The sequence below is a fragment of the Schistocerca nitens genome, chromosome 7 (genome assembly GCF_023898315.1).
Source record: "Schistocerca nitens isolate TAMUIC-IGC-003100 chromosome 7, iqSchNite1.1, whole genome shotgun sequence".
Lineage (NCBI taxonomy): Eukaryota > Metazoa > Arthropoda > Insecta > Orthoptera > Acrididae > Schistocerca > Schistocerca nitens.
This window is the reverse complement of record NC_064620.1, coordinates 123,395,773-123,467,861: the sequence shown is the minus strand read 5'-3', so window position 1 is coordinate 123,467,861 and position 72,089 is coordinate 123,395,773.

Sequence of the window (72,089 nt, the reverse complement as noted above, 5' to 3'; positions counted from 1 at the left end):
GAGGTAAGTGATTTGTGAAAGGTATAGTTTAATGTTAGTCAGGGCCATTCTTTTGTAGGGAATTTTGAAAGTCAGATTGCGTTGCGCTAACAAAATATTGTGTGTCAGTTTAAGCACAGTCCTGTAAAATTATTCAAAGGGGATGTTTCATATGCCGACCCTTAGCCTAGGATACTTCACTGGAATCTTCTGATTTTTTCTTGTAGTTTGTGTAATTAGTGTAGATTTTGTTTATTGCTAGCGCGTAATTATAGAGAGAATTTCCATTGTAGTTGTAGTTTTTCATTGTTGTACAGTAAAACAGTTGTGGCACGCATGTAGATTTGCACCAAGTATTTCGCAGCTGCAATTAACTAGATATTATTTTCAGTGTTATGTTAATGTGTTTTCTTATTTTTGCTCTTCAAATTGTGCTTTTCTGTGTTGTCGTGTGAAATACTGTGACAATAATGGCGTGTGAAAAACGTAATACTAGGCTCCAAACTAAATTGAGAAATGACAGTGAAGACGAAAGCAGTGTGTAGCGCTGCAGAGTAATGAATTAACTAATGTTCAAAGTAGTAATTTGGTAATTGCGTATAGGGAAATGGAGCGGGCGGCAAACAATGGTGTAGACAGTGAAACAATTAGAGAACAGGGAAGCATTATCGATCGATCGGTCGGCAACAGATCGCCTCAGGAATCTGAAATGACAGGAAACAATCTCGCAAATATTGTAGACTCAGGTTTTGGGTCCTCACCGTTTTCTCAAATGAGTCAAGACACATTTCCTGCTTGTCAAAATGTGAATGTTGCCGGTGCAACTTCACTGCCGAATAGCACTGAGGAACATGTTTCAGACACCAGTGCACTGTTATTACAATTAATGCAACAAATGGGACAAAAGCTTCAAAAGTTAGACATAATGGAACAAAATCTTCAAAAGTTAGACACAGTGGAACAAAATCTTAAAAAGTTAGACACAACACTTGAACAAAATCAGAAACAAATAGGACAAAATCTTCAAAAGTTAGACGCAATGGAACAAAATCTTCAAAAGTTAGACTCATTGGAGCAAACTCTTGAACAAACACGCGAGGATTTAACTACTGAGTTACATCACATTGAATCTAAATGTCAAAAAGTCTGTAGTGACGTAAAAACACAAATTTGTGAGCATTTCCAACCTATTTTTTCGCGTCATGAAAATGCACTACAGAATCACGAAGCAGCCATAAAAGAACTGCAAACTACTGTTCATGAAAATCATGAGACCTTGCAAGCTAAATTTGACTCAGTTGCATCTACCGATTCGGTTACGCAACTTGCAAAAACTCGGGAAAACTTGAAGGACACAGTAGATTCGATTTCAACACAAATGGACACTCTGAAACTTGGTTCAGAAAAACACACTGAGGAAATGTGTTCACTATCGGAGAAAGTAGCCGAACTTTCGGATCAGGTCACTAACTTATCTACAAAGGTAGATGATGATCTGAATGACACAAGACCTGTAGCCTTCACTGACACTGAAGAGTATGAAGAAATTAGAAAATTCAAACAAAATCAAAATCAAATCAATACACAGTACAAAAGAGAAATCCGCGAAGTACAAGATCAGCTGACACAGGTAATACAAGAATTACGTATTTCAGAGGACACTCGCGCCCCAACACGGGAAGAGGGACTTAGAAATACGGAAAAGACGCAAAATAATAACACAGGGCATTTCGGAAGTTACGAAAGAAACTGGCAATGTGCACCGAATTTTGAGATTGAACCGCCGACACGACGTAACAATGACCGATATGCGACTCGCCGACATGATGACTTTGACTATAAGCTGTTCATTACTACACGTAAATTCAAAACATTTAAGAATTCTGGCAACGACATTCATCCACAAGCATGGCTCCATCAATTCTCTCATTGTTTTCCTCCCAACTGGTCATTAGAACACAGATTAGAATTTATGTGTGGCTACTTAGAGAATGAACCAGCTGTAAGAATGCGATCGGTCATTCACGATTGTCACAGTGAAGGAGAATTTTACCATGCCTTCCTCTCAGCATATTGGTCTCAAGCTACACAAGACCGAGTAAAACATAGCATCATGATGATGAAACACTTTGAACAATCTGAATTTTCCAGTCTTGTCAAATATTTTGAAGACATGTTGCATAAGAATCAGTATCTTTCAAACCCATACAGCCCCTCAGAACTCATCCGCATTTGCTTACTCAAATTGCCTGAACATTTACGACATATTATTTTAGCAGGACGTTGCAAAGACGACATTGAAGCTTTCCAGGGACTCCTACAAGAATTAGAAATTGACACAGACAGTCGCCGGATGCGAAAACAGGAAAACAATCACTACAGGTCACATACCTTACAATTCCGTGACGACAGAAACAATAACTGGACACGACAAGGCTATTCTTACAACGCAAATCGTGACCAAAACAGACACCACCCGTATGACAACCGTTGGCAGAGTAAAAATAATTACAGAGAAAGATTGCATTTCCATAGTAATGAGTATCACAGAGACAGCCAGAGACACAGACGATATGGGAACCAAAATAATTATTATCAAGGGAGGCAGAATAACTTCAGACTCAACAGTTCGGCGCACAGTTACGATTCAGGGAGAAATTCTCCACCACGTGACGGACAAGGAAGAAACTACGGAATCTACCGACATGACGATAGACGATATATTCGTAACGACAGACCTGAATTGCATCAGAACTGGCGGGATTCTAACAGAGCTGGGCCCTCTCGGCAAGGCGAATTTGTAGAAGTTAGGTCTCCTAATCTCAATAACGACGCACGCCAACAAAGAGACAGACAATGACTCGCACCGCAGGCAGCCGCTTGCGCCGGCTGGCTCAGAGAAAAATAACATAGACGCTAACCTTGAGAAAAATTCCAGTATTCTTTACCGACGTATACCGCATGATAATTGCATTCAAGTTCAAACTCTAAGTACTATGAAGAGTAAAGGATTGCACCACACTTCACATGTAAAACCGCTTATTGAAAGATAATCTGCTTTTTAACTTTGTCTTTGCCATATAACTTTTCACTTTACATTGCTAGTAAGCTTTATCAGACTTAGAATCTGTTAACATACAACAATGTTTGAAGTTAAATATCCAATCAAGAACCAAGAGAACTTGGGTTTAAAAAGAAATTACGAATGCATTGTTATTGTGAACAGACGACACAGTGTTATTGTGTGTGTGCATTCTTGCTTGTTTGTTGCACAATTACGTAACGACTATAAGGATCACATACTTAGAACATATACCGGCAACGCTAATGAGATTTTCATGCAACATTTTGGTTTACTTAAAAAAAAAATTCTGGATTTAAAGTACTTTCTGTGAAATACCAGAGGACACAGTGGTTAGTTTATGTGACAGCTACACGATGTTATCACGACGCTACTAATGAGTGACAATTTACAATGTTGCTTTTGCAGTGTATCTGTTTTACATCTGCACAATTTTTCTGAATTCTTCTGGAAAGTGAAACATGTTGTAGTATTTAACTTTTGTGGTATAGCAACAATGAGACAGCCTTTTTCGTGGCACAACAATACGTTACAGTACAGTACTTTCTTCATCACAACAATAAGCGTAATAACTACGATATCTATACACAAAGCATTTCACTATTGTTTATCATGAGGTAAGTACGTTGACTTCTGCAGAACTTAGCTTTCAGAGGACGATAACTACGAGACTTCCACAGAGATTATGTTGCGACATGACACACAGTTTAGCGCTACAGGACACGTATTTGAGTGATTAATTTTGTACTTAAAACATTTATTTTTAAAGATTTTTAAATTGCAAAGAAAGTTTTCCGTGATACATTTCATTCCATTGCTGTAATCTGTAACACCTGAGGGTATAATTACATTAATCCTCAGGGGGGTACACGCCTACTTTGTGTACCATGTGTGTGGCAACCACAAGGAACCCTAGCTAATATGGTATTTGCTTATACAACTTTACACATCGGTACCATATTTCTCTAACACACAAATTACACAGCTATCTGATCATCTAACTGAGAGATAAACATTTTTTTTACTACATCAGTGACAGATGTTTACGTAATTACACAGTTGGATAACTTCACACTTATGAAATTGTATTTTGTCAGTACTTTGTGAACTGTTCATATTTTTTTGGAACCATTGTGATACTATGAGAGCTTTGAATGATGTATTTGGTATAGGATCATGATTTTAAAGTACGTTTGAGGCAGATGACACTTTTGACATGAGCAGAGAATTTTTTTAGGTTTTGAAATTATTGGAGGAAGCTACGACGTTTTTGAGATTTGACTGAGGTTTTATGATGTTATTATTACGGCGACGATGTGTATTATGCTGCTGAGGTATGTTTATGGTCAAGAAGCTGATGCTACATGAGGAATTTGATTATGCTATGTATCTTATGATGAATTATTAAAGAAGCGTCGACGAATATATATATTTGTAATAAGGTAAGGAGTAATGAGTAGCGGTTAGGGACTCTTGACTTGTGAAAAAGGATGTTGGAAACCAAGAATCGTACTTTAAGAGTTATGAAATGTGTGTAAATGCGTGAATGTATCACAATGACGGCGAAAATTTCTTGGACAATGTTATATTTATAGGATTTTGTTTCTACAGATTTGAAACGCTAATTCTTGACCTGTGAGATATTTTTATATGAGACTGCCACTGTAGCGGAAACTGCTGTCGTAAATATTTCCGTACGGAAGTTAAGTGACCACCTGCACGTAATGCGTCGCGGGCACACAGCTGTGTCCGACGCCTGGAGAAAAAGCCATTAGGGTGTGCCTTTCCGGAAGCACGGGTAAAAAAAAAAAAAGGGAGGCCATTATCCTCGCTATTGACATTCGTTTGTAGAAAGCGTCGTAAATACGACACGCTAATAATAACTTGGAAACATTCTTACATCTGCACACCTGATTAGGACAAGTGTCTATCTACGAGAATTGAGAGAAATGCCATATGGCTTGCTTTATGTATTTATTTACTCATTTTGTTTATTATCTAGTTTCTAGCTGCACTGCAGCACTGGTTAAAATAAAATTTTATAGATGTACTAATATAAATATTTTCTGTCTCCAGATCCAGTAAATAATAGTTTTGTGATATATTTCCAAAAAAAATGAGGGAGCATAAAAAGACATTTCCCTTCACAGGAATTGCATAAACAATTTCTTTACGATTTGGTAACTTATCTGCTAGTGTAAGTTCTCGTGATGCATCACTCTAGTGTTAAGATGTGACATTGGTATTAGACTTGGCCATTTTTAGTGTAATACTTTTTCTGCTTGAACTTTGTCATGTTTAGGTATAAGTTATGCTGTTTGCCAGGCATAGTGCTACAGAATTTTAATTTGTGTTACTCTGCTAAGCCAGATTTATTTTTCTTGTTTGCTGCGCATTGCCTCATATTAGTTGTAATGTTGAATTGCTTGGTAATTTAGATTTACTGTAGCTTGCTTTGCCAGCTTGAAATTTTTGTCATTGATGTTTGTGTTACTTGATTTGTTCTGCTGCATTGCCTCGTCCCTTAGTTTAGCATCTGAGCTCAGTAGATTTAAGTTAGCTTAAGAGGGGGTAGACTATATAAGAACCTAACTATGGAGAATATGGAAAGAATGCATTCAAAGTTATATGAAAAAGATTTGGGCCAAATGAGTATTGTACAATGAGCCATATTTATTTTGAAAGAAATACGGTTAGAATACAGAAAAGAGGTACAGATAGAACTTTTTGGGAATAATGATGAATGAAGGGAGATCTCCAAGAACAAAAAAGGTTTTGTTCGCAAAATACTGCAGTACCAAATGTTATATTGAAAACAAACCCTGTCCTTTCCCCCTGTGTTATTATGCTATGTGTTTGTGTACCCTTGTGTATTTCTTTTCTTCCTGTCTCTGTGTACTGTTTCATAGAAATTTTTTTCTGTTCTAGTACTAAGCTACATTCACTATGATGAGGAATACTGTTATCCTCAAATATAATTTGCATTAATAATATGTTATTTTCTTTGTAAAAATGTTTATAGACATTATTTATTCTGGTTTGTTGCTCACATGTGAAGGTGATGTTTCAAAAGTTCTTCTGATCTTTATGTGTTTACTTATGTCATAATTCCTGTAACACTGATGTATATGTTATTTCGATTCTTTTGTAAAGCCTGTATTACAAATGTTCTCTGTATTGTTATGTTCTTTAATGATGTATTTTGTACCTTTGTAATTGTATTCTCATGTTATAATATTGTAATTGACACCAGTTCATCATATTATTAACTTGTAAGTTACATTTCACTGCACACGTTTCTGTTGGTCATAGTATATGGACAATATGTGAGAAGTAGGGACTGTTAGTGTTTGCCCGTGTGTTAATAATTCAGCAAGGGACTGGTTAACAGCATTGCTGGTTCTAAGGACAATTCCAAAAACTTTGTGAGTGCACAAGTGGTGGTTATGGACTTGCTATATTATCCGCAAGACTCTTCAATGGTGATTGTGCACCTGCACAGTCACCACAGATGGCTGCTGGCCATCTCTACAAGGACTGCAGTGGGTCTGCGCCTCTGGTGGCCCACCAATACCGTAATCTCTACCAGGACTACAGTGGGTCTGCTCTGTGATGACCTACCCACCAATACTCTTCAAAATTTCGACTGACTCCGCTGTGGGTTTAATCTGTTGTGGCCCATTACCTGTCTGCATGTAGAGTCAGCACTGTCTTTTCGTTGGAAGGACAACAATACTTCTTCAATACTGCATGGAAATCCACTACTTCCGTGTGCATTTTCTTTTACTGCTCAGACTTTGAGAAAAAGACTGATATTTTACTGTGATGAACGATTAGGACTGTCTTTATGGACTGTGAGAAAATTTTAGCTTTTGACCAACATTGTATCAATAAGTGTGTGCATTTGATTTCTTTGTTATTGTAATTATGAAAAATTTTTTCAAATCTGTATTGGGCACTGCCCAAACCAATTTGTAAAATTTTTTGTGGGGAGCATGGGGGCTATGTAAGTAGGCTGTTCAGGTTTTTTTATTGGTAACGCCACCTCTGTATAGAAAATCACTGGCTGTGCGGTGTGCAGTCTGTGGCTGCTTTGCATTGTTGTAATACTCGCCATTGTAGTGTTAGGCAGCTGGCTTTGAACAGCGCATAGCGTTGGGCAGTTGGAGGTGAGCCGCCAGCAGTGGTGGATGTGGGGAGAGAGATGGCGGAGTTTTGTAATTTGTCATGAACTGCTATATATATGATGATATCAAGGTAAATACATTCTTTGTTCTCTATTAATATCTTTCATTTGCTAACTATCCCTATCAGTAGTTAGTGCCTTCCATAGTTTGAATCTTTTATTTAGCTGGCAGTAGTGGCGCTCGCTGTATTGCAGTAGCTTGAGCAGCGAAGATTTTTGTGAGGTAAGTGATTTGTGAAAGGTATAGTTTAATGTTAGTCAGGGACATTCTTTTGTAGGGAATTTTGAAAGTCAGATTGCGTTGCGCTAACAAAATATTGTGTGTCAGTTTAAGCACAGTCGTGTATAAATTTTTCAAAGGGGACGTTTCACGGTTCTAAGGAGCTGGGGTGTTTAGAGTATGTCCAGAAAATGTGTACAGATGTGCTATTGCGTACGATGTTTATGTGGTGTAACAAGCATCTGTGAGCAACGTGTATATGGACGTGGCCATTCGTGCAAGGTGCTTTACGTTTCTAATATTTTAGTGACTGCAGACCGTTTATAACGTGCTGATTTCTATCCACTTGACATCTTGTGCGTGAGGTTCAGCGTAAAATGAACACTTTTTACAACAAAAGGTTTTTAAGAGCTGAGGATGACAGCAAAGTCTATTGAAACCGGTTGTCTTCACTAAAGAAATATTTTACGCGAGCTTGACAGTTGAATGGTTTTTAACAATTAAAACGCATTGCCCTTCAGTACGCTCAAAATGATGAAGTTCAATCAAGTGTTGGAGATAAGAGGAAACTCAGAACACTATTCATGCTGTGGCTAATATTAATGAGCCCTCGGAGCCCACACTTTCGGCACAGACGTGGCCACAACACCGCAGCTCAGGTACCACCACACAGCCGGAGGAGCGGAGGGGAACAGAGGAACGGCTGCGGCGGCGGACTGTCTGCTAGTTGCAGGCGCGCGAGAACCACAGAGCAGGGAGCGGCTTTCAGGGGGACGGCAGCAGCGGCAGCACCAGCAGCAGCAGCAACAAGTAATTTGCTGGCCGCTAGGGGAGGACAGGGCGGTGACACACACGGGCCCCAAGCGGGCGGTCGCGCATCAGGGGCTTCCACTCCCCTGGCTGCCGGTACCAGCACATGCAACAAAAAGACACAAAACGGGAATACTGTCCGCAACAACAGGGATAACTGCAAAATATTAGGGGTATATTTCAGAAACCTTCTCACCTGTGAAAAACCAATAAAAAATGGACTTCAAGAACTCAATACTAACCAACCCTAGCTCTTAATCAGCCATAACTGAGGTCATACAGTCATTTCAAATCTCAAAAACGGTAAGGCTTCGGGAGAAAAGTAAATCAAATCTGAACTTTGTAAAATGTCAAGAAAAATTTCATAGATTCTCACAGCATCTTTGAAAAAATTCCGACAAATCAAACAATCCCAGGTGAATGGAAGACAGTCCTGATCCACCAACTCCGAAATAGACTCCAACAACTACAGTGGGATCTCACTCCTAGATGTAACACGCAACAAGTTCTCCAAAGTTGTAACAAACCGAGCAGAACCCGAAGTAGACTGTCAATGTGCAGAATACCAAGCGGATTTCAGGAAACGGAACTCGTGCCCAGAACTAATCGCACACCATTTCATGGCCTACCAGAAATAGAGAGCATAAATCATATGTTATCACTTTCATGAACTATCAAAAACCATACGACACAACAAACCAGTAATTCTTCTTTCTTGAAGTGAAATAATTATGCCTACGCATCAAAACAGTAAACCAGAAACCACAAACCTTATCTGAGAAACCCCTACCAATACTTACTTAAAAGTCAAACTGGTGAACGGCAAGGAGGTGGATTCTCCCCATTTGTATTTGACTGACCTCTAGAAAAAGTCTTCACAGAGTGGATGACGAAGATCCAAAATGGAAACCGACTAGGAGCAGAAAATAAAGGCATCAAAGTGAATCCTCTGGCCTTGGCAGACGATGTGGCCCTACTAGCCGATACCTGGGAATAAGCCAAAAAACAGATACTCGAACTACAAAAACAAGTAAAAAAAGTCTGAAAATCTTCTTCGAGAAGACCAAGATATTGACAAATATAAAAAAAAACATATTAAAGTAAAACAAGCAACAGACGCCGTCAAAAAATTCAGATGCTTGCAGAACGGATCAGGTGGTACACCCTCATGAAAAAGGCGATGGAATCCAAACAAAAGGAAGATCTCCCAGCTCACAAAAACCCAAAAACTTTCCTTTCGTGGAATGTAAGAATAGAACAATATAACATAATAACCAACCCGTAGGCCCTGTATGTAGCCGAAACACTGTCAATCACCAACCATGTCCCAGTTGCAAGGCTGGAGATTAGATGAAGTTATTCAGAAAAATCCTTGGTCCCAGATTTCCCAAGAACCTAACCACCCTAAAATATGAAACTAAATACCAAACTACCGAAAAACTCTCAGGTACAGTGAGCAAAAGAAGAACTGATTTTATGGACACATTCTCACAATGAACCCAAATATATTAACAAAATAATGTGGCAACTTTTGCAAAAAAAACTCCTAATTGGTTAAAGGGAACGGAGAAGGACTCAAGGCAGTTCCAAACCACAGAAAATACGGAGAATGTTCATAGATAAAACTGTCAAAATAAAGAAGGAAATTGAAGACAAGAAAGAAATGTTCCAAGCAAAAATTGAACCAAATAACGATCCACATCTCTTAAAAAGAAAGGAAAGCAAGATCGCAGAGAATCAAATAATACTGGGATAAGAGGAAGGTAAAGAAATTAAAAACTGATTAACTTGAAGTTGGATGAAACGAAAGAAGAAGCAAAATACTAAGTAGGTACTAGAGCAAGATAGTAACTTTTACAGCGTTACTGTTGCGTTGTGCTGTGAATTAATAAATTCATGTGTTGCCTAGTGAATAATGAAGCAATTCCTAGCTCTTTCTTGGAGAAGGAATTTTCGTGAGATACTGATACATATGTGATGCATATGGCTCATACATGCATGGTGCAAAGAGCAAAGAAAGTGTGTACTGTGTTCCCTACGTGAGGAAAAGAATGTTCATACATTCCTTTGTGAAGCTCTAACTTCCACCATGTTGTGTCGCTCGTTAAACCTAGCCCTTAAAATAAATATAATTACTGGTAACTTATGTCATCAGTATTGCAGTCTTAAGAAATAGTGATACAGTGTGGAGGGATAGCCTACTCTATAAAGTGATAAAAGAAACTCAGAGCAGCCAGACCTATAAATTTATGACGAACATTTTAACTGGAAGAAAAATTAGAGTAACTCTTAACAGCAAAACCAGCAGATGCATAGCGCTCAACAACGAACTCTCACAGGGCTCGATACTGGCCCCCTTATTGTTATACTTGTACACTGCGGATATATCAGAAACAACGTCCCGAAAGTTTATATATGTGGAAATATGGCAATAGCTTATCAAAGCAAATCTTTTGACAATATAGAGCAGAAATTTAACGAAGACCTCAACCTGTTGCACCTATACTGCACCAAATGGCATCAACAACCGAATCCAGACAAGACAGTAAGTGTAGACATGCATCTCAATAACAAAGAAGCCAAGAGTAAGCTGAACATCAGCATGAATAAACAGACCATTAAACTTGAAGATTGGAGTAATGCTAGACCGGTCTCTAATGTACAGAGTCCATCTAGAGGATACAAAAGAAACCCTGAATTCTAGAAATTCCATTCTTGCCAAACTCACTGGAAACGCCTGGGGACGTTACGCAAATACCTTGAGAACATTTGCCTTGGTACTGGTATACAGATTGGCCGAGTACTGTTCACCTGTAAGGGCCAGAAGTACGCATATATTAAAACTCGATATTCAGTGAAGAGAACCAATGAGAATAATATCAGGAGCACGTAGACATACAACTATAGACTGGCTACCCGTACTGTCTAACATTGCACCACGTGATATCAGAAGAATTCAGCTACTATCAAGATAGTGTAGCAAAATACTGGCAAACCCAAACCTTCCAGCACAACAGGACCTGACACCAAAAAACCACCTGAGATCAAGGTCACCTCTATGGCAAACAACAGAAGAGGTGAATAGAAAATTTATAAAGTACAAGCACAGTAAAGAACAGAAAACTCGTTGCTCACCCAAGCATACCACTCTTTCCAGAGGAGTGTGGACTACGCTGAACCATGTGCGGACGGGTGTCGAAAGGTGCAGGGAGATGATGACCACATGGGGCCTCACGAATGACCCTCCGTGCGAATGTGGGCTCAACCAATCAATGGCCCACTTGATCGGGTGTACTGTGCATGGTTTTAATGGTGAAATGGAGGATATACACAACCTCACGGACAATGAAATTGAATGGCTTAAAAAATAAGTCATATTGTATTAAGTTTTGTATCAAGTAATGCTGAACGTGTCATTTTAATGGTGTAATCTCGTAGTCTAATTTTTCGCTTTATAAATGCCGATCGAGTAAATAAATTAATAAAGAAATAGGTAAAATAGTTGCTATTTTTTAAAAATAATTTAGTTTTGTGATCGAAACACAATCGGCTCCTTTCGGTTTTACTCTTAAGAAAATTATATTTTACCCCTCAGAAGGTAATAACCTCCAACCTGGGAACCAAGGCAGATTTTAATAGTATGGTCCTGCGATAGTTCGCCCCTTACGAGCATAATCTGTCAATACTACACCATGTCAATCACAAAAAAGATTCATCATCATACTGAATGGCGATGGTTGGGTCCTTGCCTTCTTCGGCGGTGATAAATCCACGTGTTTTCGTTGCTGACCTTGTTCATTTGTCTTATAATGATGCGGCCAGCTCTCGTGCACGATGACAAGGAGGCAAAGGGTCTGGACTGAGGTGACACAGTGGCAACACATCCGCTAATGCCTCAGTTAGGCATGCTGTCACGTTGGCCGAGAGATGGTAGTCTACAAGCACTAAAGCCTCCACCCGGGTTCCGGTTCTTAATGGGAGTGAGGGGCAGGTATGCCACTTGTAGAGTGCAGCAGGTGAATGCATTGAGGTTGCACGGACTGGTGAGACTCAGTAGATACACTGATGAGCCAGAAACATTACTTTATCAGCTTCGGATACACATTACATCTTTAGGAATGTCAGACAGAAACGCTGCACTCCAGTGACACAGGCTGGTGAAGACAGTAGACGGTGGCTTCCGCACTGGCGTGAAGGAACAGCGTCAGTGATTGCCCCATTGTGCTGACGTCAGGCGCAGCAACAACCGGTGACCTTGCAGTAGGCCGCAATCTTGGCGTCATCGGACCTCCGTGCTGTGCTGTGATGTGATGGCCTTCCGGGGTGGCGGACGCCAAAGCTCAGATTGCTAAGGCCCGGAGGAGGACGAGGAAGGAGAAGGAAGAGGGCCTGAACGGGACACGACCTGCAGTCCGCTGATAGGAGTCGGGTCGTAAGCAGTGTAGTGGCACCGAGTCCTGCGAGGAGACTCAGTGCTGGGAACGGCTGGACCGACATTGTCTCGAACTCGCGGCTGCAGCTGGTGATGCCCAGATGGGGCGCCGTGGAGTTGGTGCAGGACTCCAAGTGTCTCCGCCTCAAAATCCGCTACTACTTATATGGCTCCAGTGCGCACTTGTTACACTAAAAGCCCGCACCCAGTCACGTAGCTCATAACAAGAAGAGTTTTGCAGAAGTTCGAAATATAGCGCATACTTCAATGCGAGATGCTTATGATAACTTCCACAACGAAACTTTGTCTCGGAATCTGTCAGGAAACCCAAGAAAGAGATTTTGGTCACACATAAAGCACACCAGGGGCAAGACGCAATCAGTACCTTCACTGCCCGATAACAACGGCGAAGTCACTGATGACAGTGCCACTGAAGCAGAGTTATTAAACATGGTTTTCCGAAACTCCTTCATCAAAGAAGACGAAGTAAATATTCCTGAATCCCTATCAAGAACAACTGTCAAGATAGGAAACTTAGAAGTAGATACCATCGGTGTCGCAAAGCAGCTTAAATCACTTAATAAAGGCAAGGCTCGGTCCAGAAAGTATACCAGTCAGGTTCCTTTCGGAGTATGCTGATACGGTAGCTCCATATTTAGCAATTAGTACCTAAAGACCGGAAAATTGCTCAAGTCACACCAATACCCAAAAGGGAAGTAGGAGTAATCCGCTGAATTACAGGCCCATATCACTAACAACGATTTGCAGTAGGGTTTTGGAACACATACTGAGTTCAAACATTATGAAGTACCTCGAAGAAAACGATTTATTGACACATAGCCAGGACGGTTTCAGAGGATATCGATGTCGTGAAACACAACTAGTTCTTTAAACTCATGAAGTAATTAGTGTTATCGACAGGGGATGGCAAATTGATTCCATATTTTTAGCTTTACAGGAGGCTTTCGACACCGTTCCTCACAAGCGTCTTCTAACCAAACTGCGTGCCTATGGGATATCGCCTCAGTCGTGCGACTGGATTCGTGATTTCCTGTCAGTAAGGTCACAGTTGGTAGCAACAGACGGTAAGTAATCGAGTTCAAAAACGGTTCAAATGGCTCTGAGCACTTTCCATCTGAGGTCATCCGTCCCCTAGAACTTAAAACTACTTAAACCTAACCAACCTAAGGACATCACACACATCCATGCCCGAGGCAGGATTTGAACCTGCGACTGTAGCAGCAGCCTTTTCCGGACTGAAGCGCCTAGAACCGCTCGGCTACAACGGCCGGTAAGTTATCGAGTAAACGAGAAGTAATATCCGGCGTTCCCCAAGTGTTATAGGCCCTCTATTATTCCTGATATATATTAACGACATAGGAGACAATCTGAGTAGCCTTCTTAGATTGTTTGCTGATGATCCTGTCATTTACCACCTTAGAAAGCCATCAGATGGCCAAAACCAATTACAAAATAATTTAGATAAGATATCTGTATGGTGTGAAAAGTGGCAATTGATCGTGAATAAAGAAAAGTGTGAAGTTAATCACACTAGTAGTAAAAGAAATCCGCTAATCGATTACGTGATAAGTCACTCAAATCTTAATGCTGTCAATTCAACTAAACACTTAGGGATTACAATTACAAATAACCTAAATTGGAAAGATCACACAGATAATTTAATGGGTACAGCAAACTAAAGACTGCGATTCATTGGCAGAAAGTGCAACAGGTCTACTAAAGAGACTGCTTACACCAGGCTTTTCCACCCCATTCTCGAGTATTGCTGTGCAGTATGGGATCCGCATCAGGTGGAAGAGACGGATGACATCGAAAAAATTCAAAGAAGGGCAGTTGGTTATTGTATCATCGCGAAATACGGGAGAAAGTGCCACAGACATGATACGTGAATTGGAATGGCAATTATTAAAACAAAGGCGTTTTTCGTTGCGACGGGATCTCCTCATAAAATTTCAATCACCAGTTTTCTCCTCCGATTGCGAAAACATTCTTTTGGCACTCACATACATAGGGAGAAATGATCATCACGATAAAATAAGAGAAATCAAGGCTCGCTTGGAAAAATTTAAGTACTCGTTTTTCCCGCGCGCCGTTCGAGAGTGGAACGGTTGAGAGACAGCTTGAAGGTGATTCATTGAACCCTCTGCCAGGCACTTTATTGTAGATGTAGATGTAAACGTAGAACAAGAGTGTGGGCCTGGTGTAGTAACACCGTATGACCCACTCCAGCTGTTGCAGGCCGTGGTTGCCGAGCGGTTCTAGGAGCTATAGTCTGGAACGGCGCGACCGCTACGGTCGCAGGTTCGAATCCTGCTTCGGGCATGGATGTGTGTGATGTCCTTAAGTTAGTTAGGTTTAAGTAGTTATAGGGGACTGATGACCTCAACAGTTAAGTCCCATAGTGCTCAGAGCCATTTGAACTCCAGCTGTTACGGTATAGTTTTTCAGTGACAAGGACAGGTTCCCAGCGTTGGGCTCGACCTTTTGAAACCATCTACACTGTTATGTAGGTTAAGATCCGAGGTATCACACACTGCAATCATTCACCGGGTGGGTTCTCGTCTGCGAGTAATTGACGAAAAAGGCTTTGGGAATCGTGTGTGATAATCAATAACTTTAAATAACGTGTTATCTAGACTGGCTGCGTGGTATAGCGGTTAGAACAACAGCTTCACACGGGGGAATTTGTGGGGTCTCATCTCTTCAGTTACCGGATTTATTTATTTATTTATTTATTTTAAATTGCGATGTGCCGGGGCTAGCAGTGTATTTAACACTAAATTCTTCTACAATCTTCATATGGAAATGATGCTCTAAGCCCCGCCTTTTCTAACTACGACTTTTGCTGTTGCACATGGATTAAGAAGAAACGCGAACTGACTGTAATCGACCCTTCAAGTGGAGGAGAAAAGAGTTTGGCACCTGCAATAGTTTAATTTGATAAAGGAAAGTTTCATTAACGTAGTCAGAAATGAAAGGGCTGCTTTACCGATCCACAGAATGAAAGTTCTGTCCAAAACAACAATTTGATTTATTATGACTAAACTCAAAATAATAAACAAAACACATGAAACATTTACAATACGTCATAATGGATACTCAAATAAATGCTGTGAAGGTGAAGTTGTCCATAAACTAGCCTGTGACGTTTATGACCAAGTGGTATGTGGAGCCAATTCCTTGCAACTGAAATCTTAAGGGAAACACCCAGCCAACCCAACATTAATTGCTGCTACAGTAGTCAGAACTCAGGCAATGAAAATCCAAGATAGAACCACGTAAGACAAGACGAGAACAGGCGCGCTCTGCTGAGCTCTGATTATCACAGAGCAAATTCCCTAATCTGCTGGTCCTGCGGACATACGTTACCAAGCTGTCTTCTTAACTGCAAGGACACGATCTGGCGTACTGGAAGCGATGGCTGGTTGCTTCGACGTCCCGTCGTGGTGATGATAATGTCGCGAGTATAGCCCGAAACAAATTATACTGGTGTGGTTGTTCCAGACGAAAGACTTCCTGTCAATATAAATGCGCCTGCGAGGGAGACGGAGAAGGCTCGCCACACAATCACTGACGGTACAGTGATTGATTTTAACAAGCGAAATCACACAGTAACTCCGATACAGTCAACTTTAGCCAAAACTGCTCAAGACGGACAACATAGGCCGCTTGTACGCAGAACGCTCAATTGCCAACTGTACTCGGAAAGTTACGTTGAAGTCGAAACTTCATCAAATTCGTCAAACAGTTACAATTAAATGAAAGTATATTAGACAGTCAACGGAAGGCAGGCTGGCCAGAGCAGCGAAAGCTCAGTCTTGTAACCTACTCCGACCGAAAGCCGAGAGGCCACTATCCCAAGAGCACCTGTACAAACCGAACCCAGAACATTCCCGCCCCCACGACAGTGGCCGTGGTTAAACGTTCCAATCAGAAACTCTAAAACCGGCGGAAAATTCCAGTCTATTGCCGAAGCACTACCATTCCACCAATGGAGATTCTTGGCTCCAATTTCTGGGCCGATTTTGCTACGTCACTGAGCTATGCCCTGAGTAAGCCAATCACAGTTACGATTATGCAGAAAACCCGGGAATTTGCCCGCCAAGACTGCCTGGGAACACAACTCATTCCCACGCCTCGCTGGTAGCCCGCCAGAAAGTGTTTTCACTACGTTTCTGCGAAGTAACAGAATCTGTAGCCAGCCGCCCCTTCTGGCCCCTCTGGGCGTGTTGCTCCCGCTCTTATGACAATGTTGGCGTCTGGAAAGCATTCACTCCACTCCCTCACACCTGTCGGCTTAAGCCTTTCAAGCTCAGCAGAAACCGCCTGTCACCGGACCACCCGGGTGACGAGAGACGCTGCGTGGGAAGTCTGCATGTGAAAGAATAGCAACTTTTCACCGCATGCAATTATATAGGAAAATCGAATTACTCAGAGTAAATAGAAATATGAGAGGGGGCTCATTCCACCTCTCAAAATCTTTGTCGAAATTATTTTGGTCATTATTGTTATTCAGCTAATTAGTCTGAATGTAATTTTCTCTATTCCTTTGTCACATAATTTTAATCACCATACGAACATTTTAAATTGTTTAATTTCTTTCTTTATATCGTTGCCTTTCCAATCTGAATTTCTGTGAATATGAGTTTAATTATATTTATCTGCTACAGTATATCAGTTATGATATTTGAAATTTACGATCTATCAGTTAAAAATCAGAAGATGAAATAATATATTTATTTTGAATGTGCAATAGTGTGATGTGTTTCTCGTTCAGATGTGAAACTTTTTTACACGGTAATCGCCATACAATGATTTAAAATATATCATACCTATTGCACTATGGACAAAATAACACAAATAAAGATTTAAATGAATGAAGGGTTAGAAGTAAACGAAATTCAAGCAAAATGAGAAATAGATATAATGAACGCCATAATGTGGACGAAAAAGCAGGGTGATAAACCAAAGAAATTAAATCGTAATTAATACATAAAGCTTATGAACAATGATGTAAAGTGGAAAAATAATGATAGGAAGAAAAATGAGAGCAAATGATGAGGTTGATTTTACGATTAAAATAAAATTGTAAAGGAATGGAAATTAAAAAAAAATATACTTAAATCAGTTTACTGAATAAAAATGACGATCAAAGTAATTTCTATAGACATAAAAATAAAAAGCTTTGTGCAGCTGTCGAGAATCGAACCCACATCTTCCTGGATGTGAAGCTAATATCCTATACATTACATGAAACATCTACACTAATAACGCATATTTTTTAACGCTGCTGAGTGTCACACAAAATTTCGAAATTTTTTCGTCAATTATTCGCAGACGAGGGCCTGCCAGGGTGAGTGACTGAAGTGTGTGATACCTGGGATCTTAACCTACACAATCGTATGGATTGTTTCAAAAAGTCGACTCCACCGCTCCTTTCATGTTATTCCATTTCTGCCAAAACAGGGTAGTGACACTACATATTATTCAGACTTGTTCGGAGGTACTGGTAGCGTCTCTGCTAACTACCACTCTGTCACAGGATGGTAGGTTCATCCACCACCCCTGTATGCATCATAGCAGCGTCGCTCCCATCAATATGCGTACAAAATTTTGTCTCGTGACGATTAACTTTATCAATGGCTTGCGCCATTTCTTTTGGAACCTCTAGAGGCGTGCTACGGTACTAAGATTCGGTGATTTCAGCGAGTATTAGGACGGGATGGCTACAGACGTATACCTACAAAAAAATGAAAACCATTAACTTTATTTTATTGGTGTGATAATTAGGATATTAATAATGACGCTAGTAAAGGAATATGTGAAACATACAAAATACGTTATTGAGAATGTTGAGTATAATAGGTAGAGATGGAAGGATTAGCTCAAGACAGGATAATATGGAGAAAGGCACGGACACAATAGAAAAATTTGTTACTGAACAAATTAACCTCAGGTACGACGTGTTTCTGCTGTAGTATTTGCTGTCGTTACGTGCAGAAAACAAAACACCTGCGGAACCGTCCTGTGCCGTTCACCCGCTACGAAGCCGTCAAGTGTGTCTATTGCTGGAAGACCGCGCTCGGACTCGGCGCCGCTGACACAAACACGGGTGCGACACGCGCGTCCGTCGCCGGGTGATTCATCCGGGCCCCCATCCGCGCAGAGATAGCGCCGCCAAACAAATGTCCGGCGACGCCATCGATTCGTCCTCCGCGAAGGGCGGCCAAGGGCGGGTGGACGGGCGCCGGCCGTTACGCTAGCCCAGTAGTGCGCCGCCGAAATCCGGGAGCCAAATGGCGGAAAATACGAGGCAAACTGCTGCGCAACGCTAACAGCAGACACCTTCACGTAACAGGCTGTACTCAGACGACCCATCAGCTGCACTGTGTTATTTACTGATTATACCTGCAAGATTCACTTAATTTATGAACTTGCATTATACGACGGCGAATTATGTGTGATATTGATGGTACTGGATCGTATGAGGCGTAGTGGTGCTACCACATTCTTCACCTCAACTGACTCCCTAACTTCTGATCAGGTTCTCCACTACATATGCCCAGCAGGAATACAAGTCCAGTGGATCCACGGCACCATCTTCCTGCATACAAGTTGAGAGTGAGCTGAGCCTGTATCTTCTGATACCTCACTGTTGAGATACGGGATCAGGTGTTTACAGGAAGAAGATTGGATAGAGCTGAGGAATAATAAGTTACAGTAGGCGAAGCAGGAGGAATAGTTTCAACGTTCCTCCAGACAGGGCACTGACGAATCGATTTCTCCTCCGGTGAGAAGCCCCTCCGGTGTGCAGCACTTTTTGTGTACCGTTCTCATGTACCGGTATCAGCGTACCTCATTTTAACAGAATGCACTTTATATAAAAATATGATCAGAGATATCTGTGAGCAAGGTGTATGACACAGGCGAAATACTATCAGACTTCATGAAGAATATGGTAATTCCAAACCCAAAGAAAGCAAGCGTTAACAGGTGTGAAAATCAGTTTAGCAATTCACGGCTGCAAAATACTAACACGAATACTTTACAGACGAATGGAAAAACTGGAAGAAACCGACCTCGGGGAAGATCAGTTTGCATTCCGTAGAAATGTAGAAACACATGAGGCAATACTACCCTACGACCTATCTCAGATGACAGCCCTGGAATATTCTCTTTCAAATATCGAAGGTGGTAGGAGTAAAATACAGGGAGCAAAAGGCTATTTACAATTTGTACCGAAACCAGAAGACAGTTATAAGAGTCGAGAGCATTAAAGGGAAGCAGTGGTTGGTAACATCTCCTATGTTATTCAATCTGTATATTGAGCAAGCAGTAAAGGAAACAAAAGAAAAATTCGGAGTACGAATTAAAATCCATGGAGAAGAAATAAAAACTTTGAGGTTTGTCGACGACGTTGTAATTCTGTCAGAGACAGCAGAGGACTTACAAGAGCAGTTGAATGGGACGGACAGCGTCTTGAAAGGAGGATATAAGATCGACATCAACGAAAGCAAAACGAGGATAATGGAAAGAAGTCGAATTAAATCAGATGATGTTGAGGGAATTAGACTAGGAAATGAGACACTTAGAGTAATAAATGAGTTTTTCTATTTGAGAAGCAAAATAACTGGTGATGGTCGAAGTAGAGGGGATATAAAATGTGGACTGGCAATGGAAAGGAAGGCGTTTCTGAAGAAGAGAAATTTTTTAACTTCGAGTATAGATTTACATGTCAGGAAGTCTTTTCCAAAAGTGTTTGTATGGAGTGTAGCCATGTATGGAAGTGAAACATGGACGATAAATAGTTTAGACAAGAAGAGAATAGAAGGTTTCAAAATGTGGTGCTACAGAAGATTACTGAAGATTAGATAGGTAGATCACGTAACTAACGCAGAGGTACCGAATAGAATTCGGGAGAAGAGGTATTTGTGGCACAGCCTGTCTAAAAGAAGAGATCGGTTGGTAGGACACGTTCTGAGGCATCAAGTGATCATCAGTTTTGTATTGGAGGAAGCGCGGAGGGTAAAAATCGTAGAGAGAGACCAAAGAATGAATACACTAAACTGATTCAGAAGGATGTAGGGTGCAGTAGTTACTCGGAGATGAAGAAGCTTGCACAGTATAGAGTAGAATGGAGAGCTGCGTGAAACGAGTCTCTGGATTGAAGACCACAACAACAACAAGAACATAATAATATGAAACCAGCAGGTAGCTTAGCAGTTGATTTACCTTCCATTTTAGGACATGACGAAACGAATGTGATCCGAGTTTATGAGTCTGTGTAGCGTCTGAGCTTCAATAAAGATTATAAGGTAGAAGATTTTTGTGTGTTTTCCTGGTGGTTGTCTCATCTTTTCTTTTGACACTAATCAGCAAGTGACAGTTCACCGTTACAGTATTTTAGTTAATGTGCAGGAACCAATTATGTGAGTCTCTTTGGATCGGAAGAGATTCTGTCTTCTTTCGAGCGGCTTACAGAAGTGATAGAGGCTGCCAGTCTCGCTTTCGAAATGAAAGCAGAGCTCACCATTTGCAGCATAGTCGACAGGAGAGATTGCGGAACTCTGGTACAGGGCCGAGTGGAGGGTTTGAATGAGAGGCTCAGACGGTTCTATGACCGTGTAGGCTGCACATTTCTCAACTTGCGCCATTGGGTGGTTGGGTTTCGGGCTCCGCTGAATAGGTCAGGAGTTCACTACACACACGAGACGGCTGCACGGGTAACAGGGGCTGTGTGGCGTGGACTGGGCGGTTTATAAGGTAAGAAGGAGGTCGGAAAAACACAAAAAGGGCTTCAGTCACAAAGGGAGCAGGCCGAACACATGGAGAACGTAAATACAGGAACCATCGGTATTGTAGTTGTAAGCTGTCGTAGCTATGTTGGTAAAGTACCAGAGCTCCAAGTCCTAATAGAAAACACTGATGCTCAAATCGTTGTAGACACTGAAAGCTGGCTAAAGCCGGAGATAGGTTCAGCCTAAATTTTTGCGAAGAATCTAACGGTGTTCCGAAAATATAGGCTAAACTGTGGTGTCACCGCCAGACACCACACTTGCTAGGTGGTAGCTTTAAATCGGCCGCGGTCCATTAGTACATGTCGGACCCGCGTGTCGCCACTGTCAGGATCGCAGATCGAGCGCCACCACACGGCAGGTCTGGAGAGACTGACTAGCACTCGCCCCAGTTGTACGACGACTTTGCTAGCGACTACACTGACGAAGCCTTTCTCTCATTTGCCGAGAGACAGTTAGAATAGCCTTCAGCTAAGTCCATGGCTACGACCTAGCAAGGCGCCATTAGCCTTACATAGCTTGTATCTAAAGAGTCTCACTTGTATAGTCAAGAGCGATGTACCACAAGGATGGATTAAAGTTAAGTATTCAAGGAGCTACGTACTTTTATTTATAGCATTCACTACGTATCCTGTTTCAGACCTCACGCCATCCTTCGTGCGCTTATAGCGTGCCTTTCGGCCCCCTCAAACACACTGTGTCGGCACCTCTGTCGACACAACATAAACACAGTTGGTGGTTATGACAACATACTTTACCTGTTGGCAACCAATAATCCTGAGCTAATAGCAACCATCAAAACGGATACGGGGATCAGTGAACAAAGGGCTGTCGTAGCTAGATTGAATACTGTAAGCCCAATTCCTCCAAAAATAAACGAGAAACATACCTATTCAAAAAAGCGGATAAAAATTTGCTTGATACCATTCTGAGAGACAATCTGCGCTCCTTCCAAATTAACAATGTAAGTGTAGAGCAGATGGGGGCTTCAATTCAAAGAAATAGTATCGGCAACTATTGAGAGATTCATACCAAATAAATTATAAAACAGCGAAGCTGATCCCCTTCGTACACAGGACGTGTCAGAACACTGTCGCAGAAACAACGGAAGAAACATGTCAAATTCAAACGGATGTAAAATCTACAAGACTGACGCTCTAAATTTAGCACGGACTTCAGAGCGAGATGCTTATAATAGTTTCCACAACGAAACTTTGTCTCGAAACCTGTCAAAAAGTCCATAGGGATTCTGGTCGTAAGCGAAGCATGCTAGCGAGCAGACACAATGAATGCATTCTCTGCGCGATAGCAATGGAAATGTGGTGTCACCGCTAGACACCACACTTGCTAGGTGGTAACTTAAATCGGCCGCGGTCCTGTAGTACATGTCGGACCCGCGTGTCGCCACTGTAATCGCAATCCTAGCGCCACCACATGGCAGGTCACAAGACACGGAATAGACCTCGCCCCAGTTGTACGGAAGACATAGCTTGCGACCAGACGTACGAAGCTTTCCTCTCATTTGCCGAGAGACAGATAGAATAGCCTTCAGCTTAGTCTATAGCTACTACCTAGCAAGGCGCCATTTATCAGTGCTTATAGCTTACTACTATTCAAGAGATGTATTCCAACAAGAGAATAAAAGTTAAGTAACATCTACGTACTTTTCTTCTTATTCATTAATAAGTCTCATGTTCCAGAACTTCAAGCCCGTCTGCGTTAGTTTAGCGTGCACCTAGCTACCTCATTGTGTCTATGCTGTATGAGCAAGACACAACAGGAAACACTATCGACGACAATGCTGCCAAACCAGAGGTACTAAACACAGCCTACTGAAATCCCTTCACAAAAGAAAACGAAATAAATATTGCAGATTTCGAATCAAGAACTGACGCCAACATATCTTTGGAGTAGTGAAGCAACTTAAATCACTTAACAAAAGCAAGTCTTCTAGTCCAGACTGTATACGAATTAGGTTCCTTTCAGAGTAAGCTGATACAATAGCTGTATTAACAATCCCGTATAACCGTTAGCTCGACGAAAGATCCGTACACTAAGAGCGGAAAGTTGCACAGGTCTCACCAATAGTCAAGAAAGATAGTATTAAAGGCCCATATCAATAACGTCGATACACAGCAGGCTTTAGGACATATATAGTGTTCTAACATTGCAAATTACCTCGAAGAAAACGGTCTACTGACACACTGACAACACGAATTTAGAAAACATCGTCCTTGTGAAACTCAAGTACCTCTTTACTGACACGAAGTGTTGAGTGTTGTTGACAGGGAATTCAAATTGATTCCGTATTTCTGGATTTCCAGAAGGCTTTTGTCACGGTACCACATAAGCGGCTTGTAGTGAAATTGCGTGCTTGTAGAATATCGTCTCAGTTGTGTGACTGGATTCGTGATTTCCTGTCGGAGAGGTCACAGTTAGTTGTAATTGACGGAAAGTTATCGAGTACAACAGAAGTGATTTCTGGCATCCCCCAAGGTAGCGCTATATGGCCTTTGCTGCTCCTTATATATACGTATAAACGTTTTAGAAGACTGTATAACAAGGGAACCTCCCCATCGCACCCCCCTCAGATTTAGTTATAAGTTGGCACAGTGGATAGGCCTTGAAAAACTGAACACAGATCAATCGAGAAAACAGGAAGAAGTCGTGTGGAACTATGAAAAAAATAAGCAAAATATACTAACTGAGTAGTCCATGAGCAGGATAGGCAACATCCACGGTAGCCTGAGCTCAGGAGCGCCGTGGTCCCGTGGTTAACGTGAGCAGCTGCGGAACGAGAGGTCCTTGGTTCAAGTTTTCCCTCGACTGAAAAGTTTAATTTTTTATTTTCAGACAATTATAAAATTTCAGGCATTCACACATAAACTTCGCTCTCCAAAATTCCAGGACATGTTCAGATTTGCTTGGACATGAGCAGGATTTGACAGTCTACACGCGGAAAAATTTGAAAACGTTAAAAACATATGTTTTGACAGAACACAGGGAAAACTGTGCGACTGTGAAACTGTTGCATTCATCTGTTGCAGTTTATGTGACAAACTCTTATGTTTTCATCACTTTTTTGGGGGTGATTATCACATCCACAAAAAAAACCTAAATCGGACAAGGTAGAAGAATCTTTTTACCCATTCGCCAAGTGTACAATTTAGGTGGGTCGACAACATATTCCTGTCATGTGACGCACATGCCGTCACCATTGTAGTATAGAATATATCAGACGTGTATTCCTGTGGAGGAATCGGTTGACCTATGACCTTGCGATGAAATGTTTTCGGTTCCCATTGGAGAGGCACGTCCTTTCGTCTACTAATCGCACGGTTTTGCGGTGCGGTCGCAAAACACAGACACTAAACTTATTACAGTGAACAGAGACGTCAATGAACTAACGGACAGATTATAACTTTGCGAAAATAAAGTAAGTAAACTTTTCACTCGAGGGAAGACTTGAACCAAGAACCTTCGGTGCAGGAGCTGCTCACGCTAACCGCGGGACCACGGCGCTCCTGAGCTCACAGCGTCCTAGATGTTGCATATCTTGCGCATGGACTACTCAGTTTGTATATTTTGCTTATTTTTTTCATAGTTCCACACAACTTCGTCCTGTTTTCTCGATTGATCTGTGTTCAGTTTTTCAAAGCCTATCCACTGTGCCAACTTATAACTAAATCTGAGGGGGGTGCGATGGGGAGGTTCCCTTGTAAGAATACGTCTTATGCTGTTTGCAGACGGTGTTGTCGTATATCAACTAGTAAAGCCATCAGAAGATGGACACAAATCGCAAAACGATTTAGGAAAGATATCTGTATGGTCCAAAAACTGGCAATTTACCCTAAATAACGAAAAGCTTAAGGTCATCCACATGAATGCTGAAACGAATTTGTTAAGGGGACCACACCCTGCCTATCTAACACATGTTAATTTTGGCAAGTATATGACTCATTTCTGAAAAAAAAAACTATTTGATGCAGGACCTTAATATTTTTACTGTATGTTACATGATGCTAATAGAACCAACTACACTAAAATCTATCCATTTTATAGTTTTCAAGAAATGCTTTTTTAAATTTATTAACAAAAAATATTAAGTTTCTTCTGCAGAAAATATTTTTTTGTGGACTTCCTAATGGGGGAATATTAATGAATGTACTACCAAAGGTGGCTTTCTATGTTATTCAGAGTCTCTGAAGATTTCATTCATTTATCTATGATAGTTTCTGATATAATGGGTCATATGTACTGAAAATTTTAGTTTGTGGTAAAGTGAATTTAAAGAAAAAACTTTTGAAATTTGTTACTTACGGTTAATTAAAACTGTCGTGCTGCATATGATGGCCCTTCTTTGGCCTCTAGCAGGTCTTCAGCTTTTTCAGTACCCAACACTTACCAATATTACCACAACTGAATGTAATAACAGCATCATGAACTCCTAGTTTCACTGTATGCATGCCTACAAATACAGTTTTAGGAAGGCGCTTCCAAATTATGCTGTTGAAACATTCATTTGGGTTCTGTGTCTGCCCATGCAGACATTTCCTTAGGAGGTCAGGATGAGCCAAGTCTCTGAAAATAGGTTTAATTGCTGTAATAACAGCAGCAGGAAAGGAATGCTGGTGAGAATATGATTCACCAGTTGCCTGAGCCCTATTGTATTTGCACCACGAATTTTCTCGTGATGGACACAATCCATGATATGGCTTATCATCAGCAGAGGACTTAACGAAGAATATGGCCCAAACATCTCTCTTCATTGCCTCTAGATTTTCCTTATTTCTCCTAATTGCCTGCCCATTGTATACCCGCAAGTTTTCTATTTCAGTTTTAGTTAACCGAACCCTGTTCCGTCAACAATTTTCCATATTCTAATATTTTTCCTCTCATATCAACAGTTAGTTTTCTCAGCCTTGTTCGCAAACGTTTTTTAACATGGCCCACACATTCTATTTTGCTAATAATGGCATCTCCATATGGATTTGAGGTGACAGTGGGTGGGTTGACAGTGGGTAACAGAGCCGGCCGCGGTGGTCTCGCGGTTCTAGGCGCGCAGTCCGGAACCGTGCGACTGCTACGGTCGCAGGTTCGAATCCTGCCTCGGGCATGGATGTGTGTGATGTCCTTAGGTTAGTTAGGTTTAAAAAGTTCTAAGTTCTAGGGGACTAATGACCACAGCAGTTGAGTCCCATAGTGCTCAGACCCATTTGAACCAGTGGGTAACAGAAAAGTGGGCGCGGCACATAAACACACGTGGTAGGAAAACGCTGTTTAAATGCTCGAACAATTTTTTTTCAGCAAAATCCTTTTCAGTGTACTTAAATAAAACCTTAATCTATCGAAATATGATGAAAACCGAAAATCGATTTGTTTCGATCTGAACCCCGGTGTGGTCCCTTCGAACTTCGGTTACACGATAAATCTGACAAATCTAAAGGGCGTAAATTCAACGAAATATCTGGGAATTACATATACGAACAACTTAAAGTGGAAGGAGCACACGATAAAAAAATATTGTGGGAAAGGCTAAGCAAAGATTGCGTTTTATTGGCAGGACACTTGGAAAATGTAACAGATCTACTAAGGAGCCTCCTTTACTACGCTTATCCGTCCTCTTTTAGAACAGTCCAGCGCTGTGTGGGATTCTTACGAGATAGGATTGACGGAGTATGTAGAGAAAGTTCAAAGAAGGGCAGCACGTTTTTTATTATCACGAAATAGAGGAGAGACTGTCACTGAAATGATTCAGGCTTTGGGCTGGACATAATTAAAACAAATTTCTCTTCCGAATGAGGTGCAAAATTAAATTTTTTTTTTTAGTGTGATGGGTGTAAAGTGATTAATAAACTGGCGAAATGTTGCAATTGAAGGACAGATGTAGAGAAAGCGGGGACCTTAGACTGCGCTTTCAGTTCAGCTTCAACAGCGTTTCATTAAGGAGCCCCTGACGTTGCGCACATCAAGTCATCCTGGCCCGCAGAGTGCTTATCCAGCACGTCTCGGCGCCGACAGGAGGGTGCATTGAGCAGGTAGCCTGGGCCACGGCTCCGCTGTCCATGGCAGAAATTGGCTTTCTTTATGCGGCACCGCTATCTGGTGTGTACATCGCTGTGTGCCGCCTGCTCAATTGCGCGCATCTCGTGTTTGCATCTCGGATGTCTGCCTGGGCCGCCGGAGAGAGAGGCGGGGATGCAAACACAAGATAGCCGCGCTGCGCAGCGCAGCGCTTCGCCTGACACTTGCCTGAATACACGCCGCCTGTCAGACTCTGCGCGACAAGTATGTGCTACTCCGGTTACGTCATCTGACGTATAGTGTCTGCTACACAGGTCTAACGACCTGTCTTCTCTGTACGGTAGTTTCTTATCAATTCATTCCGCTCTGACAACTTTGTCTCCTGGTCACAAACCCTTAAAGAATGTTTTGTCCACTATAAAAACAAAACGTCAGCATATACTCTCTGGGAATAGTAACCAACAAAACGGTTCAATTTATTATGCGTTTCTAGGCTCACCACTAGTTACGATAAATAATCATATCAGTCAATCAGGAACATGAAATTATACGTGATAGTATCACTAAATTATGGATATCAGTTTCTGTTAGTAAACATATGAAATTGAGGAGGAAGTGGTTTTACAAAGCACTTGGGTTCAATTTTACACCATGAATATAAATCCACATTTGCAGTCGCTTCAGTATGAGGATTAGTTTCGAGACTTTCTTGAAAAGCTTCTTGAAGCACAGGTAAACAGACCACCGTAGCTGCTGCATCTGTAGGAATCGTTTCGCACACTGCTCCACTTGACACTGTATTGCCAGAGACTGGCAGCTACTTCAGTGGCATTTGGAACTGTACAAGTACTAGCTACACCTTCTGCGCCAGCGCCTCTTCCTAAATTCTGAACGTTCTGCGTACTCTTCTGTGACCTCTTCGCAGGACTTCATTACTTGATGAGCCATAACTTCGCCTGTCATGGAACTACACCACCTCCAAGACGTCATGCCTATTGATCTAAAAGAAATATTCAGGAAAGTCGGCGTGTACCCTCTAACTGAATAAATCAACTAATAATATGCATAAACTGTTTCCGTCACTTTGCGTATTCTCAGTAACTGTCCGACATGTGCACTGTCAGCAGAAATAATTTATAGTAGCTCAGCGGTTAACATTTTGGAGATAATTTCTGACACAATATTATGTGCAATGTTCATTTGTCATCAGGAGAAGCATTTCACAGCATATAATGTGTAAAATGTAACGTAACTACACTGCTGGCCACCGTAAATGCAACACCCTGAAGGAAGCATCCGAATCAAGTGAAATTTACACCATGGGTTTGCAGCGATGAGATATGTAACTGATTAGAATTTCAGCGCAGACACACATCACGCGCGCCTGTGGCGCCACCTCATAGCGCCATTTAAGGCTTGGCGATTTCGACGAGTGTACGTTCGGTAACGTGCGTTTACCTTGTGGTTGTTTCACAAGACGATCAGTTATGCCTCGTAGACAACAGCGAACATCTTTTGATCAAGTATCCGAGTTCGACAGAGGAAGGATAGTGGCTTACCGAGACTGTGGATTATCATACAGAGAAATCGCTAGTCGTGTTGGACGAAACCAAACAACTGTAACGCGGATATGTGACCGTTGGATGTAGGAGGGTACGACGGACCGACGTGGTCGATCGCATTCACCTCGGTGCACCACTGCACGTGCTGATAGGCAAATTGTGCGCATGGCAGTGACGGATCGCTCAGTGACATCCCGAACCATAGCACAGCACATTGCGTCTGTAAAGCATCATCCAGTGTCTGCGCGTACCATTCGACGCCGTTTACAGCAGAGTGGTCTGTCCGCAAGACGTCCATTGCTTCATCTACTATTGACGCAGAACCACAGACGTCTCCGTCGCCAATGGTGTGATGACAGACGGATGTGGACGGCAGAATGAAATGACGTTGTCTTTACTGACGAGGCACGCTTCTGTCTGCAGCACCACGATGGTCGGATTCGAGTGTGGAGACACCGTGGAGAGAGGATGCTGGACAGCTGCATTATGCACGGCCACACTGGTCTTGCACCGGGTATTATGGTATGGGGCGGTATTGGATATTACTCTCGCACGCCTCTAGTACGCATTGCCGGTACTTTAAATAGCCGGCGCTACATATCCGAGGTGCTGGAGCCAGTTGTCCTTCCTTACCTTCAGGGCTCGGCCACAGCCATATTTCAACAGGATAATGCGCGACCACACGTGGCACGCATTGTCCAAAGGTTCTTCGTCAATAACCAGATTGAATTGCTTCCCTGGCCGGCTCGCTCTCCGGATCTTTCGCCGATAGAAAACATGTGGTCCATGGTTGCTCAACGAGTGACCCAGATAACATCCCCAGCTGCCACACCAGATGATCTTTGGCAACGTGTGGAAGCTGCTTGGGCTGCTGTACCCCAGGAACACATCCAACGTCTCTTAGACTCAATGCCGAGACGTGTGGCAGCGGTGATCGCCAACAATGGCGGCTACTCTGGCTACTGATTCTGGCAGGAACCACATGTCACAGACGTCTGTAAACGTAATCATTTGATACTTGATCAACATGTTATCTACAAAATAAATTTTGTTGTGCTACCTCTTGATTTTCTTTTGCATTTACGGTGGCCAGCAGTGTAGAAACTGAATTCAACCTACTTGCCGCGACCGCTGCGGTCGCAGGTTCGAATCCTGCCTCGGGCGTGGATGTGTGTGATGTCCTTAGGTTAGTTAGGTTTAAGTAGTTCTAAGTTCTAGAGGACTGATGACCTCAGAAGTTAAGTCCCATAGTGCTCAGAGCCAATCTACTTTCTTACATGTACGAAGCTGAAGAAAACTAGCTATAAATATACTTACAAACGGCTCTCTTCTTGACTATATCTTTATAACGTTAGAAATAATCAGAAACGTACCTGCTGACTGCGAAATCTTCGACATCAGCTGTGTTAAGTACAGATGTACCACCTGTAAGTGATGAGGGCCACACTGAGCCACAGTAAGATCCTTCTAATACACCAACTAGGGAAGAAGCACCGTCACAGAACTTAGCTCATCGTGACATTTTCAGAGGCTGATGAATCAACGAGCATCCAAACAAAATAGGAAGACTACAACAGGTATCCCATTTGGAAAAGTGTTTGAAGATCATTCTAGAAAGCAGAAGGTGAAACGGGAAATGAAAACTAAAAGCGACAAGACAAATCAGTTTTGAGAAGAATATGGTTCGCCTGGAAAAGTGGAAGACAAAACTTGCGAGCCTTTAGATTATTCAGTGAGGATGTTTACGGTTAAAATGAAGGCAAAGAAAAACAAATTAGGCAAGCCTCTCTATATCGGTAAAGCGATGACGAATACGAATGATTTTGGTCACTGCGAAGTGACATTTCCCGGCCGCAACGATGTCGGAGATTTGATGTGTTTCTGGATTCCTGATATTCTCAGTACACCCGTGAAATGGTCGTATGGGAAAATCCCCACTTCATCGCTACCTATAAGATGCTGTTCAAAATGGTTCAAATGGCTCTGAGCACTATGGTACTTAACATCTGAGGTCATCGGCCCCTAGAACTTAGAACTGCTTAAACTCAACTAACTTAAGGACATCACACACATCCATGCCCGAGGCAGGATTGTAAACTGCGACCGTCGCGAGGTTCCGGGCTGAAGCGCCTAGAACCGCTCGGCCACCGCTGCCGGCTAAGATGCTGTGATCCGTCGATCGTTCGCCAACTGTAACTCCACGTTCAATCTCACTTAAATCTTGATAACCTGCCAATGTAGCAGCATGAATTGATCTAACAACTGCGCCAGGCACTTGTTATCTTTTGCAGTGAACACATGGTGCGTCGTGGGGCGATGACTCTGTTTTAAAATAACTGAAAAGCCACGATCGCTTCAATTGTTTATTAGATGACCGGTTTCAGCACTCTGAAGGTGCCATCATCAGATCTGTGAAGGTATAACATAACAGGTTTGAGGGAAGACTTACATGAGTTAACTATATACATTACAATTATTACAGAACCACATACCTGAAACGTGGATTAACATCTATAAAACCATATGGACATCGTGGCATATGAGGCAGACCATCTGATAAAATCATTGTCACAACCAATAAAAAATAATAAAAAGCTGCTCTCATGGTCATTCTTTCCATAAAATGTAAAACTGAAGTCACCGGATAAAACTACCACTGCTCGCCTAACACCGGTCGGCATCATCACTGCCCTATTCCATGCAGGCTTACCTGCTGTGGTTCTAGCGGTTCACAACCGGCCACCAGATAGCGCTGTCCAAGCAGCGCATACACAGTCCCACGGCATAACCACTCATTACTACTAAAACACAACTTTACTATAACTGCTTGTTACATACCCATGCACCCACATTTTGCGCATGCATTTCCTGTACATACTACAATCACTATAAAGTACGTCAATTACAAAGTAAAAGCATCTGAGGCACAGACATTATCCATTATCGCCTTACAAAACTACATATTACAATTTACCTTTATTCATATAAGGACGTCAGGAATATGCACACAGAAAGCTGTTCATAACACGACTCAGGTACAGTGTGACGAGCGATAAAAACCTGTATGCTGGGCGTTACCTGTCTAGGCACTATGGTCTTAGGTATTGTAAGCGCTAAAAAAAGAACATATTTACTTGCTATAAAGTCTTGGTTCAAATGGCTCTGAGCACTATGGGACTTAACATCTATGGTCATCAGTCCCCTAGAACTTAGAACTACTTAAACCTAACTAACCTAAAGACAGCACACAACACCCAGCCATCACGAGGCAGAGAAAATCCCTGACCCCGCCGGGAATCGAACCCGGGAACCCGGGCGTGGGAAGCGAGAACGCTACCGCACGACCACGAGATGCGGGCTGCTATAAAGTCTCTCATCATCGATACATTCGTTATGAGCAAGGTATGAATCAACTACGAAAACCTGCATAGGCACATGCAATTAAGGAATGCCAGGTCAGAAGCAAACCGAAGGGTACAAGAACAGGGGGGAAATGACATGCGGACCAAGATGCACCGCGACTCCACGTACGCTCCCGTCGGCATGGCACTCGTATCGTCCATAGGCCTCACCGAATGGGGAATAATGACTAACTACATTACTATGATACCAAAACCACAAGCGTTCTAGCTTCATACAAAAATATATCTGTAAAATATAAAATAAATAAAATAAGAACGTAACGAAGACCCGCTTGGCGGGCAATTGTAATCATCGAGTAAAGTTTTACTGGCGAAGCTGGCCAACTACACTTCAAGCCTTATAAAAAGTATTTACTTTACCAAGGTAGGCCCTCCTAAAAAACATACAAATAACATTAGTAGTATTCTAAAGGCGGCTTTTCGAGCATAATAGATAAACATTACGCATCACAATGTGTGAATAGGTCGCACAGGGTCTCTAGAGCACCGCATCAAATATGTCAAAGAAATTATGATCCGCCGATTCTAACTGGTCGTTCAACAATTTGCTCGGAAACCTCTTTCTGTTTTTGTAAATTTGGATGTTTTCCAAAACGTTGAGTTGAGTTATCTTATGTAAGAGCGCAGCGCAGCGTCGCATTCTGCCTAGTTGCATATCGCTGTAGTTGAAAACGCATGCCTGTACCAGTTTGTTTGGCGCTTCAGAGTATATTTCCGTATAGGGGCGACATGGCAATTGAGAGCCACAAGCCCAGTGTCCACGGATAAATACGATACTGCAGTACCGCTGTTGTTAAGAAGAACGATGCAGTGCTCTTTCGGACATCCGTATCGAATGTATCTTTCAAAGCTCAAGCAAATAACTTCTTGTCTTGTGCCCCACTGTCGCTAGCCGAGGCTTTCAGTGTGAAGCAGGTAGCCTCTCGACCGGAAGAGCCCCGCGGTACCATTCTGCGGCGCGGCGGTGGGCGTGGCCGCTAATAATTTAGCGAGCCGGCCGGTTCTCGACGCAGCGAGAGCGTCCGGCGTCCTAGGCGGGCAGAGCCGCTCCTCTTCTCTATATCTGGGACACCTGCCGCCGAGGAGGAGCAAGAGGACGATGGTGCCGCCGCGCCCCGCCGGCTCCAGTCTTCTCCACTGAGCCCGGCTAGTAATTATTCATATCAGCAATCTGCAAAGTAAAAGGAACCCCTTCTCTATTATGTCAAAGCCGAGCAGCCTCGGTGGGGGTGGGTGGAGGGGAGGGCTTTGGGCGCCACAGTGGCGGGGAAGGGAGGCGTCGTCCGCTTTCTTTTCTTCGGCCTGCGCCTCTCTTCTTTGCTGCTTAGCTCCAGAAAAGCGCGCCCGCGAGAGACACTGCGAGCTCCTCAGCGCCGCCTACCACCGCACAGTGGCGCTCTCTGAGCAGCGCTCGGCTAATGGTAAGGGGCCGTCGACTCGTCCAGCTGAACGCGTACCTCGTACCTCACTTCAGCGACGTCCCTCTCAAGCGTAGCCTCGTCACTGTATAGGAGCAGGCGCTATACATGTACTGTAGTGTCTCAAGATGTGGATGCCAAACACTATGGCCTGCAGCTTGATACCATCTTCAACATCTACATGTATACTCCACTAGCCACCAAGCGGTGTGTGGCGGAGACCACAATTGGCGCCAAAGTCATGTTTTCCCACCCCTCTGTTCCACTCGCGGAACGCACGAGGGAAAAACGACTGTCTGAACACCTCACTACGAGCTCTAATTTCCCTTATCTTTGAATGGTGATCACTACGCGATTTGAAAGCTGGTGGTAATAATATATGCTCTACATTCTCGGCGAAGATCGGATTTCGGAATTTAGGGAGCAGCCCCTTCCGTTTAGCGCGTCGTCTATCTGCAAGTGTGTCCCACTTCAAACTTTCTATGAGATTTGTGCTCCTCTCGCGATGACTAGACGTACCAGTCCCGATTCTTGCCGCTCTTCTTTGGAGCTTCTCAATCTCTTGAATCAGAGCCAACTGGGAAGGGTCCCATACAGACGAACAATACTCTAAGACTGGACGAACTAACAAATTGTAAGCAATTTCCTTTGTTGAAGGACTGCATCGCTTCAGGATTATACCAACAAACAGCAATCTAAAGTTCGCCTTGCCCGTTACTTGTGTAATCCGATAATTCCATTTGAGATTATTTCGAATAGTCACGCCCAGATACTTGACACATGTTACCGCTTCCAAAGACTAGGCATTTATTTTGTACTCGTATCTTAATGGGGATTCCTTGTTATGCGCAGTAGGTTACACTTACTAATATTGAGAGATAAATGGAAGACATTACACCACGCATTTATTTTCTACAAATCCTCATTGATTTGTTCACAATTTTCGTATGTTACTACTTTCCTGTAGATTACAGCATCATCGGCCAACAATCTAATGCCGCTGTCAATACCATCAACAAGATCGTTTATGTAAATCGTAAAAGGCAGAGGAACCAATTACGCTGCCCTGGGGCACACATGAAGTTACGCTTGTTTCTGTTGAAGTCACCGTATTCTGGACGACATACTGCTCATTAGAAAACTTTCTATCCAACCGCATAACTCATCGGATAAACTGTAAGCGCGCACTTTTTGGAGCAAGCGACAGTGCGGAACTGAGTCGAACGGCAGGCCGCGGTGACTGAGAGGTTCTAGGCGCTTCAGTCTGGGACAGCGCGACTGCTACGGTCGCAGGTTAGAATCCTGCCTCGGGCATGGATGTATGTGATGTCCTTCGGTTATTTACGTTTAAGTAGTTCTAAGTTCTAGGGGACTGATGAGCTCAGATGTTAAGACCCATAGTGCTCAGAGCCATTTGAACCATTTGAGTGGAACGGCTTTCGAAACTCTAGAAATTTGGCATCAATCTGGGAGCCGGTATCTAGAGCGTGTTGTATATCATGCACAAAGAGGGTCAGCTGTGTGTCTCATGACCGCTGTTTCCTGTTTCTGCAAATGATTCTAGAAAGGTCATTATGTCTGAACAGAAAATACACTCCTGGAAATGGAAAAAAGAACACATTGACACCGGTGTGTCAGACCCACCATACTTGCTCCGGACACTGCGAGAGGGCTGTACAAGCAATGATCACACGCACGGCACAGCGGACACACCAGGAACCGCGGTGTTGGCCGTCGAATGGCGCTAGCTGCGCAGCATTTGTGCACCGCCGCCGTCAGTGTCAGCCAGTTTGCCGTGGCATACGGAGCTCCATCGCAGTCTTTAACACTGGTAGCATGCCGCGACAGCGTGGACGTGAACCGTATGTGCAGTTGACGGACTTTGAGCGAGGGCGTATAGTGGGCATGCGGGAGGCCGGGTGGACGTACCGCCGAATTGCTCAACACGTGAGGCGTGAGGTCTCCACAGTACATCGATGCTGTCGCCAGTGGTCGGCGGAAGGTGCACGTGCCCGTCGACCTGGGACCGGACCGCAGCGACGCACGGATGCACGCCAAGACCGTAGGATCCTACGCAGTGCCGTAGGGGACCGCACCGCCCCTTCCCAGCAAATTAGGGACACTGTTGCTCCTGGGGTATCGGCGAGGACCATTCGCAACCGTCTCCATGAAGCTGGGCTACGGTCCCGCACACCGTTAGGCCGTCTTCCGCTCACGCCCCAACATCGTGCAGCCCGCCTCCAGTGGTGTCGCGACAGGCGTGAATGGAGGGACGAATGGAGACGTGTCGTCTTCAGCGATGAGAGTCGCTTCTGCCTTGGTGCCAATGATGGTCGTATGCGTGTTTGGCGCCGTGCAGGTGAGCGCCACAATCAGGACTGCATACGACCGAGGCACACAGGGCCAACACCCGGCATCATGGTGTGGGGAGCGATCTCCTACACTGGCCGTATACCACTGGTGATCGTCGAGGGGACACTGAATAGTGCACGGTACATCCAAACCGTCATCGAACCCATCGTTCTACCATTCCTAGACCGGCAAGGGAACGTGCTGTTCCAACAGGACAATGCACGTCCGCATGTATCCCGTGCCACCCAACGTGCTCTAGAAGGTGTAAGTCAACTACCCTGGCCAGCAAGATCTCCGGATCTGTCCCCCATTGAGCATGTTTGGGACTGGATGAAGCGTCGTCTCACGCGGTCTGCACGTCCAGCACGAACGCTGGTCCAACTGAGGCGCCAGGTGGAAATGGCATGGCAAGCCGTTCCACAGGACTACATCCAGCATCTCTACGATCGTCTCCATGGGAGAATAGCAGCCTGCATTGCTGCGAAAGGTGGATATACACTGTACTAGTGCCGACATTGTGCATGCTCTGTTGCCTGTGTCTATGTGCCTGTGGTTCTGTCAGTGTGATCATGTGATGTATCTGACCCCAGGAATGTGTCAATAAAGTTTCCCCTTCCTGGGACAATGAATTCACGGTGTTCTTATTTCAATTTCCAGGAGTGTAGATGTCAGTTAAGTTGGCCGGTAATTACGTGCATCAGATTTTCTCCCCTTTTTATAGATTGCTATGACCTGGGCCTTGTTCCACTCCCGGGGACTTTCCGCTGTTCCAATTATCTCTGATAGATGATGGATAAGAATCTTGATTCACTTTCGGAACACAATACAGCAACGATTCTCCTGGGCATGCACACGACATGTCCTCGGTAGATATCCAGGGATAGGTGGCTCCTGATGTACAGGCCACACAGAACTCGTCAATGACGGCGCACTGGTCCGTGTTTCGTCGACTGCAGATCAGGTGAGTCAGTTGGCCGAGACGTCAGAGTGATTTCACTGTTCAGCTCCTCAGAACCCTGTACTACGGTGTTGGCCTTTTGTTAAGGACCATTATACCGCTAGGAGGTGGCACGCTATCGGGAGAAACTTCAACCGTGACAGGATGCTATGGTCCGTAATATCTACATCTACATCATACCCCACAAGTCACGTAATGGTGTGTGGCGGAGGGTACTTTCTGTACCACTACCTCATTCTTCCAACCCTGTTCCACTCGCGAATAGTGTGTGGGAAGAATGATTGTCGGTAAGTCTCTGTACTGGCTCTAATTTCTCGAATTTTCTCCAAGTGGTCATTACGCTAGATGTATGTAGGGAGAAGTGCTGCTACTGAAAAGTGCTGCCCTGAAATTTCAGTGGTAAATATCTCCGTGATGCACAATGTCTCTCTTATAACGTCTGCCAGTGGAGTTTGTTTAGCATCTCAGTAACGCCCTCTCGCCAGCTAAACGATCCCGTGACGAAACGCGCCGCTCTTCGTTGGACCTTCTCTATTTCCTCTATTAGTCCTACCTGATAGGGATCGCTGATAGATGAACAATACTCAAGAATCGGGCGAATGAGCGCCTTATAAGCCATTTCTTTCGTGGATAGTTACATTTCCTTAAGATTCTTCCGATGAATCTCAGTCTTGTGTTTGCTTTTCCCACTATCTGTTTTATATGGTCATTCCACTTAACGTCGCTCTTTATAGTTATACCTAGATAGTTTAAGGTATACGCTGTCGTCAGCTGCTTGTCATCAATAGTGTACCTGTACAGTAGTGGACTTTTTTCTCCTATGTATGTGCAAAATGTTACATTTATTTACGTTCGGGGTCATCTGCCAGAGACTGCACCAGAAAATTCTCTGCAGGTCGTTCTGCAAAATTCTTACTATCTTGTGGCGTTGCTGCTTTGGTATAAACAACTGAATCATCTGCCTTAAAGAGCATCCGACGCTTTCTACTAGATCATTTACGTATATTGTGAACAGCAACGGTCCTATCACACTTACCTTTACATCTTCGATTTAATTCCGTTAAGAGCGACATGTTGAGTTCTATCTGCAGGTCTGCTCCGATACTCCGTAAGCTCTGATCTGATTGTACACAGGTGTCATGGTGTCCTAGATTACCACCAGAATATAATGTGCGTGCTTACGGTCTATCCAATGACATATGCGGTTGGATAGAAAGTTTTCTAACAGGCAGGGGGCAGTATGTCGTCCTGAGCGGGGTAACTTCAACAGAAACAAGAGTAACTTTAATTGTGCCCCAGGGCAGCGTAATAGGTCCGCTGCTTTTTACGATTTACATAAACCATCTGGTTGATGGTATTGACAGCGGCCTTAGACTGTTTGCCGATGATGCTGTAGTCTACAGGAAAGAAGTATCACACGAAAGTTGTGAACCAATCAATGAGGATTTGCAGAAAATAAATGCGTGGTGTAATGACTGGCAGTTATTTCTCAACATTAGTAAGTGTAATTTACTGCGTATGACAAGGCGAAAATCCCCATTAATGTATGAGTACAAAATAAATGATCAGTCTTTGGAAGCGGTAACATCAGTCAAGTATCTGGGTGTGAATATTCGAAATTATCTCAAATGGAATGATCAGATTACACAAGTGACGGGTAAGGCGAACTCTAGATTGCTGTTTGTTGGTACAATCCTGAAGTGATGCAGTCCTTCAACAAAGGAAATTGCTTACAATTCGTTAGTTCGTCCAGTCTTAGAGTATTGTTCGTTTGTATGGGACCCTTACCAATTGGGTCTGACTCAAGAGATTGAGAAGGTTCAAAGAAGAGCGGCAAGATTCGTAACTGGTACATTTAGCCATCGCGAGAGCATTACAAATCGCATAGAAAGTTTGAAGATCGCAGCCGATCCTAGTTTGCAAACCTCCGACCTCCACGAACTGTGATGGTGTATGGACGTCCAGTACCCTGCCGCTTAATCATGATTTTATCGGCATACAAGCTCTTTCCATACAAGCTCATGGCAGCTGCACGCGAACCGCCGGACAGCTTCGCCGCCTCCGAGTTGATGGTGTACGGGCGCTGGGAAACAACAATCTGCGCTTTTCCAAAGTCGATTACGTCAGTGGATTTCACCTGCTGCGTCCAGTGCGGTAGTTTTATTTCTGCGTAGCTTACATACAGTCCTTACCTGCCAGATTTCCATAACGTCAACAGGCAGCATTCAACCCTCTGGTAGGTAGCGGTCACAATGATTTGGCTCTTGGACGGACACATTACATATGTGTATAGATTATTTTTTCTAAATCTTTGTAAGAAATTTAAATGTGTAGGTGACTTTAAACGAAGGTTTTTATGAATTCTGCTACTTCTGTAAGAGTATAGTATGTATTTTGTATTACGAAGAGAAAGGATAGCTTTATAGATTAACGCTAGGTACTAAAAAGCATGAGTAAGTTACAACCCTACCACAACTATTGTAATTTGTATACTTTTACCTAAATAACATAAAACCCTGTCTCTCTGTTACCACGTATAACCCTCTTACCAAGATAAGCTTTAGTTTCCAAATAAAGTACACTATGGGAGGATAGTCCTGTTTATATGAAAAGCTTATCAATAGAGTTACCCTTTTTGCAGGATTTGAGCGTTTGTTGTGTCTAATGGATAAGTAAATCAGACTATTCGCTTCTTTTCCTAAGATCTTACCCAGCAGTTAGATAGAAACGCAGTATGAATAATATTATACTGAAGCTAGGACAACTCAGTTCCAAGTTCATTTAGTTCTTTAAAACATGTACTAATGTTCGCTAGCTTATCCAAGCAATGAAACAGTGAATTATTGGAAAAGCAGAAGTATGAAGTTTTCCTACTTCCTTGCTACTCTTTAATTTTGTTCTTATTACTCCACTTTGTTCTTATTACTCCACTTAAACAGTGTTGGACTACACCGTTAAACATTACGTTTTTCAAAGAGAAAAAGCCCAGTAGGTAACTTCAAGGAAGCAACAACAAAAAATTTGCCATGGGGGATCTTTAGAAAAGCACTTTCCATAATTAACAAACTTAATAACTAAAATACTTGGATACTAAATCACACATTTTTTTATACTGATCATTTCACTTCAACAAAACCTCTTTCTTACTGGAATTTCTTTCCAAAAGCTATTATTCTTTGAACTAACTCTGTATAGTCATTGCCTCGCGGAGTAGCTGCACGGTCTCAGGCGGCTTGTCATGGTTCGCGCGGCTCTCCCCGTCAGAGGTTCGAGTCCTCCCTCGGGCATGGGTGTGTGTGTTGTCCTTAGCGTAAGTTAGTTTAAGTTAGATTAAGTCGTGTATAACCTCAGGGACCGATGACGTTAGCAGTTTGGTCCCATAGGAATTTACCACAAATTAAAAAGAAATTGTATAGTCATTTGACAGATTCTAGTAACTTGGCTACACTCTGACTGAATTTTACATAAGCAGACTTTTACTATAACACTTTGTAGTTGTTAAGAAAACACAAAAAGCAATTTAAATGGTGCCTCTTTATATTATCTTCGCACTTCATAAGTTTGTAAAATAGGACACTCGGAGTCATCTAATACCAGGAAGGAACCCTATATAGGTGTATAACCAGGATGAAATACCAGGTTCAATCACTTCCTTTAAAGTTCAAGAATGATTATTAAAACAGAGTTTAAATTAATAGTTTACGCTGTACAAACATAAATTTACTATAATAAGTCTTATCTGGTGGTAGCAGGCTTGGGTGTGGTGAACAATTATGACGGCTACACTAGCCACAGTACGGCCTGCAAGTATCTTGATGTATGGGCTCAATTTATCTTCTTAGCGTCGTTCATTTCTACATACAGTAGACCAACAACTCGTAGGAATGTCGTAAGCCGTTTGCAGTCTTCATCCGAGGCACTTTTGTGCAAATTTGCAGGCAATGATTCTCCTGCTGCACAAAGGTGTTGCGTCAATCACTGCTGCCTACAGACTGTGTGACTTACTTCCCGCGCTTGCTCTAGGTAGCGCGCCAATTTGCGCTCACCACCTTTTCCACTCCCCAGAGCCACTTCCGTTTCAAATAAAAGCACTCTGCCTTTTGCATAACACCTATTTCTTACATTCGCCAACGGCCTATCCACAGTGGTAACACCGGTTCCCGACACATCACCAAACTTAAGCGCTGTCGGGCTGTGCTAGCACTTGGATGGTTGACCATCCGGTCTGCCGAGCGCTGCTGGCAAGTGGGGTGCACTCAGCCCTTGTGAGGCAAATAGAGGAGCTACCTGATTGAGAAGTGGCGGCTTCGATCTCATAAACTGACCTACGACCGGGAGGGGAGTGTGCTGACCAAGTAACGTTCCTTATCCGCACCCAGTGACGCCTTTGATATGAGGATGACAAGGCGGCCGGTCGGTACCGTTGAGTCTCCTTGGCCTGTTAGGGAGGAGTGTAGCTTAAGTTTTATTTCTTACATTGTTCCTAAGCGTGACTATTTCTTACAACTGTGAAGTTTTCAACATGAACAGTTTATACACACAAATATTCTTAAATACAAAATGTCATCAGAAAATTATTTAACGTAATAAACATAGTATTTTACGTAGAATACTCACATATAATGCAAAGAACTTGAATCTCCAGTACAGTACACTTTACTCTACATATACAGAAAATATAGCACCAATATGGGAATACTTAAGCAAAAAATTAGAACCTTGCATATCGAAAATATATACATCATACAACGTGCGATGTGGAGGTTCTTTAGGTTATGTATCAGACTCGGAAGATGAAGTGGACTTAATATATAATTTATTTGCAGATTGGTGACCATGGTTCTTGTAGTGGAAATTGCAACACTCATGTGGGCACTACTGGAGATCAGCATCAAAACACCATCCTTGAAAGCATTGTCGTTTTTGATGAGCAGTATACAATCAGCAGTAGAGGACGAGGAGGGAGTCTCAAAGAAATTCTTGACATTGTCCCTGAACTATATAATTCAATACGGTTTCGGGCAACTGTTTGTATGGTTAGAAAGAATTTTGCGAATATGTGAACTCTCAGGAAGATGGCATTTCACTGACATCCTTGACGTCAGAGCAGAGGACGAAAGTCTCAAATAGCTCCGAAGACTTGATTACTTTGCACAAAAGTACCCTGGAGAAATTATAGTGTGCAAAGAAAACGGCAACCACATCCACGTCGTCCACGATTGCATCTATTCATCACAACGATGACCCAATTATTTCCTCAAGACTCAAGAACGTGCAACGCAGAACCAGGGCTAAAAATGGTTCAAATGGCTCTGAGTACTATAGGACTTAACTTCTGAGGTCATCAGTCCTCTAGAACTTAGAACTACTTAAACCTAACTAACCTAAGGACATCACACACAGCCATTCCCGAGGCAGGATTCGACTCTGCTATCGTAGCGGTCGCACGGTTCCAGACTGTAGCGCCTAGAACCGCTCGGCTACCCTGGCCGGCAGAACCAGGGCTATCGCGGCAATGTCAGACACTGTCTGGATCAATGTCTGTAATAAACCAGTAGTTGTATAAAGTAGCTTTGTGATAAGGAGTCGTAAAGGTGGCAAAGTGAAAGGTGGAAGGTAGTGTGAGTGGGGGCTCCATGTCAGTGCAGACAGAGTCGGGTAGTATACATCAAACAGAACAGCTGCACCAAAGCGCCAGGCAGCTAACACATTGTTACAGGCTTGATTGGTTGATTTAGGGGAGGGGACCAAACAGCGTCGTCACCGATCCCATCGGATTAAGGAAGGTCGAGGAAGGAAATCGGCTGTGCACTTTCATCCGGCATTTGCCTGAAGTGATTTAGGAAAATCACAGAAAACCTGGGTCAGGTTGGCCGGACGCGGGTTTGACCCGTCGTCCACCCGAAAGCGATTACAGTATGCTAACCACTGCGCCACCTCGCTCGGTGCGTTGTTACAGAGAAGGCACATTTGCAAGGGGATCGCACCTACTCATTCACCAACGTTCTATGCAGGGATGACCCAGGACTGAGAATGAAAGAGCCTTTTAGTGGCGGATCGTGAGAAGTATTGGTCCACGTCCGGCCACAGCATACCAAACTTCACGCGGCCCGAGTGTGCGGGCAGTGTGCAGGACCTGGCTCCGTCTGTGATGACTTCGCTCGTTCCTTCCCGAAAGTATTCTGTACAGCGCGACGTTTCATTCAGCACTGGGGCGTGGCGTTTTTCGGTCGGCACGTTTCTTTTCAATTCTGCGGAATCGTGGAGTCACCGCTGCTTACGCTCTCCTGTTTGTTCGTGTTATGAAGGACGTTCACAGATCCGGTGGAAGTCTGCCTGAAAAGAGGCAGTCTAGGGATATATCGCCACAAGCCTTTTAAAATGAATGGGGTTGACAGAAGATAGAGATGAGAAGCCTCACTACATATTAGGCACTACAGATTACCTATCTAACGGCATTACAATACCGTGAAGAAAGAATTTGAAGATTTAGTTGACAGTGTGAGGCGTGGCACCTTATATCGCTCCTGTCTACAGCCTGTGTATCGGGAGAATGGCCGGCCGGAGTGGCCGAGCGGTTCTAGGCGCTTCAGTCTGGAACCGCGCGACCGCTACGGTCCCAGGTTCGAATCCTGCCTCGGGCATCGACGTGTGTGATGTCCTTAGGTGAGTTAGGTTTAAGTAGTTCTAAGTTCTAGGGGACTGATGAGCTCTTCTGTTAAGTCCCATAGTGCTCAGAGCCATTTTTTCGGGAGAATGACTCATGCGTGCACAGTAACAGATGGTCTGAAGCGGGTTCAGTCGAGTACGTAGTTCTAGTTTTCATCTGCTACAGGACAGTAGCGGACACGATCAAACAGAAAGAACTATAAAGTAGTTAAGAATTTAGGCCGCCAGAGTCCAATAGTGCCGCGCGGGATTAGCCGAGCGGTCTCAGGCGCTGCAGTTATGGACTGTGCGGCTGATTCCGGCGGAGGTTCGAGTCCTCCCTCGGCCATGGGTGTGTGTGTGTGTGTGTGTGTGTGTTTGTCCTTAGGATAATTTAGGTTAAGTGGTGTGTAAGCTTAGGGACTGATGACCTTAGCAGTTAAGTCCCATAAGATTTCACACACATTTGAACTTTTTTTTTCAAGTCCAAAAGTGCTCAGAGACAGTCAAGAAACATGTCGGGAGAATGTTTTTGTGAACTCTTCTGTTTATTTCTTGAAGGCTTTTTTGTTTATTTCTGTTTGTACAGTTCTGTATATGCTTTTAGTAGTGTGATTGATGCGTGAATGTGTTCCAAACTAATATGTAGCCCATTGTTCTGCAGATGAACTCTGTACGAACTAGTGCGAGAAAGTTTTAAGACAGTGTGAATGCAAACGACGGGGAATTTTGTATTATAATGTGTTAAGTAAATTTGTGGTAAAAGGAAAGCTAATTCGAGTGCAAATGGAAATAGTCAATAACGTAAAGTATAAACAGAATATCAGAATGTTAAATATTTATTTCGGAAAAAGTACAGTTCGAAAGTGTGTCATTCCTGGATTGGTTAGTCATGAAAAGAGCGGACTGAAGCGTGGGAATAATGATTTCATGTTGGCCTTAAAGAAAACTGACCAAAAAGAACGGTGTTTCTTAGCGCGTCTTTTTTCTTGGAGATAGAGAATGCTTACAGCAGTCTAAGGAGTCGGGGCCTAGCGTTTCAACGGTGCGGTCGTGTGTAGTACGAGCTCCGAAGGAAGTTATAATTTGTCGGTTTTAGTTTTGCTACACGTTTCAAAAGTGTTTTAAAATGAAGGCATATTGATTCCTGCGTGTTTTTTTAGAAAGTACGGACTTTTTAAGTAATTTAGTATATTAGAAAAGACAGTAATTCCGCGTGGCATATTGAGCAGATCGGTGACTGAAAACAGGAGTGCATTAGAAACCGACAAATTTAATAGTATGGCGTGCATTTTTATTTAAGAACAATCCGTGCTTACTAGCTGTTCAGATGTCGAGAAATATGTTACCATAAACTTGCTAACGTGAATGAAAGGGTTTGTGCATGCCTGTGTTAAGATTAGCACGGAATTGGCAGTCAACGTGTTCATTATCAAGGTTCAGAATTTACCGGAGTTTTGCCAGGATTTCCACCTTCCATTCAAAATTAAGACGCTTTGCCGATTCTTGGAATAGTTAGCTTGTATGCAGCCTGGTGCGAATTGCAGTACGGTAGGTTTCTGCTCGGCTTTCCTACTGGCGATCTGCTGCAACGAGTTCACAGGTAGGTGCAGGTAATGGACGGAAGTAACAGTGCCGCCGAAAGTGGACGACCAAAAAATTACAACACTTGACGGACGGGATTCGTTGTTCTGTACATTAAGACGAACTTTGAGCTAAATTTGCAGGCGTCCAACAAATGAAAAAAATTGGTGCTACGAATAGTTAAATATCTGAAGTCAGTTGCAACAGGTTTGACGGAACTAAATGAAGAGTATGGAGACTTCCTATAATACTACAGAGTGCAGAGATTTGGTCAAGGGGCACACGTGCAGCGGTTTTTTCGATTTAAAACTCGCTTTAGTTGGTAGTGGAACACGGACTGTGGGAAAACCGGAGCAGAAGAGAATCGAAGCGTTTGAGATTTGTTGCTACAGAGGAATGTTGAAAATTAGGTGGACTGATAAGGTAAGGAATGAGGAGGTCCTGCAAAGAATCGGAGACGAAAGGAATATGTGGAAAGCACTGACAAGGAGAAGGGACAGGATGATAGGACATCTGTTAAAATATGAGGGAATGACTTCGATGTTACTAGAAGGAGCTGTAGAAGTCAAAAACTGTAGAGGAAGACATAGACTGGAATAAATATAGCAAATAAATGAGGACGTAGTTTGTAAGTGTTAGTCTGAGACGAAAAGGTTGGCACAGGAGAAGAATTCGTCGCAAGACGCATCAAAACAGTCAGAAGACTGGTGAACGCAGAAAAAAATGTTGAATTCATGGAGGAAAAGGAGTGCAGGAACGAAATTTAAGGAACAATTTTTAAACAAAATTGATTGATACTTGAGAGGATTGCAGACCTCGTACTTAAAGTGGCCTTCACTGCACATTGTCCACAGTAAGCCACTGCAAGGTGAGAAACAACTTCTCCCTGGTTTGAAAGAGATGGATTTAAAAGGAAAATCGCCTTGTAGAAGGAACACATTCTGGCAAGCACAGTCCAATTCCCTAGGCTCCCTGGAATTAAAGAAAACGCGAGAATTGACGTAGTTATTGTTACTTTGAAAGAATTACAAGGATATGAAACTTCCTGGCAGATTAAAACTGTGTGCCCGACCGAGACTCGAACTCGGGACCTTTGCCTTTCGCGGGCAAGTGCTCTACCAACTGAGCTACCGAAGCACGACTCACGCCCGGTACTCACAGCTTTACTTCTGCCAGTACCTCGCAGGAGAGCTTCTGTAAAGTTTGGAAGGTAGGTGACGAGCTACTGGCAGAAGTAAAGCTGTGAGTACCGGCCGTGAGTCGTGCTTCGGTAGCTCAGTTGGTAGAGCACTTGCCCGCGAAAGGCAAAGGTCCCGAGTTCGAGTCTCGGTCGGGCACACAGTTTTAATCTGCCAGGAAGTTTCATATCAGCGCACACTCCGCTGCAGAGTGAAAATCTCATTCTGGAATTACAAGGATAGTTTCTTAAACGTTTTGAGGACACTGCCAAACTTACATCTGTTTTCGAGCTGTTTACGAGACTTTCCGCTTTCAGCTGAAAGGGCCTCTGTGGATGTGCAGATCTAACTAAATGAAATGAAAGATAATTCCCATTTTCATCATAAATCCTTTAGCGTTAGAACTGTGCAGGATGTCTACAGTGCATCCTACGGGGAACAATATGTCGATCAACATATGGAAGTGACAAACTTATTTTTCGGCTATGAAACTAGGTAAATTATGTTTACGTGGCAACCAGAGTGTGAAAATCTGTGAAACTGCGTCTTTCTGGTGTGAGGTAACGGGCGAGTTGTCGCACCCTGAAAATATTCGAAGTTCAGAGTTGGCCTGGTCGCACGGGCCGCTCGGCTAGCCGGGTCTCGTCACCTACCGTGCGGTGGCGAACGTCAGCCGGAGCTAGAGAGGTAGCCCCAGCGCGTGGTCCAGGCCGACCGCGTGGCTGTCAATTCCCTGTTGACACTGTGACGAGGACTGTGCTTTGTGTCGATGCAGGAGATTTGTATGCTGGGGGTGCCAAAGACGGCGGATTTTGTGAAACCACAATAGAGGACATTTCACAGTTTATGTAGAAATTAATAATAGCCAGAGGAATCATGAAATCTTAAAAAGAAGCACGTACATTACCATTATCTGCACGACGATTCGGATGGTGTAATCAGATTTTCAATATCTTTATTAGTTTAAAGTTTAGTATCCGACTGTAAATTATACTAGTAACACCCAGCAACGAATTTCCAAAATCTAAACAGTTCATCCAATTTTGCTTATCGGCGTGTCTTTAGAAAGCTATTAGTGTAAACCTAAATTGGTGTGAATTACAGGCATGTAACTTGAATGGTGCATGAGTTATTGGAGGTCAAAGTGACCGATTACTATTGATCGCGTCAGGCCATAAGTATTCCACAGTTACACGAAAAAAATGGTAGCAGCATGCTTACAAATATACGAGGGCAGTTCAATAAGTAATGCAACACATTTTTTTTCTGAAACAGGGGTTGTTTTATTCAGCATTGAAATACACCAGGTTATTCCCCAATCTTTTAGCTACACAACACTATTTTTCAACGTAATCTCCATTCAATGCTACGGCCTTACGCCACCTTGAAATGAGGGCCTGTATGCCTGCACGGTACCATTCCACTGGTCGATGTCGGAGCCAACGTCGTACTGCATCAATAACTTCTTCATCATCCGCGTAGTGCCTCCCACGGATTGCGTCCTTCATTGGGCCAAACATATGGAAATCCGACGGTGCGAGATCGGGGCTGTAGGGTGCATGAGGAAGAACAGTCCACTGAAGTTTTGTGAGCTCCTCTCGGGTGCGAAGACTTGTGTGAGGTCTTGCGTTGTCATGAAGAAGGAGAAGTTCGTTCTGATTTTTGTGCCTACGAACACGCTGAAGTCGTTTCTTCAATTTCTGAAGAGTAGCACAATACACTTCAGAGTTGATCGTTTGACCATGGGGAAGGACATCGAACAGAATAACCCCTTCAGCGTCCCAGATGACTGTAACCATGACTTTACCGGCTGAGGGTATGGCTTTAAACTTTTTCTTGGTAGGGGAGTGGGTGTGGCGCCACTCCATTGATTGCCGTTCTGTTTCAGGTTCGAAGTGATGAACCCATGTTTCATCGCCTGTAACAATCTTTGACAAGAAATTGTCACCCTCAGCCACATGACGAGCAAGCAATTCCGCACAGATGGTTCTCCTTTGCTCTTTATGGTGTTCGGTTAGACAACGAGGGACCCAGCGGGAACAAACCTTTGAATATCCCAACTGGTGAACAATTGTGACAGCACTACCAACAGAGATGTCAAGTTGAGCACTGAGTTGTTTGATGGTGATCCGTCGATCATCTCGAACGAGTGTGTTCTCACGCTCCGCCATTGCAGTCACAGCTGTGCACGGCCGGCCCGCACGCGGGAGATCAGACAGTCTTGCTTGACCTTGCGGCGATGATGACACACGCTTTGCCCAACGACTCACCGTGCTTTTGTCCACTGCCAGATCACCGTAGACATTCTGCAAGCGCCTATGAATATCTGAGATGCCCTGGTTTTCCGCCAAAAGAGACTCGCTCACTGCCCGTTGTCTGCAACGCACATCCGTTACAGACGCCATTTTAACAGCTCCGTACAGGGCTGCCACCTGTCGGAAGTCAATGAAACTATACGAGACGAAGCGGGAATGTTTGAAAATATTCCACAAGAAATTTCCGGTTTTTTCAACCAAAATTGGCCGAGAAAAAAAATGTGTTGCATTTCTTATTGAACTGCCCTCGTATTTATTCGTCGTATGTCTTTGTTTATATCCGATATATACTATTCATGAAGAAACTGGTCAAATATTTACTGCATTTTAGAAAACACAGACACATTAGACTACTGGCCTGTTTTTGTTCCTATTCCTTTGATATATGTTTATTTCATTTGTTTATGTATTTAATAATTTGTGTAAAATCGTGTTTAAGGTCCAGCTGTAGGAATATTTATTTAATTTCAAGTTATTTAAATATAAGTACATTATTTCGTTCTTTTTTTTTTCATCAGTCTACTGACTGGTTTGATGCGGCCCACTACGAATTCCTTTCCTGTTCTAACCTCTTCATCTCAGAGTAGCACTTTCAACCTACGTCCTCAATTATTTGCTTGACGTATTCCAATCTCTGTCTTCCTCTACAGTTTTTGCCCTCTACAGCTCCCTCTAGTACCATGGAAGTCAACCCCTCATGTCTTAACAGATGTCCTATCATCCTGTCCCTTCTCATTATCAGTGTTTTCCACATATTCCTTTCCTCTCCGATTCTGCGTAGAACCTCCTCATTAATTACCTTATCAGTCCACCTAATTTTCAACATTCGTCTATAGCACCACATCTGAAATGCTTCTATTCTCTTCTGTTCCGGCTTTCCCACAGTCCATGTTTCACTACCATACAATGCTGTACTCCAGACGTACATCCTCAGAAATTTCTTCCTCAAATTAAGGCCGGTATTTGATATTAGCAGACTTCTCTTGGCCAAAAATGTCTTTTTTGCCATAGCGAGTCTGCTTTTGATGTCCTCCTTGCTCCGTCCGTCATTGGTTATTTTACTGCCTAGGTAGCAGAATTCCTTAACTTCTTTGACTTCGTGACCATCAATCCTGATGTTAAGTTTCTCACTGTTCTCATTTCTACTACTTCTCATTACCTTCTTCTTTCTCCGATTTACTCTCAAACCATACTGTGTACTCATTAGACTGTTCATTCCGTTCAGCAGATCATTTAATTCTTCTTCACTTTCACTCACGATATCAATGTCATCAGCGACTCGTATCATTGATATCCTTTCATCTTGTATTTTAATTCCACTCCTGAACCTTTCTTTTATTTCCATCATTGCTTCCTGGATGTACAGATTGAAGAGTAGGGGTGAAAGGCTACAGCCTTGTCTTACACCCCTCTTAATACGAGCACTTCGTTCTTGATCGTCCACTCTTATTATTCCATCTTGGTTGTTGTACATATTGTATATGACCCGTCTTCCCTATAGCTTACCCCTACTTTTTTGTCGAACGCTTTTTCCAGGTCGACAAATCCTATGAAAGTGTCTTGATTTTTCTTTAGCCTTGCTTCCATTATTAGCCGTAACGTCAGAATTGCCTCTCTAGTCCCTTTACTTTTCCTAAAGCCAAACTGATCGTCACCTAGCGCATTCTCAATTTTCTTTTCCATTCTTCTGTATATTATTCTTGTAAGCAGCTTCGATGCATGAGCTGTTAAGCTGATTGTGCGATAATTCTCGCACTTGTCAGCTCTTGCCGTCCTCGGGGATTGTGTGGATGATGCTTTTCCGAAAGTCAGATGGTATGTCGCCAGACTCATATATTCTACCCATCAACGTGAATAGTCGTTTTGTTGCCACTTCCCCAATGATTTTAGAAATTCTGATGGAATGTTATCTATCCCTTCTGCCTTATTTGACCGTAAGTCCTCCAAAGCTGTTTTAAATTCCGATTCTAATACTGGGTCCCCTATCTCTTCTAAATCGACTCCTATTTCTTCTTCTATCACATCAGACAAATCGTCACCCTCATAGAGATGAAACCCCCAGGAGCGGGGTTGGTGGGCGCGGACCGCAGAGGGAACACCTAGAACCGCAGCGGACGGAAAACGGGGCAGCAACGGTCCAGCAGGTCACAGGGAATGGGCGCGGACCACAGAGGAAGCGCCTGCAGCCGTTGGTGGAGGGGGAAGGCCATAGGCATAAATACTGGACCAGGTCCACTCGAGGAGCAGTCTCAGGTCGCACCTGATGAAGGTTACGAGCTACGTGACCGAAATATCGTGCAAGTACGACGCTGATATCCGGCAGAACACCCGACAACCCAAGATGTCACACACACCCTTGCCCGAGGGAGGACTCGAACCTCCGCCGGGACCAGCCGCACGGTCCATGACTGCAGCGCCTTACACCGCTCGGTTAATCCCGCGCGGCTCATGTGTATAATAATATTTTATACTATAGACTTAGTAGTATTTCGCTTGTAATGCACCAACTACAACTACATATCCAAGTCCATAGACAACGAAACCAGTCAAAACCTTTGAATTTCAGCTCTGAGTCTGAGGGTACGTAGTTGAGGGCCACCTCATTTTTTTATTGAAAGCGCTCACTGTATGCCGACAGTTTGTTCCAGATAAACATTATATTGTGTAACCAGCATACAAAAATAGTTAAATAATTGTGAAAATTTGATCTGTTTGTGATCTATGTTGATGAGAAACGTGAAATATAAACCAAGTCATACGCAGTGCGACTGCATAGCCATTTAAATGCGGTGCGTTCGCAGTTTCTCCTCCACATGCTCAGACAGTGTGGTGCGGCGGTGGGGAAAGTGTGCACGAAGATCAGAGCTATGGCACTTGTTCCTGGCCACAGCCAAGGGGCCGAATTCTTGTCATCCCCTGCAGTAGCCGTTCAGGGTAGGGTAGTTGGGAGGCAGTGGTTGGCTCAATGGAGAGAGCACAGATCAGTAATTCGAGAACCGCAGCATCGAATCCCTGTTCAAAATAAACTTTTACTTCAAATTTTGTCCGCAGCTCGTGGTCGTGCGGTAGCGTTCTCGCTTCCCACGCCCGAGTTCCCGGGTTAGATTCCCGGCGGGGTCAGGGATTTTCTCTGCCTCGTGATGACTGGGTGTTGTGTGCTGTCCTTAGGTTAGTTAGGTTTAAGTAGTTCTAAGTTCTAGGGGACTGATGACCATAGATGTTAAGTCCCATAGTGCTCAGAGCCATTTGAACCATCTGAACTTCAAATTTTCACGTTAGTTACATTGCAAACAAACCGAAACAACGCTCACTATATTGTATTTATTAATTTTTATCATGAAGTACATGATACGGAAATGCAAAGGACAATTTGGGATGAAAAAGGGTGCATGAAAGGATTTCAAAGCATCACGAGAACTTCGGCTATCAAATTAGTTGTTTCTGTTATTTTATAGCTGATGAGTTGCTCTTGCTGGGATGATATTCATCATGAAAACGGAGAAGCAGTAATTTCCTCAGTATCTTGCAGGCATTATAAACGGAACAATTTTACAGTTGCTTGGCTGTTTTCAAGTCGCTATAGAAAAATAAACTTGGTTCACATTCATAGAACATTCTCCCTCAGCGCACAGTTTGACAGCAAACTACGCATAATATATTATTTCGCCAAATATTGGAGAGCATATGTACCGATGTGCAGGGGAATGTATTTTAATGCAGTGTTCTCGGAATGTGATTTCTTCAACTCTTTCTCGAAAATAGTAGTTTTGAAGGTTTTTAAGTAAGTTTTACCTGAAGATAACAATAGACATCGCAGGATTGTAATAGCGGATTGCATTTGGGAGTTCGCTTTTAAACTTCACGGTAGCATTCTTTGTTCATTTTCCAAAACCCCTTAGTATTTGTTTGCACTTCCCTTTTACGAAAATACTCGCATTAGTAAATACGATACACTGACCATTATTTCGGATTGCCTGCAGTTTAAGCAACGTACAAATTCATATTTTTAAAAAATAAAAGAAAAATGTCTACAGACGAGGCAACAGCCTTGCCGCAGTGGTAACACCGGTTCTCGTCACATCACCGAAATTAAGGGCTGTCGGGCTGGGCCAGCACTGGGATGGGTGACCATCCGGTCTGCAGAGCGCTATTGGTAAGCGGGGTGCACTCAGCCCTTGTGAGGCGAACTTAGGAGCTTCTTGATTGAGAAGTAGTGGCTCCGGTCTCATAAGCTGACATACGGCCGAGAGAGCGATGTGCTGACCTAATGCCCCTCCATATCCTCATACAGTGACGCCTGTAGGCCGAGGATGACAAGGCGGCCTGTTTTGAGTCGACAAAGGGACTCGACGCCCACGATCATCGTGTTTACCATAATCGAATGTTATGAGGAGTAGATTTGGGAACAACCCAGAACTTACATAGACGAGCGCCTAAAAGTCACAAGCTGGCCAGAACACTACATCAGTTGCAGTTTATCAGCAAAATGCATTGGAGCCTGGCGTGACTCACCTCCCATTCTTGGAGTGTGCGTCCTAGTCTACACGAGCAAGTCACTTAGCGTTTATCCTCCCAGATATTTTCTTCGTATCTTTTGTTTCCTCCATTCATTATACTGCTCAGTGATGAGTATCCACGAATTTTCTATAAATATAGCTGTTTCAGCTCTTTTTGAACATAATGTAGTCAACATACTAATTTTAAAAAACATACAAATCTTGGACGGAATCGCAAAATATACAATACTCCAAAACCTTTTGAGAATGAATTCGCGTAACTAACAGCATAACTGTGACTGAAACAAGAGGTATTAACAAGGCTTTTTGTCATCCTATTTTACACTGGAGGAAGAAGTTGCGATAAAATATTGTTAACTTCATCGTCTCTGCTTCGGTGCGGTAAAGTAAGAGGTTGTGGCTCGATAGCATCTTACTTTGCTGGAAGTATCCGCTGTAAGGAGCTTAGTGTGACAGGAGAGTAAGACGAGAGACCAGCTCTTATATTGGAAAAGAGCCGGTACCTCAGCTCGGGCAACCAAAGGAGAGTAAAAAACTCCAGGGGGAAGATACAGCGAAGGAGAAGGCAAGTCTCCTTATTATTTAGAGAGAAAGAAAGCACTCTGACAGACCGATACGGAAGTTCTGGCGTTCCGATTTAAATTTCAAGTGGGTGGAAGCTACAAGAAACCTCGATTTACAGTATGCGAATTTACGACCAGATCAGCCGACTAGTATCGATTATGCAGCAGATTACGATAAGATAGCATTGCCAGAGAGGACTTCAGAAAAGGTTTCGTACTTGTAGCGAACATAATTCTGCGTGGGAGAGCGATGAGGGTGGAGGAAAAAGCTTCTTCCTTTAAAAAATTCTTATATTTTATCCGCGACCGTTATGGTGTAGCTATGAATACGCATTAAACAAACACGTGACGTCACATGATATACGGCATTTTCTTGACCCTGTTGCTACTTTAGTTAGCTGAAAAGATCTGTGTTAGTTGTATCAGTAACAACTAGTTGCCATCTCTCTTGCACGCACAAGGTGAAAAAGAGCGGAACGCATTTCATACACTGGTTATTCTAAAATGATGTAGACACTTTCAAGTGATTGCAGAAAGGTTTGTATTGGGGTAAGGTATTTTGTTTACATGTTTAGAAACAGTAACTCAAGAAGTTCTTTGTGTCATGCTTACGAAACGGCTACACGCACGACACGCGTCCAGTCGAGAGACCAAATCGGACCACACTCACCATAAAGTGTCCCCATTGATATCAGTCATAGCTGCCTGATGCGTCAACCCTTACAAAGACATCCAGATTACTTAAACTTCTGCATTCACTAGTAAATGAATTGTGTGGTAGGTGGGGCCATTGTGTGGTGCTGGGGTGGAGAACAATTAGTGCCTCTTTAATTCTGGCGAATTTTGCGTGAAAAATAGACATGCACTAGACCCCCTCCTTACCTACCACCTAATTATTTATGTGCACAACGGTAACGAAAGGAATTTATGGTGGACTCTGCTAGTTGGTAAAATAAGGAGTGCACACTCACAATAATTTCAATGAAAATCGTAATCTACTCAGCAAAAAAAGGGAATTTATCGTAATAAACGACAGGAAATGGAATTCTGCATTTATCTACGAAATTATATGCGGGTTAAATATTACAATGAGATTTAGTATCAATCAGAACACAAAGGTACTTGATTGTCGATACAAACAGTAGGCTAAAGGATATTGTATAGTGAACTATTATGAGAATAAGAGTTGGCTCGAGAACAAGGGGCTCCTACTCTTTGTGATGCAATAGACTGACGATAACGACTGGAGATCCTAATGAATCAAATATTACTCCGCCGATTACAGTGCTGTATCGCAATTAGTAATGAGAGCTCAAATGGGAACACATGGAAAAACAAACAAGGTGGACTTGTAGCAAAGCGAGCGCCCGTGCTGCTGAGTACTTCAGTATAAAAATGATAGGTTCTACAATGCCGGAGCCGCAAAATACTTCATCAGTCCTGAAACATGCAGCACGTCGTAGGTATGCAGCGTTCTGATGATGTAGGCGCCGACTCCTGCTGTGCAGTGACTCGTGTTTCATCCATGGCCTAGAATGCAGTCCAGGAATTCTAAGTTCTACTCACGTGACCGAAACAGGAAAACTCCTGGATGTACGAGGGTGTATCTTAAAGAAGAGACACAGAAAAACTCACCATGTCGGTACACGTGCGAAAACGCAGGTTAAGAATCTGGATCTTAAGCCGCAGAAAGAAACTTGAGTATGACCAAAGTCATGCTCCACAACGATTCCGAAAAATTGCGACTAAGTCATGAGAGCTTCCAATTCCAACGAATATCAGGTCCCGAAATGCCCTGCTCCCGAGCAACACAAGAGCACAGCCAACGTTATTTAACTCCCCACTACCCTCGAAAGGCATGCAGTCAGTACTCAGTGCTCATACCAGAATTCCCCCACACTATCTCAGAAAATCATTCACGTTTTAGCAACCGTTCCCTCCAGTTTCGTGCAGGGGTTTATGATGTCAACTGGCCTCAATTTAAGTTGACCAATCACGCCTCTGCTATTTAGCTGCTGGCACTAAACTTGCCATTTGACTTGCTAAGAGAACAGCATGCCAAGACCACTGGCCATCCGGCACCAGTCGCACCCAGCGGGGCATCGTCCGCAAGAATTCTCAGAATCATGAAGACAACACAGTCAGTCGGCGCCAGCACTCTTAGTTCCAGATGCACCGGAACAGGAAACACACAGACTGCGGCGCAACTCAGATGGCTTGCAGGTCGTTTCGCCCTCCATACAGTAGACGAAACTCGACCGAGGTCAACAGCCCCGCCAGGCGCTCAAGCCCATTGTGTATGACACTCTCCGTGTTTGCGGAAATGCAGTCCCCTACGAAAACGCGCGTCCTCTGGTGCTCGTCTCGCAACCTGAAACGCAGGCAAATAACATACAAAACTAAAAGCAAGGTCACATACAGTTCCCAACATCCATAGCAATCAAGTGAAAAGTAATTTGAGCTCTCAGTACAAATACTCTCAGCAGAATACCTTATTTGGCCTTCTCCCGCTGTGAAATAATATAAAACATTAATAAAATTGACGAAAGTGAGACGTGACATGCAAAAAAGGGCATGAAAACTCTCACCATGTTAAATGTGGTTCTGAATCCGAAAGCTGCAGTTGCGGACTCTCTATGGCAGAGCTCCATCCCACGAAGAATCTTACCCATTGATCTGTCAGCCATGTAGCTAGAGATCACTGTAAAAAAAAAAAAAAGTCCTTGAGTGGTTGTAGCCATATATATATATATATATATATATATATATATATATATATATATATATATATATATATTGTGTGTGTTTATTGCTTATATAGTCTGACCAGATTAGGGTCTTCAGGCCCTCTCTTGCACCCGAACAGTAGCAACGCACACCAAACATATTACAAAACCTTCTCAGTAATAGTAATAATGCCAATAATAATAACTGACACTAATAACAGTGATAAAAAGTAAAAACTATAATAGTAAAGGGTAATTAAAATGATCAGAAGCAGAATGGTTAAAGGCAGAGGAAAAGGTTGGAATGACAGTGACAGTGGCTCTAAGGAAATAACGGGTTAGAAAAATCCGTCGACAAGAATAGGGATACTTTCGTGGGGGGTGGGGGGGGGGGAGAGGGGTACTGACAGGATTTTCAGCTGCATCGTTTGTAGGCGAGATGGCTACTGTGATAGAAAGTGCACCATTAGCTCTCTTTTGAAGTTTTGAAGGAATTTAATTTCTCTAATATTTTGCGGAAGACTGTTGCAATGCCGTCTCCCTGGTACAGAAAGTAGTTTAGGGAACATGGCAGCGTTATGTGATGGTACAGAGAATCTTACTCTGTTGATAACAAGTATTTCTGCTGTACTGTTCAGATACTAGATTAAGAGTCGAACACAAATAAACTGGAGTGTAATGTTTGACCAGACAATAGAGCAAACACAGAGTACTACAATCTCTACGCTTAAAGGCACGTAGCCACGATAATTTTTCGTAGGGTGCAGTGACATGGTCGAAAAAGCGTAAGTCAAAAATGTATCGTTCACAAGCATTCATCGCCAGTTCCAGCATGTCTGAGCTTTTTACAAAACTTCTCGAATAATGGCATCACTGTAGTTAAGTGTGGGGTTGGTTAGTGGCTCTACGTACCTTTCTTAAACTCGTAAGGAAATAGAATTTTCTATATTTCTGTAGTGAGTGAAACGACGCTGACACTTTTACAGATTGCAGTTGTGTCTTCAGTCCTATCTAAATGACCGTCCACAATTAAACCCAAGTTGTTCTGGAGAATTATTTGCAGAAGATGAAAAGATTGTTTCTGTACCTCTTAGGATTAAGGGTGGAAGAGATTCTCTGAACTGAGAAGTAGTATGTATTTAGTGAGCGACTAAGACTGCTTTCGTTTCAGATAGGTTAGGTTTTAAACCTATGGTTTGCTACCATACTGATAGGGCAAGTAAATCGGAATTTACGTGCTGAATGGTTGTGCACAGATGCGTTTTATTTGCTCTTACATGTAACTGAATGTTGTCATTGTACTTTTTACATTTTACTTTTTAATTTTTACATTTTTTACAGTCACTTCTATATGTTTACATAATTTTCAATAATCCTGTATGTTTATGCAGTTTCTTTCTCTGCTGTAGCGATATGCCGTGTAATGGCTGGGAGATGATGGTCCCTGCAATGGGTGGTGAAACTGATTTTTAGTGTCAAGAGCCCAATAGTTCACCTCACTGGTAGGGACAGCAGTGGAGTGGTGAGTCGAAGCCCGGTAGTCATACAATGTATAAACGTGAAAACATCATTTATCAAACACACATTATATTGGTGAAACAACTACAACAATCCGAACAATGCTCAGGGATCGAAACGCCCTCCAGGACGTGTGCTGACGGCAGCGGATGTGGAGGCGTCGAGGTCAGCAGGCTATCTATGGTGTCTGGTAGCTGGCTGCCCTACTCGCCCAGAGAAGTGATGAAGCCAGCAACTCAGAGGGAACACTGACGAGAGGTGCGTCTGCTGGCTCGGGCCGCTTATGCGCCAATTGGATGCAGCTTTGCAGCTCAGGGCAGGATGCACCAGAAGCTACCGAATACCGTCATGGACCCTGAGCCGTCAGCAGTGGTCCCCGTCCTTGCACATGGAGGCAGACACAGAGCGTGTCCTTGCACAGGCGTAGGTGCCTGGCCTACTGCACCATCCCAGTCTGGAACAATAGCCCTCCAAGGCTGGAGGTGGGCAGTGACTGGAAGCAGGTTCTGGCTGGCCCATCTCCCACCTAGGACCTGATGGTTCTGGATGACTAGCTGGTGCCACTGAGTGGAGGTCACACCTATAGTGTCGTGGTTTGACACTCCATTTAACTATGAGGGCTCTGTTTCAGCAAAAGGCCCGTGTGCATTTGGCCGATTGTTGGGATCAGTCCAGCATACAGTTCCCACCTGCTGGATGTCTGACAACATCGTTGTGTCAGCAAGGCTGCTCAAGCAGACACTGCTGTTCCACTGTGGCAGCAACCTGCTGACCAGCATACACATCCCCAACAGGACAGTGCTAGGTAAACAACATCGGATCCAGAACCAGAGTAGGCCTACAGGAAGTCTCATTGTGGCAGCTTGTATGGTCATGTCGACTCTTAGACTGTCGTGGATCTCCCCTCGAAACTAGCACCTGTCTGACTGTGATATCTTCGACTAAAATGACGAGTATTTATACAGACTAGGCCCATACTTGTTTTACCACGCCATCGATTTCTATGAAGTAAGCCACAGAAAATCATGGCTCAGCTGTGATCCAATCAGGGCAGTCACGCCACAGCGATTCTGCCTCTCTACAGCATCAGTGTTATTACAGCTATGGTGCCCAGCTGGCCCGGAGGTATGGTAATTGCCTAGACTCTTAGCCCCAATTCTTGTTGTATCAGCAGGCTGTACCTCATTTAACAGCGTTTGGTATGCCCCCTCGCCGGCCGTGGTAGCCGAGCGATTCTAGGCACTACAGTCTGGAACCGCGCGAGCGCTACGGTCGCAGGTTCGAATCCTGCCACGGGCATGGATGTGTGTGATGTCCTTACGTTAGTTAGGTTTAAGTAGTTCTAAGTTCTAGGGAACTGATGACCTCAGAAGTTAAGTCCCATAGTGGTCAGAGCCATTTGAACCATTTTATGACCACTCAAATAGCCTCTTACGTTAGCTGTGGCAGGCCAAAAAATTGTGGCGGCGCTCCAGTTGCCTTTCGTCTAAGAATGTAGTGAAACCTGGCTAACAAAACTGCTTCATGAAGTGGGTTTCCCGACTGAGTAATTTAACGTTAATTGAATTAATACCACAAATGTTACACATGTTCTTCAGTATTTTTAACTCCTGCATTCTGCATTTAGAATTTGGAATATTTTGTGACATCGGCCACAGACCATGGCACACGCCCTTCAACACAGCAGTCTCCCTTAGAGGTGGACTGTGCTTCCAAAGCCCATGGCACAACACTGTAATTCCATAGCTACCTACGTGACAGGTAGCAGGCTCTTGTCACAAGGTAGCTGGTCAGAAAAAAAATGGCTCTGAGCACTATGGGACTCAACATCTTAGGTCATAAGTCCCCTAGAACTTAGAACTACTTAAACCTAACTAACCTAAGGACATCACACACACCCATGCCCGAGGCGGGATTCGAATCCGCGACGGTAGCAGTCCCGCGGCTCCGGACTGCAGCGCCAGAACCGCTAGACCACCGCGGCCGGCAGCTGGTCAGAGTGACTGCACATACTCACCATACAGACCACTTGTACTTCAATTTGTTAATGTCCATCTTATTGCATGGACGAGGAACTTCAGCTAGAGACACATATGAGAAAAGGTGCCACCATATCTGTATCTTGAGAACGCCTTTATTCTATTGCATGACTAATTTCGCCATCCTCAGGCCCTACTGCCAAGAGAGTGTTTGATTTCCATGGCGCATTTACTGTGGGATCCTTGTTACAAGCACACGTGGTTTAGCTTCCATCAGGAGTCTATACTCGACACTGGGTTGTCTCCAATTAAACCGCGAAACAAGATGCTCAGATCTGTCTCCGACAGAACATGTGTGGTACCAGTTAGGGCGTCAATTGGAAGGATAGAACGGCTTTATGGCACCCCTCCAAACCAAATCTGTGCTTGCTTCCAGGCGAGAAGCGGCGCAACATCATGGTAGTAAACGACCTAATATAGCTAAGTCCTTTGTAAATTTTATCCGATTTTCTACTACCTAACACCTTACGGCAACTAGGAGTGAAATGGCCATGTGACCACAAGCACTGGGACATTGGTGCAGAGGCAGAGCGTTGCATGGTCTAATGAACCCCGATACATTCTTCATCACGTCGATGGGAGAACGCGACGCCGTCATGTTTCAGAGGAACATCTCCTTGACACCTGTACTGCGGGATGGGGACAAGCTCGTGGCAGCTCCATTATGCTCTGGGGAGCTTTCACTTGGCATCAACGGGTACAGTGAAGCTCGTGCAAGGTACCATGACGGCCAAGGAGTACTGTACACTGGTTGCAGACCACGTACACCCCTTCACGACGATCATGTTTCCCTAAGGCAGTGGGATTTTTCAACAAGATAACACACCACAAGGCCAGGAATGTGATGGAGTGGTTCGAGGAACACAGTTGCAAGTTCCAGTGTATGTGCTTGCCCCCCCCCCCCCCCAACTCGCCAGATCAGAGACTGATCGAACACATCTGGAATAAGATTGAACGTGATGTCAGAGCTCATCGGCCTCCTCCCTGTAATTTACGGGTATTAGGTGCCTTGTATATGCAGATGTGATGCCAACTCCCTCTAGCTAGCTACCAGCGTCTCATTACTTCCACGCTATGACGCTTCGCCGCTGTTATCCATGCCGATGGTGGATATACCGGCCATTAGGTTGGCGGTCATTATGCTCTGCCCGGTCTGTGTACGTATTCTGAGCCATAAATTACTGGTGTGTCACTGTATCGTCATTGCACTGCATGACGTACTTAAATAGGCCTTGTGCATTGATATTAGGGATGGCGTATGACTTGTAATTGGAATTATTTTATTTTGTTAATGTGTGGGAGAAGGAATGGAGACTTCAGTAAACTGACGAGGACTTTGCAGAGGGGTTACCTTGCAGAGATTCTAGGCTCACAGAGCAGTGGAACCCTCCAAAAAGCAGCCAACATTCTCTCGTTCCCCGGATGCGACAGCTATGATCACTGCGCAGTATGAATAATGTATAGAGGTAATGAGAATCCTGTTTATTGTGCATGAAACTGGTTTTAGTTATTCGATGCACAGGACTCATACTGAATATTCATTTATTTATTTATTTATTGCCAAACTATAGACCTGTTACCTGATGTTTAAAACAGGTCGTACATCTTACAATTTTCGTTTTTCATCTTTTTACAGTTTTCTTTCCTTTTGTTTTATCTACAACATTTACAAAGAATGATTCAAAATAACAATAATTTGAGGTTGAAATATAAATAAAATTTTGTTGTTTTTAAGAAGAATATAAAAAGAAGATAGGATAGATGAGAGATATGTTAGTACCATCACCGAGTGTGATTGACAGTGAATACCTCGGAATGGTTTCATCGAGCCGTTGACCGCCAGTCACACACACACACAAATGGTTATTAGTAGAGAAATAATGTTTGTTTACTTGTTACTAATCCTATGTATTAACTACATTAGGTGCGCATCCTTGTACAGCATTTGGTGTTTTCTTGGCTAGGTTGCCAGCAATTTGCTTATTTACTGTCACATCTCAGCTTCCTCCTCCTGTTCCTCCTCATTTTCACTATTTTCGCTGTCACTGTGGGTATCGCTGTCCATCCTCTGGAGATTTCTGTTACGCTGCACATAGGCATGTCTGTGATGTCGTGTCCGCATATACTCTTCATGTGTTGTTTTTGAAATACTGTTTGTCAGTACGTTTAATTGTGCCCATTGTTCTTCGTCTCTTATTGCTGTGTATATATCTATGTCTGTATCTGTGTAATCTAAGTGTAATGTATGTCTATTGTTCGTGTATTTCCCGCAGAAAAAGACAGTGTGTTCTGGGGAACCTTCTTCCCCGAATGTGCATGTAGGTGTCTGCCTCAGACTCACGCGGTTTAAGTGCGTGGGATAAGGTCCGTGCCCGGTTAAGAAATGTACCATACCGCGGCTGGGATCGATATGTCTCATTCTCAACCGCTCCCTTATGTCAGGGAGGAAGTCGTGCAGCCTACGTCCCTTATCACTTACATCCCACTCACCTTGCCATGTATCCAAACGCCAACTTTTAAGGTGACGTATCGTCTCTATGGGCACACCGGTTATTGTGTGTACCTTATCTAGTCTCCCCACCTTTAACCAGTATCTCGCAGCTCTGTATTTGATCGTGATATCTATGGGGCATATTCCGAGCACCACACACAGTGCATCCGCTGAGGTGGTACCGAAGACTCCAGATAGCCTAAGTAGGACACGTCTCTGCCCTCGTCTGACGGATGCTTTGTTGGTGACCACGTTCAGTCTATGTGCCCACGTGCTAGCTGCAAAGCTGAGTACTGATTCGAAGACTCATACTGAATAGTTGAGAGTTTACATGGAGCGTTTGGATTTACAAAACAAAAATCTCGGCCCGAACAGGCCATGAAGGCCCAACGGTACCGATCGGCCGCTGTGTCATCCTCAGTCCACAGGCGTCACTGGATGCGGATACGAAGGGGCATGTGCTCAGAACACCTCTCTCTCGGCCGTACGTAAGTTTACGAGACCTGAGCCGCTACTTATCGATCAAGCAGCTCCTCAGTTATCCCCACAAGGGCTCAGTGGCACGTTGGCATTTAGTATTAAGAACTTGCGTCTCTCGGCTGAGGAGATAACGAGCCGACGGCTCTCGAAATTATTTGTACAGTCTCAGAAGAGTTATGAACTGTAGGAAAATTTTTGTAGTTTTTTGCTACGGAGTGTGATGAAAGAAACCATGTGGTCCTTAAGAAATGTGCTATCAAAAGTAATCAATCTTCAGGTGGTAATATACATCGGAAAGATGTCATTACATGAAATTTCAGTGAGAAACAGATTTAAGCAAGTCTTGTCTGAAAACACGAGCAGCACTTTCATCGTTTCATGAGCTGCCTACTGAAACCATGGAAGTATTTCATAAAGCAAGCTTGGAAGACGCTGACTTAAGAATGTAACGCCTGTTTTCTGAAGTATTATTATTGTTGTGGTGGTAGCGAATAATGATTTTGTTTTAAGTTTGTTATTATTATTATTATTACTATTTCAGACCGGGCCAGGTGAATGGGAGACGGGGATTTTGTAGGTGATGGTGCGCAAGTCAGATGCTGCATGCGAAACCTTAAGTAAACGATTTCTTTTATCTGCGATAATGATGGAAGCAGAAGAAGTGAATTAAAATCCGTGACGCGGCCGGGACTCAAAGCCGGTTTTTCTTGCTTATTAGCCAGAAATGCTAACCATTACACCACCGCAGCACTATGGTCAACGAACAACCCAAGTCGATGCCCTCCCAAACACAAACTTCAGTTCACATCTTGAGCTTATTTGCCCCTCTACTTTCCTTTTACGTCCAACGCTGGGGTGCCAATAGAATGTCGGAGATCCCTGGCAATAGAGATAACGTAGGGGCAAAAATAAGTTGAAGATGTGAATTGAAGATGGGTAGTTCGTACAGCAATATTGATCATAGTGCTGCGGTGGTGTAACAGTTAGCGAAGAAGACCCACATTCGAGTCCAGGCTTTAATGTCTCAGGGAAAGCTTTAATTATAAGATCGATAAGATATCTTTTATTTCACCCTCTAATATTGGTGTCTTGTAATTTTATTCTGCATCGATTCACCTTGTTTGATGAAGCAACTAGAAAACTGATGTAAATATTCTAAAGGAAAAGGGTGCAGATTAAAGGAGAAAGTAAATAGAAAAAAGAGAAAAAATATTTCTTGTCTTCAAATGAGAAATGGGGTCTATCACGATCTTTTCAGTTTCGAGTACATAAGAAAAGTACACACATATAACGAAAGAATCTATTTCAAGAACAGAGAATACAGTAAAACAGGAAAATTTAAAGATCATATCCAGGTATATGAAGAGTTTCATACATCTTCTTTTCAATATAAATTTGTGAAAAGTCTTAGTAGTAACTTCGTCAGAAACTATCCCTTCCAGAGATTATAAAGAGATATAATTTAATGGTTGGCTAACTGTGGCAATAGCCAACTAACTTTTGACGGTATATTCTCTGTGTAAGCTCACCTACCTATTATCAAGCCAAATAATTAGTAACATTTACGTCACATGTAAGCTGTCTTGCAACATACCCACCACCTGGTCTCGGGTAGGTGCGCCGGTCCCGGATCGAATGCCCCCGGCGGATTAACGAAGACGGCCTGGATGTGGTTTTTAGGCGGTTTTCCACATCCCAGTAGGTGAATACCAGGCTTGTCCCACGTCCCGCCTCAGCTACACGGCTCGCAGACATCTGAATACATTCACACCTTTCCATGGATTACACTAGTCGCAGACAGTTGGGGTACACTCATTCCGTCCCAGGGAGTACAAGGTGGCTGCAAGAAGGGCATCAGACCACCCCTTAAACTAACTTGCCAATTCCGATTATACATGCCACCCCTGCGTAACCGCGAGAAAAGGCACAAGCGATAGTAAGTTGTCCTGCAACAGCACAAATGATTCTGTGTTTAAATTGTTACGCTTAGGTTAGCTACTTGCGTCCGTTCACGTGACCTTGCTCACTACCTGACTGCACAGCATATCGTAATTTTCACATTCCTAGCAAGCCGTAAATTTAGACTTTAGCTGTTTATAGAAACTATTTGTACGCTGAATGTGTTACTGCAAAGGGAAAACACGTTTCTGATGATATTATTGACCACTTCTAACAGTGAGTAAACCTGTGTTACAGCAGCTGCTGAAGCCAATCGTATATTTAATTCAGAAGCCTTAGGTAGACACGCGGTTTGGCTTTTTCCATTTAGGACATACATATATACAAAATACTTCGCTGCACTGGCTATCTGCGTTATTGTCTTCAAATCTTGGTTATATTCCTGAAAGAAATAGTGACTATTCAGCGTCAGAACGTGAGCAGCAGCTAACTTACCATTAGTTTATACCTCTGCTATAAATTACAAAAGTAAAACATAACGATCGCCAGACCTGATACGGCTGATGTTGTGTATTACATCCATAATTAACTGAAATACTTTGGTACAAACTTCTCTTTTACTGTTGCAAAGTTACTTGACAAGGAAGATGGCTTCAAGTAGAAAACTCTACCATGTTTCAAAATCTCATCTGACATAGTTATCGAAAATCATTTCGTTTAATCTGAAAACCTGACAATACTCGAATTTAATCATGACATGTTGAAAGACGACAACTTATTATAAAACAAATAACAACTAATAATAATAATAATAATAATAATACCACCCAATGTAATACTAATCCCACCGAACATCTTTTCACTCACTTGTCCGTGAGCCCCTCCACAGTGCATTGAAACCAAAAGACAGATCAGCTGTCACCAAAGCTTTCAACAACTCTCTAAGAGCTGTTTCATTCATATTCAACACTCTAAAACTGAAACCACCAACACCACCCCACGCCCTCCCCCATACACCCATACACAGACACACACTTGAAAAAAAATCTTTAGCTCTCTCACCGCACACACACACACACACACACACACACACACACACACACACACACACACACACGAATAGAAGTTGGATTTGAACATATACATTCCAAACAGGAGAAAAAACATATTGAAGCTACAATATCTACGTTGTTAAAAGCACAGTGTTCTACCAGATAGGTATATCTACTGGCAAAAGAATGATAGTACACCATGAAAAAGAAGGAGAAACATATTAAACATAGTGAGCAAGTTCAGAATAAAAAACTGTTCTTATATTTCGGAAATAAAGTGGCATTGCGACCTCCAGACCAGGTGAGAGGAAAAGCACATTATAGGAAACTGTAACTATTCACTTTTAAAACGTGAAGTGAACTGTTTGAAAATCTAAAAAAAAAAACTGTATCGTTATAGATTCCACTGAAGACGCCTTAGAGAAAGAAAAGAGCGAAAAGCGATTTTGAAAAATAAATTAAGTTGCAGCGGGAAAACGCGATCTCATTTACAAAACAATTATAAAAACAAATACTTCATTTATAGTAATTAATATCACTAGTTTCTTTGTTAAATAAACGACATATTGACATTATCATTGCAGATATCTCCACTTCTTGAAATCATAGTTTAGTGACAAATCAACTCTTCATAAAACATATAACTGTAATGTTTTCACGATTCAGAATTAGAATACGTGCACTTAGATGACTGTTACTCTGTATACGCTGCTTATTACGTTATTACGAAAAGTTCTTGCCTTTCAGAAGACGAGCAGTCGTAATTTGTGGTGACGAATGTCTCCTACAATTTCTTCACCTCTCGATGAATATGGATACTTATTGCCCACCACTATGCGATTCTGCTAACGGCCTTGCCGCAGTGCTAACACCGGTTCCCGTTAGATCGCCTAAGATAAAGGTTATCAGGCTTGGCTAGCACTTGGATGGGTGACCGTTCGAGTCTGCTGAGCAATGTTAGCAGGCGAGATGCACTTAGGCCTTATCAGTCCAACTAAGGAGCTACTTGGTTTGGCTTCGCTCACGAAAACTGACAAACGCCGGGAGAGCAGTTTGCTGACCAAATGCCCCCTCCATATTCGCATCCAGTGACGCCTTTCGACTGACGATGACATGGCGGTCGGTCGGTTCTGTTGAGCCTTTTGGCCTGTTCAGACGGAATATAATGCAATATAATACCATTGTTCTTTAGGGTCAACTATTTCGTTACAATTTGTGTTCGAAGATTCTTACATCTGCGACAAATACCTTTTAGAGACGACACATAATTGTGCCAACCGTTTCCACACCACTTCGTAGACAATTTAATCAAAGTTTCGTCAGACTATACTGATCATTTTATCTGGATGCTTTAGAGTGTCACCAGCTCGACTTCAGTCCTACAAGTCAGTGTCTCGCATTGGTTTCAAATCATTTATTTATTTATTTATTCGCACGTCACGTTCCGTAGGAACAAGTTGAGAGGCAAATCTCCAACGTCATGGAATGTGTCAGTACATGAAATTACAAGATAAAAGTAATAACAGATAAAAATAAAATGTTTATGAACCCAAAAAAGGCAAGTCATATGGTAAAGTAAATCAATCAACAACATAACATAAGAATCAAGGAAGTCCTCAACAGAACAGAAAGTGTGTCCCATGAGGAAACTCTTCAGTTTCGATTTCAAGGCGCGTGGGTTACTGCTGAGATTTTTTATACTTCTGGTAGCTTATTGAAAACGGATGCAGCAGTACAAGAGTTAAGGTAGTACGATCCAAATACAAAATGGATTTCTGCTGAGTATTAACTGAGTGAAAGCTGCTAATTGTTGGGAATAAGTTTATATTTTTAACAAGAAATGACATTAAAGAATATACATATTGAGAGGCCAACATCAAAATACCCAGACTAGTGAAGAGGGTTCGACGAGAGGTTTGCGAACATGCACGACTTACTGCCCGAACTGCCAGTTTCTGAGGCAAAAATATCCTTTTAGAATGGGAAGAGTTACCCCAAAATATAATACCATACTACATAAGCGAATGAAAATAAGCAAAATAGACTAATTTTCGTGTAAAAATGGAAGAATTAAGTCTTTGAACAAGATACTGCACATATGTTTTACACGATAGTTTACTATCTATCTGAACACAGAAATTTGAACCGTTCAGTTTCACTAATCATATGCCATTCTGTGAAATGAAACCGTCTAGTTTTGTTGAATTGTGTGCTAGAAACTGCAAAAACCGAGTCTTAGCGTTAGTTTATTTTCTACAAGTCATGAACTTATGTCATGAAGTGCACTATTTGAAACTGAGCCGAAGTTGCATACAAAAGCCTTTACTAGCTAGCTAGTGTCATCAGCAAACAGAAATATTTTAGAGTTACCTGTAATACTAGAGGTCATGTCAATTATACACTCCTGGAAATGGAAAAAAGAACACATTGACACCGGTGTGTCAGACCCATCATACTTGCTCTGGACACTGCGAGAGGGCTGTACAAGCAATGATCACACGCACGGCACAGCGGACACACCAGGAACCGCGGTGTTGGCCGTCGAATGGCGCTAGCTGCGCAGCATTTGTGCACCGCCGCCGTCAGTGTCAGCCAGTTTGCCGTGGCATACGGAGCTCCATCGCAGTCTTTAACACTGGTAGCATGCCGCGACAGCGTGGACGTGAACCGTATGTGCAGTTGACGGACTTTGAGCGAGGGCGTATAGTGGGCATGCGGGAGGTCGGGTGGACGTACCGCCGAATTGCTCAACACGTGGGGCGTGAGGTCTCCACAGTACATCGATGTTGTCGCCAGTGGTCGGCGGAAGGTGCAAGTGCCCGTCGACCTGGGACCGGACCGCAGCGACGCACGGATGCACGCCAAGACCGTAGGATCCTACGCAGTGCCGTAGGGGACCGCACCGCCACTTCCCAGCAAATTAGGGACACTGTTGCTCCTGGGGTATCGGCGAGGACCATTCGCAACCGTCTCCATGAAGCTGGGCTACGGTCCCGCACACCGTTACGCCGTCTTCCGCTCACGCCCCAACATCGTGCAGCCCGCCTCCAGTGGTGTCGCGACAGGCGTGAATGGAGGGACGAATGGAGACGTGTCGTCTTCAGCGATGAGAGTCGCTTCTGCCTTGGTGCCAATGATGGTCGTATGCGTGTTTGGCGCCGTGCAGCTGAGCGCCACAATCAGGACTGCATACGACCGAGGCACACAGGGCCAACACCCGGCATCATGGTGTGGGGAGCGATCTCCTACACTGGCCGTACACCACTGGTGATCGTCGAGGGGACACTGAATAGTGTACGGTACATCCAAACCGTCATCGAACCCATCGTTCTACCATTCCTAGACCGGCAAGGGAACTTGTTGTTCCAACAGGACAATGTACGTCCGCATGTATCCCGTGCCACCCAACGTGCTCTAGAAGGTGTAAGTCAACTACCATGGCCAGCAAGATCTCCGGATCTGTCCCCCATTGAGCATGTTTGGGACTGGATGAAGCGTCGTCTCACGCGGTCTGCACGTCCAGCACGAACGCTGGTCCAACTGAGGCGCCAGATGGAAATGGCATGGCAAGCCGTTCCACAGGACTACATCCAGCATCTCTACGATCGTCTCCATGGGAGAATAGCAGCCTGCATTGCTGCGAAAGGTGGATATACACTGTACTAGTGCCGACATTGTGCATGCTCTGTTGCCTGTGTCTATGTACCTGTGGTTCTGTCAGTTTGAGCATGTGATGTATCTGACCCCAGGAATGTGTCAATAAAGTTTCCCCTTCCTGGGACAATGAATTCACGGTGTTCTTATTTCAGTTTCCAGGAGTGTATAAATAAGGATCAGGAGTGGCCACAACACTGATCCCTGGGGCAACCCCCATTTGACTGTACCCCATTCAGACCCACAGCACAGCTGTTCTCAACACTGTGAATAATGACCATTTCCTGTCTATTGCCAAAGTAAGTGGTGAACCAATTGTGAGCTGCCCCCTGTATTCAATAATGGTCCAACTTCTGGAGCAATATTTTGTGATAAACACAATCAAACGCCTAGTTAAATCCAAAAATACGCCTAGCGTTCGAAACCTTTTGTTCAACCTATCCAGTACCACACAGAGAAAAGATAATAAAGCATTTTCAGTTGTTAAACGACTTCTAAAGCCGAACTGTACATTTGATAGCTAAACGTCTGATATAAAATGAGTAATTACACTTGCTTACACAGCCTTTTCAGAAACTTTAGCAAACACTGATGGCAGAGAAATAGGTCAAAAATTGTCTACATTATCCTTTTATCTCTTTTTATATAGCGGCTAAGCTCGCCCAGGTCATCCAAAAAATGTACCAAAGGAAAAGAAAACGTAGATCATATGGTTACGTGGATTATTATTACAAAGCTGAATTTAACATCGTGAAATTCCCTTGGAAGTAAAAGACTCGCTCAAGATTAACAACTTATGCCATACTGTATTCCAATCACTAATCCATACACATATATAAAGTATTCAAGATATCTTCTTGTAACAGGGTTATCCATTCCTTCATCAGTGTGGTTGACAACCCCTAGATGCTGGTTGGTGCATCTGGACGCGCAGCAGTAAATCTCCTCAATGGATCCGCAGATCACCAAACAGTAACGGCAAAACCTCATTCTGCGAAAATAAAAATTAATATTTGGAGATACAGACATCACTGCTCAATATTTTATTGGATTAGTTAAGAGTTTCTGTATCAAAACTGATTAACTACCAGAGTGTCAATTACAAAAGTCCTGTTGCCTGTGTATGTAGGAAGTCAGTCACATAGGGTACATTAGTACTGAGTGGAAGAAAGTGATTTACCTCTTTTCCTAATAAATAACTTCGCACGCAGGTGTTTTACGAGGATAGTTTCGACATTTCAATGTAATTGAGATCCATTCCTTTATTTGCCCCTCTCTCCCTTAATTAAGTGCCATGCCTAAGTAGGAAAACACAGATTAAATTAGTTCTTTGCGGAAGTTTGCTTCCCTATACAAATACGCTCCCAGCGTATACCATACACATAGCGTAATAACAAATCGTAACAATGTTGTCAGGTAAATACCAATATAACCACCTACATAGCTATATTGTGGCGACGATCGTAATGACAATTTCCTGTTCTGACCTAGTTTTAAGGGTGAATTGCTTTTAAGTATTTAAATGAATTTCACTTTTTTACCGAAAGCTGGTATCTTTCTGCTATTGAGCAAAGATATTTTTACTGATACAGGCTAGAGCTATGAAATTAATTCTCACTTAAATTCAAATTGTAATCTGCCTGACTTTAATGTAATGACCTTCACATACACACATCAAAAAAGTTTTGCATTGCCCCACTTTCCATAACTCCTGAATATAGACGTTGACTGTGGATATTGTATCACAGACACAGTCCCTTTGAATATTCAAAGATGTCACTAAACCAGCCCAAAGATGTAAACAACCATGCATGAGAAGCGCCTATTAGGCGGAGGGGGTCCTACAGTTCCAGTCATTCCACCTGGACGGATGTACATGGCTGTCTTGTCTGTAGTTCAAACATCCCTAGACGGTCAATACCGCAGTTCGATCGCGTCCGCATGGTTACATTGTGCCAGGAAGGGCTCTCAGCATGGGAAGTGTCCAGGCGTCTCGGAGTGAACCAAAGCGATACTGTTCGGACATGGAGGAGATACAGAGAGATAGGAATTGCCGATAACATGCCTCGCTCATGCTGCCCAAGGGCTATTAGTGCAGTGGATGACGGCTACCTACGGATTATGGCTCGGACAAACCCTGACAGCAACGCCACGATGTTGAATA